Source organism: Hakea prostrata, unplaced genomic scaffold (assembly GCF_041222555.1).
Source record: "Hakea prostrata isolate BN-2017 unplaced genomic scaffold, UWA_Hpros_2 contig_81, whole genome shotgun sequence".
Lineage (NCBI taxonomy): Eukaryota > Viridiplantae > Streptophyta > Magnoliopsida > Proteales > Proteaceae > Hakea > Hakea prostrata.
This window is the reverse complement of record NW_028291200.1, coordinates 30,267-102,355: the sequence shown is the minus strand read 5'-3', so window position 1 is coordinate 102,355 and position 72,089 is coordinate 30,267. Positions and strand designations below refer to the sequence as shown.

General features: G+C 40.6%; 1 protein-coding gene across 3 annotated transcripts; it reads right to left on the bottom strand.

Annotated features, from left to right (window-relative positions):
• Window positions 1-29,319: 29,319 nt before the first annotated feature.
• Window positions 29,320-35,923, bottom strand: LOC148998967 (putative polygalacturonase). 3 transcript variants are annotated; one of them, XM_089141573.1, is made up of 7 exons: window positions 35,156-35,923; window positions 34,353-34,670; window positions 33,806-33,926; window positions 33,545-33,725; window positions 33,287-33,357; window positions 31,744-32,437; window positions 29,320-29,778 (listed from the first exon to the last, which is right to left on the bottom strand). In XM_089141573.1, exons 1-7 carry the CDS (start codon window positions 35,171-35,173, stop codon window positions 29,748-29,750), a joined length of 1,434 nt encoding a protein of 477 aa, XP_088997699.1. In that variant the 5' UTR covers window positions 35,174-35,923; the 3' UTR covers window positions 29,320-29,747. The 3 variants fall into 3 exon arrangements, with proteins under 3 accessions (XP_088997699.1, XP_088997700.1, XP_088997702.1); XM_089141574.1 differs by having other exon boundaries at window positions 33,545-33,719; XM_089141576.1 differs by lacking the exon at window positions 29,320-29,778 and having other exon boundaries at window positions 30,948-32,437; window positions 33,545-33,719.
• Window positions 35,924-72,089: the final 36,166 nt, after the last annotated feature.

Sequence of the window (72,089 nt, the reverse complement as noted above, 5' to 3'; positions counted from 1 at the left end):
ATTTCATATATGCATTCGTGGATTGTATTGACATATATATGAGAATTGTCTGTTCCTTACTGAGTTCGTTAGAACTCACTCCTTTCATTGTATATATTATATGAGTTATACAGATGGTGGCTCAACGTCGGAAGTTGGAGATGATTCATATGAAAGAGCTTTCTCGTATGAAGCTGATGTGAGACAGATAGTATTACATGGACTTGCAGAGCATGGAGCCTCCTGAAGATGCTTGTGTGCACTTTTAGCAACCCATTGATGGCCGACGGAGGCAGATTCCCAGGATTTTGATGATCGTGTGAAGAAAGATTGGAGGACATCTTTACTTGCTAATTTAGAAAACTAGTTTTTAGATTTAGAAAAGAAAACCAAAGAGAAGATTATCTAGTTTATTTATTTTGCTTCCGCTGAACTCGATATTACATTTGATTCTTGATTCTTTCCTTTGGCTATTTCTCGGATATTTATTGGAGTATTTGGACTCCTGTAACCTTTTTATTAATTATTGCTCTATTCTTGCTCTTGATTACACGTATTTATATTTATTATTATTGATAGACTAAAACTGTGGATCCTGTGACGGATCGCACCCACGGGTTGTCGGGCGGGTAACCGAAGCCGGCGGGCGGGGTGTGACACTTCTGATCATCCGATTTTTGAAGGATCATAATCCGAATTTCAAATCAACCAAGGGTAATATGAAACCTAACAATTGACACCAAATTGGTTACCCAGAATCCTCCCCTTGATAAGATAAGTCCTTTTCACGAAAGCTGGGTTTCGTTTTCAGACATGATCTCATCAAGATCATTAAAAAGGTAGGTACTGTAATAGGAAGATCATGAACAACCAAAGAGGAAAACTAATCTACTTTAATCATAGCCAAAAGCAGAGTATGAGTGAATAGGGGATCACTTACCTCAACCAGATCAGCTATAAAAGACAGTAGAAGCTTCTAGGACACTAACAGCACTTCAGATCACCTTCCAAAGAAGTCTCCACAACTGACTTAACCACCAAAAACAACAATCTCAAATATAATATTCGTAAAATAGACGCGGGTTGCTATTTATAGAAGTCTGGGGGCAAAATAGGGCAAAACCCCGCAACCAGGACCAAGCGGTAGCTTAGGGCAGTTGCTGTCACATCCACCCTAAGGGTACCCTATCTGGATTACCCGGTGGAGTGATCCATAGCCCAAAAGATCGAGTTTAGGAACGATCATATCCATTTAGCACAATAATTTAATCAAAAGCAGGAACAAATCAAAATTTTCAATTAACTTAATAATAATGGGGGAAGTAAAAAAAAAAAAAAAAAAAAAAAAAACACAAAGAGAGTGAGGGGGGGAACTAATAAAATAATTTAATTTTTTTTTTCGCCCCCCCCCCGTTGGCCCGGGCCCCTTTTTGTTCGGTTTAAGTTTCCTTTTGCATATGGCTCCCCTGTAGTTTTAATAAATGATTAAATAAGGACAAGTTTAACAGAAACTGTTAATTTAATAAATTGGTGACAAAAATACCATTGTTTGGAATTTTTTATTTTTTATTTTAATCTACTAAAATAAATACTATAAAATAAATAAATAATAAATAGTCATTGATTCCCTTTGAACAGTTATCTGTCGGAGTTGGAATACATTCGCCGTCGACGAAGAAGATTGAGTGAGCCACATTTGGAGATCAAAACCATACCTGTGATCCTCATGCTACTGCACAAAAAAGAAAATGAGGACGATTTACTCTTATTCTGCTACTACTGTTGGTCTCCGTCTGCAACAGGGGTAACCGCTCTTCAAAAGTGTTACCTTTCTCATGTTTCAAGCTTGGATCAGTTGCTATTTTTCTTGGAAGTGGATCTTTTGCTTCATTCTTTAGAATCGCAGAGGTAAGAATGACAATCGGTTCTTTTGCTGTGGGATTATTGAATACATGAATATACCCATTTCTAATTTTCAATTTTTTTCAGGTTTCTGACTTTGTTTGACGGTCTTTTTTCTTCTGTACGGGCTTTTTTTTTTCCGATTTTTTTCTTCTTCTATTTTAGAATGGATTCGTAGTTGACGTTCCTCTACATTCTGATAGAAAAAATCAGTTTTTTCTTTTTGGCTTTTGACTTTCTTTATTCGTTTTTGTGCTCTTGTTTTGTTTTTTTTGGATTGTAGATCCATCGTTTTGAATTTTTTTTCTCAAAGAACCAGTGGTGAGAATAGGTATGGTATCTGACGAATAATCTTTCATCTCGGATCATAATTGAATTGAAGTTTGAAATTTGTTCCTCATGACTTCCATTTTGATGTTTTTTAGGGTTTGAGAGGTTGTGATTTGAACTGAATTCAAAACGATAAGAGCAAGTTATTGCTGCTAGGGTTTCCCTTCTCGCTTGAAAATTCGATGTTGAAGACGAAGCCTTTGTGGGACGAAACAAAAATAAAAAATAAAAAACAAAAAATTCCAAACGAGGGTATTTTTGTCACCAAATTTATTAAATTAACAATTTCTGTTAACTTGTCCTTATTTAATCATTTATTAAAACTACAGGGGAGCCATATGCAAAAGGAAACTTAAAAAACAAAAAAAAAAAAAAAACCAAACCCACCCCCCCCCGCACAAACCCAAAAAAAAAAAAAAAAAAAAAAAAAAAAAAAAAAAAAAAAAAACCAAACCAAAACAAAAAAAAAAAGAAAAAAAAAAAAAAAAAAAAGCAAAAACAACCCCCAAAAAAAAGAAGAAGGGAAAAGAAAAACAAAAAAATAATTTTTTTTTTTTTCTATATAATTTCTTAAAAAAAAAAATTTTATAAAACTAAGCCAGGCCACATCTGCTCCTGACAAAAATCAGTCTCGGACTGCTAATTTTTATCAACGTATTCACCGCCACCAGTGTGGTACAAGTCACCAACTTGGTCTTCAGGAGTGTTGACTGTCACAGTCAACAGTAGTAGTACCTGCAGAAAAGTCTAACAAAATATGTTGCAAAAAGGAGTGAGTTCAAAAGAACTCAGCAAGGTAGTCATTCCATAAAACATAAGCCATATGATACAAGCCATAACATGATTCAATATGATATGAAACACATGATGCAAGTATGGTTCTAACTCTATGAATGCTAGTCTCTAAGGTAGACATGCTTTAAGTCATAGCACCATACTTCTTTGGGTAGGTCTCAATCACTCAAGCCGGTGGGAATTGGGTCCTGAAACCTTCCGGACAACCTTGGCTGGGGTTTCGGTCACCGCTCTCTCACATCACCATTTGGTCTAAGTATTGGTGCATGTCAAGGTAAAGCCTAGCCCAATGCAAGTCATCTACTCAATCGTATCATGTCAGATCCGGATACTTTCCCTATGGCACCGACCAACTCGGTTCCGTATCCTTCACACTACAGTCAGCGTATCCTATGGCACCGACCAACTCGGACTACGGACTCATCAACCTTATTGGTCATACACAAATGGTAAACGGGAAGCTCTCACGTCCTCTCACGGGTTGGTTACTGGTCTTGAGCGCCCGTGAGCCCAGGTCTATCCATTTGCAACCCTACCAATAAATGGCCCCTTTCGGGTATCCGCAGTATGGTTTAAGTCCTCTCACGGAGTGGTTACCGGTCTTGAGCGCCCATCAACCATACTCTACCATGGGTCGTTCGGTCTCAATACCCTTCCAATTCGGGTCTGATACAACAAGGATTAGTCCTAGCCATACACCTAGACAATCCTATGTATGTCATCCAATAACCCAGGAAAGTGTAGATGGGCACCTTGGGAGAATATCCCATACTATTCCCTCCGATGCCCAAGGACAGAAGTGTCAATAGAACACTCCCCAATCCTAAGTTATACCTAAGCAACCACATACTCAAGTCCAACATCTCACATATATTTGATACATCATCATAATAGAAGTTCAGTCGTAATATTGAAATGATTCATCATAAGTATAAGTGGCAATAATAATTAATCATTATAACAAGAATATATGAAATCACAATACTATTGTTCTAAAGCACGTATAACAATCCTATGATGTTCACAAGTAATAAAGAGACCGTGTTCACCAAGTTATGAAAATCAAGGCATAAGCACATAGCCTACGTATTTATGGCGATAATCATCCTTACCTTAATCGAGTCAGAAATAATACCAATAATCACCAAGAATAGCCCAAAAGTCAGTGTTGGTACCCTAGACAACATACAAGTAACATCAGAGAAGAAAACAGTCGAATCGGAGGTCAAACGAATCAATTCGGCCACAAATAGGGTGATCTCATATCTTGGTTGACTAGCTGGTCGACCAAGCAGTCGACCAAGACTTGTTAATCTCCGGGCAGAATTGAAAACTCGGTCCGAAACTGACCTTCCGGCACTCCGATCAACACGAAATTTGGAGGGCATGTTTATAACAGTATGAGGACACTACACACCAAATTTCATGACAATCCAACGGTCCAATTGAAAACCCTTAATTCGAAGCCCTATGTTCTATATGCTAAATATCAAGAATTGAATTGGAATTGATTGTATTTGCAAGGAATGATGGGGAATCAATTACGGGAATGATAAGAACTAATTTAGAATCATGAATTCATAGTAAATCAGACCTAGCATACATCTACACATCAGTTTTGAATCAAGGATAGGTTGAAATGAAAGAATTCATAGAATTGCAATGTAAGCAATCATAATGGGAATATATCATAGCAAGAACGTAGTTAGATTAATGGAAATGAAAGGGGAAACTCATGGTCAAGTATTTGCAAGGTTGCAGCACTTCAGCCATGGTCCCAAGAGTAGAAATTAATAGAAGATTGAGTAGATTAGAAGAAGAAGAAGAGAATCCATACCTGAGTTGATGATTGATGTGCAATACTAATGATTGGAGTCAAAGATCTTCCCAAACACCAAGAAAAGCCCAAGAGAGTGTCCAACTTCATGCTCTAGAGTGCAAATGATTAGCCTAGGTCCTCATTCACGAGTTCCCAAAAATGTAGGGGCAAAATGGGAAGGATTTTTGTGATTTTCGAATTCCATTACTGCTGGTCGACTAGCTGGTTGTGTCACATCCTCCCAGCCGGTACCCTATCTGGCATACCCGAGAGTGTGATCCACAGCCCAAAAGATCAAGTTTAGGAACGATCATATCCATTTCGCACAATAACATAATCAAAAGCAAGAACAAATCATAATGTTCAAGTAATTTATAATAAAAGTCAAGAAAGGATCTCAGAAGGATCACTATAGAATATCAGAGTGCAGAATAACAAGATACCAAATCAAAAGACAACTGTAGAGTATAGCGGAAATATACCCTACAAACACATGCGGAAGGTAGATCGAAATCTAAATAAAGCTCTAAGCTAATACAAGTAAAGTAAAAGATAAGTCTAGAAGAAACAAAGGAAATCTAATCCACATCTTCAGTTCTCTCTTCTTGTTCTTCAGTCTTCATCTTCTTCACCTTGCGCTTCCTCATACGGGCCGTCAAAGAAATACAAACTCCGTAGAGAAGGCTAACAACAGATTGCACAAAAAAAGGAATGAGTTTCGAAAGAAACTCAAGTAAGGCAAGTTAATCCATAACAACATAAATAACATGGAAGCAAACCATAACAAGATGCAATGCAATATGAAACAAGTAATGTATGTATGCATCTAAACTCTATGTATGCTGGTCTCTATGGCAGACATGCTTTAAGTCATAGCACCGTACTTCTTTGGGTAGGTCCGCTCACATCCTCAACCATTTAAGATATCTTGGATTCCCTCCAACCATTTAAGATATCTCGGGCGACCCGATTGGTAATGGGTCCCGCATCCTTCTCGGACAATTTCCATGGTAAGGGGTTAAGTCAACACACTCTCTCACAACCGTTTGGCATAAGTACCGGCGCATGTCGGGGAAAAGCCTAGCCCAATGCAAGTCATCTAGTCGATTATATCAACTCGGTTCCGGATACGTCCATTCCTCGTCCCTGACGATCCTTTCCGGTATCCTTCGCACTAGAGTCAGCGTATCCTATGGCACCGACCAACTCGGACTACGGACTCATCAACCCTATTGGTTATCCACATATGGTAAACGGGAAGCTCTCATGTCCTCTCACGGATATAACTCACCGGTCTCGAGCGCCCATGAGCCCAAGTCTAGCCATATGCAACCCTCCAATAAATGGCCCCCACAATGTGATTCCCGTCCTCTCACGGGTTGGTTACCGGTCTTGAGCGCCCGTGAATCCCCATTGCTACCACGGGTCGTTCGGTCTCAATACCCTTCCGAATCGGGTCTGATATAACAGGGGTGTATCCTAGCCAAACACTGCTAGACATCCCTAGGTATGACAACCATTGATTCGGGAAAGTGTCGATGGGCAACCCCGGAAACATCCCATACTATTTCCGATAATGTCCAAGGACAGAAGTGTCAAAAGGACACTTCCCAATCCCAAACCAAACTTAAGCAAACACATTCTCAGATCAGTCATGACATACACAACCAGTAGTTCATCATATAAAAGAGAATGTAAAAGCAACATCAGATTAAGTAGTAATAAGTAATTCATATAACATAAACAATGAAAAGATGATATAAATAAGTGATACTGTTCCCACAGTAGGAGATCAGAATTAAAATACAATAACAGTAGGTAATCTCATAGTTTCATAAAGTAGAAACCAGAGAACAAGCAATCTATGTAGTTAAGGAATCAACTGTCCTTACCTGATTATCGCCGAAGATAATCCAAAGATCAAAGAGAGAGACACCAAACATGGCAAATAAACCCCTAACAAGCATAGATACAACATTAGGAAAGATACCTAAAAGATCAGAGAGCAAACGAATCAAATCGAGCGAAAATTGAAGCTACTGACTTCATTGGTCGATTGCCTTGGTCTATCGACCCAGTCGACCAATCGATCGACCAATCGAGTCAGTACGGAATAGTGAAAACTGTTTTGGCCATAACTTCTTCGTTTGAAGTCGGATTGATCCGAAATTCGAAGGGGAACTTCTTAGGATGTATTAGAATCATATAGGAAGATAAAATCATCAAGTCATGGTAAAAAGATGGGTTCTTGGTTTAACCCAAGAAATTAGGGTTTCAACCTTTATGGCTCTCATGAAAAGGTTAAGATCACAGGAGGGAAGGAATTGATGATTGGCCAATTACAACAAGAAGAATTAAAGAATATTGAATTTAGATCAACCTCCACATTACCCATGAGGTTTCCCTCACATGGGAGGTTACCAAAAAGGTTCTCGAGATAATCACCCGGGTTAGGGTTTCAAAGGATTAGGGTTAGGGTTTTCAAAGATTCCATCGGTTGGGGTTGAGATCATGATGATGATCATAGATCTCAAGGAACAAGATGAGATCATGGAGTGGATGGTTGCAAGAGTGCATCATCTTCTTCCTGATCTCAGCCAAGAACAGATTAAAGAAAGAAAATCAGAGATGGAGAAGAAAGAAAAGAGAGTAGACATACCTTTGATGCGAGAGGAAGAAGATTACTTCAAGTCTTGTGAGAGATCACCAAGGAATGCAAGGGAATTGATTAGATTAGGGTTCTAACTCATTCCAGAGGCTTAGGAGGCATAGGAGGCGGAGTATTCCCGAGATTTGACTTAAATAGAGGAGACAGGACCAAATTGGTAAATTCAGACACCATTGGTCGATTGGATTGGTCTCTTGGTCCAGGTCGACCAATGAGTCGACCAATCAGGACAGCAAGGTTCAAACAGGGATTCGGAGGGCTATACAAGGTCAAATTGAGTGAGGTTTTCTTCTACGAGTCAATCAAGAAGTCTAGTTTCCAGAAATACCTTCGGATCAAGAATTGGAGTTCATTAGGTTCACCAACTAGGCTCATCTTCTTCGATGCGCAAGCAGGATTTGACAGACATAGTTCAGCAACTTCGGACAGGGATTTGGAAGGTTATATGGGGTCAAATTGAGTGGGGTTTTCTCCTAAAAGTCCATCAAGAAGTCTAGTTTCGGGAAATATAATCGGATTGAGCACAGGAGTTCATTAGGTATTTCAACTAATTCACCCCTCTTCGGTGCGCAGATTCAAAACTAACACTGACAATGCTCTCAAGTGAGGGGCATCATCGACAATGTCCATGGGCTTGGGTTCCGACACCAAATCGTCAACCAAAAGGGTCTACAAGCAACAAGCTAAGATCAAATCAAGGTCCAACTTTAAGGTCAAACATTTAAACTAACCCTTCTTTACCCAAAACAGATAGGGTGCCCTGGCTAGGTTTGGGCTGGATTTCACAGGTTGACTGTCAGTCGACCAAGTAGTCGACCAAGACATGAACAACAACCTCGGAAAAGGATTCGGATGGCTATACTGGGTCAAATTGAGTGAGATTTTCTCCTACAAATCAATAAAGAAGTCTAGTTTTCAGAAATACCTTCGGATCAAGCATTGGAACTCCTTAGGTGCTTCAAATAATTCAATCTTCTTCGATGCGCAGGCAGGATTGGTCAGACATAGTTCAGCAACTTCGGACAAGGATTCAGAAGGCTATACGGGGTCAACTTGAGCGGGATTTTCTTCTACAAGTCCATCAAGAAGTCTAGTTTTGGAAAATTCCTTCATATTGGGCACGGGAGTTCATTAGGTCCACCAACTAAGCTCACCTTCTTCAAGCTGCAGATTCAAAACTAACACTAACAATGCTCTCAAATGAGGGGCATCATCGACAATGTCCAAGGGCTTGGGCTCTGACACCAAATCATTAATAAAAAGGGTCCACAAGTCTCTATTTCCCCCACTTCGGATCAAACACCATGTCTTCCATAAGGAGGGCCCACAAGGACAACTTCCATCATTTCAGGACATTGATCTACACTAAGGAAAAGGTCGGACATAACCTCCTAAGGCTTTCAAAGATAAAAACACAGAAATCACGGTCTAACATCAAGGTCTAATATTAAACATGTCTTTCTTCACCCAAAAAAAATGGGGTGCCCCGGGCTAGGTTTGGGCTGGATTTCACAGTCGCTTGGTCCAATCAACCGCCACTAGCAACCGCCCCCTATTATATTGCTATACAAGGGTGCTTTACTTAGGGGGTTGAAGTCCAAGTACAACCTAACCCTAATAAACACATGGGGAATGTCTTACCTTCATTCCGGATATCTCCAGACATCACTTGCCTTCCAGAGGTCCAACTACCAAGCAAGGCAGACTCTTCAACAAGAGAAGTCAGATCTATGTGTCACATCCCGCCCTAAATCCACCAAGGGGGTACCCTATCTGGATTACCCGGGGAGTGAATCACGGTCCCGCCGATCAAGTTTAGGAACGATCATAGCCACTTAGCACAATAATATAATCAAAAGCAAGAACAATTCCTTGTATTCAAATAATTTAATAATAAAAATCTAGAAAAGATCTCAGAAGGTTTCACAAATGATATCAGAGTGGGGAAATGATACAAATAGGACAAATAGTCAAAGTGTAAAAAGGAGGGAGGAAACCCATCCTATAATAATAGCGGAAGGTAGATCGACTAAAATTAAGGGTTACAACCGGTTCCCAACATGACAAGGGAACAGACTAAACTACGATCTCAACAAATTAACTAAAAGGTTAAAAAGAAAATGGGACGATATCCCAACACTAGCACACAAGTGCAAAGGCCGAACTGCTCCAGATAAGTCCCAATGTCGAACTACTAGTCGTTATCAACTTGTACACCGTGACCAGTGGGGTACGGGTCATCAACTTGGTCTTCAGAGTGTTGACCATCATAATCAACAGTGGTGGTACCTGCAGTAGAGTCTAACAAAAATGCTGCAAAAAGGAGTGAGTTCAAAAGAACTCAAAGAAGGCAAAGTTATTCCACAATAACATAGATACATGATACAAAACATAGCATGATGCAATATGATATGAAACACATGATGCAATTATGATTCTAACTCTAGGTATGCTAGTCTCTATGGTAGACATGCTTTAAGTCATAGCACCATACTTCTTTGGGTTGTCAGTCACTCCCCCTTAATCATACAAGATATCTTGGGCTGCCAGGGAAGTCAGGTAAAGTCATCTAAAAAACCATGGTAGGGGAATCGGTCACCGCTCTCTCACATCACCGTTTGGTATAAGTACTGACGCATGTCACAGAAAAACCTAGCCTAATGCAAGTCATCTACTTAGTCGTATCAAGTCAGATCAAGATACGTCCATTCCTCGCCCCCGGCGATCCTTTCCGGTATCCTTCACACTAGAGTCAGCATAATCCCAGATTACAGACTCATCAACCCTATTGGTCATCCACAAATAGCAAACGGGAAGCTCTCACGTCCTCTCACGGATATGACTCACCGATCTTCGAGCGCCCGTGAGCCCAAGTCTAGCTATTTGCAACCCTACCAATAAATGGCCCCTTTCGGGTATTCGTAGCATGGTTTATGTCCCCTACTGGATTGGTTACTGGCCTAGAGAGCCCATCAAACCATACACTACCACGGGTCGTTCGGTCTCAATGCCCTTCCGATTCGGGTCTGATACGACAGGGACATCCTAGCCATACATCTAGACAAGTCCTATATATGTCATCCAATAATTCGGAAAAGCGTCGATGGGCATCTTCAGAGAACATCCCATACTATTCCCTTCGATGTCCAAGGACAGAAATGTCAATAGGACATTCCCCAATCCCAAATCATACCTATTCAATCACATTCTCAATTACATCATATCATACATAAATGACATTTCATCATATAGAAAGATACATACCATAACATGATCAGTTACATATGAATTTATTAAGAATACATAATCATGATAACAAAAGAATATGTAAACATGGCACTACTATACTTGAAGTACTTATAACAGTCATATACTGTAGGAAATACAATAAAGAAGGTAAATCTACTAAGTCTATAACATAGAAGCAAGAATCACATAATCTATGTAATTATGGTAACAACCGTCCTTACCTTATGTTGCGATGATGATAATCCAATAATCTCAAAAGAATGATCCAAAGATGGTAATAAGACCCTAGACAAACATAAATGAAAGGTTAGAAAAGAAATCGGGAAAATCGGAGGTCGAACGGGTCAAAACGGAGCAAGGTTACTGTCAGCAACAAGTTTGGTCGATGGTCTTGGTCGATGGCATCGACCAAAGAGGATCGACCAAAATTGTCTTCGGGGCTACATAATGGGTTTTGGGGATTTTGGTCCGAAATGGGTCTTCCGAGGTTCGGATAGATCCGAAACTTGGAGGGATGATTAATAACAATGTAAGAACACTACCTAGCAAGTATTATCACAATCCAATGGTCCAAAAGAAAACCCCCAAATTGAGGTCCTATGTTCTAAAGACAAGAATCCTAGCATTCATGAGAAATTGATGTAATTGAAAGGGAAGCTAGAGAATTAGTTGGGGAATAGGTTAGGAACTGTAGCAAGAGACTATGTAGCAAGAATTAACATGATCCAATGGTCAAATTGAAAACCACAAAATTGAGGTCCTAGGTTCAAACTTGCAAGAATCATGTTCTTCAGTGGAATCAATTGCAATTGCAAGAGAACTTAGGAATTCAATTAAGGGAATGATGGGCAGTAGATTAGAGATACATACTAACATATAATCAGACCTAATTGAAAGAGAAAATCAGATTAAGAGATGAATTCATGTTGTAAAGAAGAGAAAAATCAAAATAAGAAAGCAAGAACATCATGTATGAGAATCATAGCATGGAAAGGGTGAAGAGAGGTTTAATCAAAGCAAAAGAGCTTGTAGAAGAGGTGGTTGCAAGGTTGCAACACCTTTTTCACGAACTCAGTAGCAAGAACAAGATGAGGTAGAAGTAGATTAGAGAGAGAGTGAGAGATTACATACCTTGGAGAAGAGATTAGAGAAGAGAGACAATGATTCTTGTAGAAAATCATCACCCAAGCTAAGGAGGAGCCTAAGAGGAGCTTTCCCACGTTCTCAGGTGTTGAAATGAGTGAAATATGGTTCTAGGCTCAAGGTTTCACTTAAATAGATGAAGGAATATCCAAAAGCATCTTTTTTCTCGATTCTGGGCAACTTTGGTCGATGGTCCTTGGTTGATGGCATCGACCAAAGAGCATCGACCAAAACAGGTAACAGGTTTAAGCAGAAAATCCAGAAATAGTTCAGCAACTTTGAACAGGGATTCGGAGGGCTATACGGGGTCAAATTGATTGAGGTTTTCTCCTAAAAGTCAATCAAGAAGTCTAGTTTCCATAAATACCTTTGGGTCAAGCATGGGAGATCATTAGGTTCACCAAATAAGCTCACCTTCTTCAATGCGCAAGCAGGATTTGCCAGACATAGTTCAGCAACTTCGGACAGGGATTTGGGGGGCTATATGGGGTCGAATTGAGTGAGGTTTTCTCATACAAGTCCATCAAGAAGTCTAGTTTCGGGAAATATATTCGGATTGAGCACAGGAGTTCATTAGGTATTTCAAATAATTAACCCCTCTTCGGTGCGCAGATTCAAAACTAACACTGACAATCCTCTCAAGTGACAGGCATCATCGTCAATGTCCAAGGGCTTGGGCTCCGACACCAAATCAACAACAAAAAGGATCCACAAGTATCTTTTCCCCCACTTTGGGTCTTCGGACCTACAAACATAACAGATTTCGGGCCGAGTCAAGGTTAGGATAAGGGCAGATATTACAGGTCTACCCTAAGGGAAAGGTCTGGCATGACTTCTTAAGGCTTTCAAAGATAATAACACTAAAATCAAGGTCCAACTTTAAGGTCTAATATCAAACAAGTCTTTCTTTATCCCAAAACAAATAGGGTGTCCGGGCTAGGTTTGGGCTGGATGTCACACTATGTGTCACATCCACCCAGCCGGTACTTTATCTAGCATACCCAGGATGTGATCCACAGCCCCAAAGATCCATAGTCCAGGGACGACACCATCCACATCGACGATAACACAATCATGAACAATCAATATTAAACTAAACAATTGATAATAATAAAATTCAGAAATGAGATACCAAAGATAATCATAGTGCGGAAATAAATATCTTATCAGATAAAATTAAGAAGGCAGTGGGCGGAATCCACTCCTTCAACCAAGCGGAAAGTGAGGTCAAAACTAGATAATTACAAGTCTCAAGTTATAAGGATAAATTGAAAGTTATTACAATTCTTCCAAGTTTAACAAACATAAAAGAAAGGGAATGGGCCTCTACGCATAAGTCTCCTCAACAATAAATAAGTTCTCTTAAAAAATGAAGACCATAGAGATCCAACATGGCTGCTCCCATACTATCCCAGGGCTAACTCTGATACGCCGAAGGATCTTCTTCAGTACCATCACCGAAGTCTTCATGGTAGCTAGCCTCCGGATAGTAGTATGGGGTACCCGGTTACGCCTCGAGGAACATACCATCAGAATAATCACCTGCAGAGTAGTCTAACACAACATTGCAACAGAAAAGGAATGAGTTCAAAAGAACTCAGCAAGGTAGTTATTCCACAACACATAAGCCACATGATAACAGTAATGAAATAGTGCAAATGATATGAGACATATGATGCAATATGATTCTACTCTAAGTATGCTGGTCATCTATGGTAGACATGCTTTAAGCCGTAGCACCATACTTCTTTAGGTAGTCTCAGTCACTCATCACCGGGGGGAATTGGGTCCGCCATCCCTCTCGGACAAATCCATGGTTGGGGTTTCGGTCACCGCTCTCTCACATCACCATTTGGTCTAAGTATTGGCGCATGTCAAGGTATAGCCTAACCCAATGCAAGTCATCTACTTAATCATATCATGTCAGTTCCAGATACGTCCATTCCTCCCCTCTTGGGATCCTTTAAACTATACTAATATAGCAAGCAAAAAGTACGGGGTCGAACTATGGGGAACTAAAAGGCTAAGTCACTAAGATTGAATTCAACAAAACTAAATTTAAACTAAATCTATTAATTAATGCAAAAACTTAAACTATGAATATGTGAAGATCTTTGGGATTTCGAATCCCCAATGCTTTTCCCTAACCGATATACTCTACACTTCAAAGTAAATTAAGGATGGTCTTCCTAGATATGCCCTATCTTCGCAAGACTATCGTCCTTCGCGGAAGCTTGGCACGCTTAGTTCGCTGAGCTATAGAACATCTTTGGCCAAACTCAAACACAATCAACTAGAAGAGATAGAACAATCAAATTAATGAAATAAGCATGGTTCATCTACATCCCAAAGAAAAGGAACTAGCTACTCATTATTACAAAGTTCATAAGAAAAATAAAGATGAAACATAGGAGGAGAGAGAGAGATATGTGGTCTTCTTCTTCAGCAACGAGAGAGAAGAGAGCCGCATTCGCCGTCTTCCTTTCTTCTTTGTGGTGGCTTCTCTTTTTATGTCTCCCGCACACAATGAATCCCCTCTCTTCACCCGTAGATTCGACCTTTATTCGTTAGTATTTTGGAAAAACTCAAAACTATAAAGTTGTAGATATTTTCAATATCGTTCCATAGTATCTTGAATCATCGAAATCCAAGCTCATACGAGAGAGATATGCCCAAAATACTGAAGGTAGGTCTGTTTACCCGATTTTCAGATTTATTACCAATTTTGTTCCTTAGACCTCCACCTATTTCCAATTTGGCTAAGATCTCACTTTTCATGATTTCTTGAGCAGCAAGATTGAATGACATGATTTAAAATCCACCAATATCTAAAATATTTGCCAACTTTACTCCATATTATCTCTAATATTCAAAATCTCCTTATTCCTGAAAAATACACAAAAATACTCAATTAGCTCTCTTTAATTAAATAAGTATGGGGAATTAAATCAAATAAATAATGGTAAATACATGCTTATCAATAGCCTAACCCAATGCAAGTCATCTACTTAATCATATCATGTCAGTTCCAGATACGTCCATTCCTCCCCTCTTGGGATCCTTTCCGGTATCCTTCACACTAGAGTCACGGATATTACTCACCGGACTCATCAACCCTATTGGTCATCCACAAATGGTAGACGGAAAGCTCTCATGTCCCTTCACGGATCATTTCACCGGTCTTGAGTGCATGTGAGCCCAAGTCTAGCCATTTGCAACCCTACCAATAAATGGCCCCTTTCGGGTATCCGCAATGCAATTTATGTCCTCTCACGGAGTGGTTACCAGTCTTGAGCGCCCACAAATCCACACTACTACCACGGGTCGTTCGGTCTCAATGCCCTTCCGAATCGGGTCTGATATGATAGGGACATCCTAGCCAAACACCACTAGACAAGTCCTATGTATGTCATCCAATAACCCGGGAAAGTGTCGATGGACATCTTCGAAGAACATCCCATACTATTCCCTCCGATGTCCAAGGACAGAAGCACCAATAGGGTACTCCTCAATCCCAAGTTATACTTAAGCAATCACATGCCCAAGTTCATCATATCAATTTACAAGATACAACATCATAGTAAACATTCTATTCATAACATTGACATAATTCATCATATATTGAAATTGATAACATAATAAGACATTGTAATAAAACAAATGTAAACACAATGTTATTGTTATAAGACATATGTAGCAAGTCTAAAATGGTAAGAACATGAGATAGAGACTATGTTCACTCTGTTAGGAATATCAAGTCAAAATCACATATCCTAAGTAATTGTAGCGATAACTATCCTTACCTTGAGTTGGGGAAGAAGATGGTCCAAGATCACAAGCAAGTGGCTCAATTAGTCTTAAAACCCTAAACAAGCATATATGAAGGATTAGAGAAGAAATCAGAACAATCGGAGATCGAACGAATCAAAATTAGGCAAAAGTTGCTGACAGCAACTCTGTTGGTCGATACATTGGGTCGATGGTATCGACCAACAAGCATCGACCCAAAGAGTTTCGGACAGCAAGCTGGGTTTTTGGGTTTTGGCCCAAATTTGGTCTTTCGGGCTTCAGATCGATACGAAACTTGGGGAATAGTCTAAACACACTATAGAGGCCTTAATTATCAAAGAATTAACATCATCCAATGGTCAAATTAGAAATCCTCAATTTAGCAAATCAAGTTCAAGAGTTGGAAATCATGGCATTGGTTATTACTTAATACAAATTGGAGGAAAAACATAGTGGATTAGGTAGGGAATGACTTAGGAGCAATATTGAAATCATATGCAAGGTATAAATTAGGTTAATCATAGGTTTCATCTCAGTTTTGGTAAGTAAAGTAAGTTGTTAAGCAATAAATCATGGAAATGCATAGCTAATGCTCAAGAGGTAAGTAAATCATAGTAAAATTGGGGAAAACATCAATGTATGAGGTATAGAAGACTCATGGCAAGGTGTTTGCAAGGTTGCAGCACCTTGGCCATGGTCCCAACAGTAAAATAAGAGTAAAGATGAGTGAGAAAGTGATTAGGAGAGAGAGTCATACCTTGAGAGTAGAGCAAGAGAGTGGAAGTGAGTAGTTGACAATGATTAATGGGGAAGATGCTTCACCATTACCAAGGAGGAGTTCTTGAGAGGCTTTTCCACGTTCTCAGGAGTTGCAATCATTGGAATAGGGCTCCTGCCTCAAGGAATGATTAAATAGAATGAAGAATATTCTAGAGAATCTTTAAACCTGGGTTTAGCAACACTGTTGGTCGATACATTGGGTCGATGGTATCGACCAATACATGTTTTTGCAGAATTTTTCAGAATAGTTCAGCAACTTTAGGTGTGGACTTGGAGGGCTATACAAGGTCAAATTGCATGGGGTTTTCTCCTATAGTTCACTCAAGAAGTCTCGTTTCAGGGAGTACCTTCGGATTGTGCACGGGAGTCCATTTGATATCTCAACTGTCTCACTCTTCATCAGTGCACAGATTCTAACTTAACACTGATAATGTGCTCAAGGAAGGAGCAACATCATCAATGTCCATCGACTGGAGTTCCGACACCACGTCATCAATTAGTAGGGTCCATAAGTCCCTCATACCACCACTTCGGGTCTTCGGACCTACAAACACAACAATTTCCGGGTCGGGACAAAACACTATGGATTCAGGATATGGATCATGGAGTTCTATCTGGACACTCCAAAAATTTACCCTACTAGACCTTCGGGTTCTTGGACCTGCAATACGGATCCCGGGTTAGAAATACGGGGGTTGTTACAATCACTCTACATCTCACCAATATGGGAAGCTTGGACCCAGAGAAAGAAAGTGTATCTTTGTAAGATATTCTGAATTCTCGAAGGGCCATGTCTTTATTGGGCTAGATGAGAGTGAGAGGAGAACGAAACTTGAGTCTAGGGATACATCATTCTTGGAGAATGATTTCCCATCTCTTTCAGGAGTTAGCAAAGAATCATCGAAATTCTTTGAAATACAAGACAGTGATCTTGTCACTCTAGGGATTCAGACTCTGGATAATGAACTTAGGGTTCATCCAGAAGATCCTAGTGGGAGTTGGAGTACAGATGTGATAGCCACCTCAGAAGGTGAGCAATCTAACATGCACTTGCGTCGTAGTGGGCGCGGGCTAGTTCCTAGTTGACGTTTCGACATAGAGGATGAAGCCTACATGGTAGCTCTTGAAGAAACCAACTGTGAGATGACTCCAGTCGATGAGCATGAATTGAAGAGTATGCAGGAAGCTCTTGCGAGGATAAGCTCAAAGGAATGGTTGAAAGTGATAAAGGAAGAGTTGGAGTTGATGAAAGTTAATCATGTCTGGACTTGGTTGACTTACCGTCGGGCCAAAAGGCAATTGGGAACAAGTGGGTTTTCATGATCAAGAGAAAGGCGGATGGATCTATTGAGAGATTCAAGGCTGGTTTAGTTGCTAAGGGCTACACCCAACAAGAGGGCGTTGATTATGAGGAAACTTTTTCCCCAGTGGTTAGGTTTGCCTCCATCCACCTCATATTAGTCATTGTTGCTCAGTTGGACTTGAAGCTTTATGAAATGGATGTAAAGACTACTTTTCTCAATGGAGAACTTGAGTAAGAGATCTATATGGATCAACCTCAAGGCTTTGAAGCTAATGGACTAGAGTGCAAAGTGTGCAAGCTTAAGAAGTCCATATATGGCTTAAAGCAAGCATCTAGGCAGTGGAATGTGTGCTTCCACCAATCTACGATGGAAATTGGTTTTTCCATGCTTGAGGAAGACCACTGTGTTTACACCAAGAGATCTTATGGTAATTATGTCATTCTGATAGTGTACGTAGATGACATACTCATGGCTAGCAATAGCAAGGAGCTATTGGAAACCATTAAGAAATGGTTGTCCTCCGTATTTGATATGAAGGACATGGTGAAGCAAGCTATGTGCTTGGAGTCAAGATTGTCAGAAATAGGAAAAAGAGATTACTAGGTTTATCTCAGGAGACTTATATTGACAGTGTCTTCACGAGATACCAGTTGCACAATTGCAAACCAATAGATATTCCAATGGAGAAGGGTTTGCATTTGAGTGTTGATATGGGTCCTAAGACTCTAGAGGAGAAAACCAAGTGGAAAGAGTTCCATATTCCAGTGCAGTGGGTAGTCTTATGTAAGCTATGATGTATACTAGGCCAGATATTTGTTATGTAGTGGGTTTGGTTAGTCGGTACCAATCAAACCTAGGCGTAGAGTATTGGAAGGCAGTCAAGAGGATATTGAGATATCTCAAAGGAACGAGTAACTACATGCTGTGTTACCAAGGATCGAATTTGTGCTTAGTTGGCTATAGTGATGCTGACTGGGTTGGAGACATTGATGAGCGCAAATCGACCTTTGGATATGCTTTCTTGCTGAATGGCGGGGCCATTTCGTGGTGTAGCAAGAAGCAAACTTGTATATTACTGTTGACCATGGAACCTGAGTATGTGGCATTCTCAGTTGCGGTTCAAGAGGCTGTTTGGTTGAGGAGATTCCTAAGACATGTTGGATTTGTATTGACATCCAAAGAGTCTGCCCTTGTCTACTGTGATAGTACGGCAGCTCTTAGCTATGTCAAGGACCCCAAATATCATGGGAAGACCAAACATATACAGTTAAGATATCATTTTATTAGAGACATTATATCAAGGAAGAAAGTTGTACTTAAGCACATATCTACTAGTCAGATGATAGCTAACCCTCTTACCAAACCTATAGCCAATGATGTTTTTATTTCTCTTGTAAAATCCTTGGGCTTGCGTAAATTGTGACTTATTTTTGTACTGAAACTTTTTTATTATTGAGTAATATAAGTTCATTCCAACATTTATTTTTTCACTTTTTGTATGATTGTGTTCTTCTAGCATAAAACAAGATATGTCAATAGGCAAAAGAATGGCTCACTCACAGGAGCATTTGCCTCTGGCACCTTGGAGGCTAGCAGAGATGAGATGGATTGTGAATGATTTTGTGTAGGTCAATTCATAATCATGATGTTGCCTTGATTTGGAATCAAGATGAGTTTCTCTATTGTGAAAAGAATCAACATGAATGTTCCCACTATTCATGTTGCCTATAGAAGCTAGGTGCGAGTACTTTATGTGGTGCTAGGGTGGTGACAATAAAGAAACTCGGGTTAGACACAAAAGGTTGCGACCAGACTAAGACCTGTAATGTGTTGAGAGGGACATACGTTCTATTGTGTATAGAATGCTCCACCATAGTACGTATATCATACTATGTGTGCTTAGCGATCATTGGAAGGATGCATCCCTGCTCCTTTCATTGTGTGAGTCCTGGACCTTATGGTCCATTAGTGTTCTTAGTGATTATTGACGACATCATGAAACGAAGGGTTGATGTGGCTACTTTGGGGTGTTACCTATGGTCATGATTGATTCGACCTAAAGGGGCCTTACCGGGAAAGGAGTCAATCCTAAGTGTAGTGATGATCTTGGGCAAAACAAAATGTTTGATTCAACTACACCCTAAAAGTGTTTTGCTGGCACCAATTATATGTGTTACAGTAGTGAATATTTTAAGGACAAGAATGTGATATCTCAGAGGGATCGACATACCTTTATTTTGGTGAGTTTGAATAAACCTAGGATACTATGGTATATTAATGCTTATTTGATGTGTTTCGTTGAGTGATGTGCCATTCTAGCCTTCTGAGAAGGTTTCTAGTTTGGGGCTCACGCGTGCAGGTATATCATCAGTCGCACTACCCATTTGCCAGTATGACTTGTGGATGTTGGTGTCTGGGACACAAGAGGTCTATGTATCTGGGATACATAGCAGAGAGATAAAAATATTTATATTTGCGACACACATGTGTGTTTGAGACACATTGTGATAGAGAGATTGAATGTGTATATCTGGGATATACATGTGTGTCTGGGACACACTGTGACAGAGAGATTAACACTTGCCTTTGTACAAGTGGGAGATGTTGTGATTTATTAATTATTAGAGCAAATTGCACTAGCACCCCAAAATGGAGGGCTTAAAGTATTGACACTGTGAAACCCAGCCCTAACCCTGACTCGGAAACCCTGTTGTTTGTAGGTCCAGCAACCCGAAGTAAGGCAAGAAGTCAGCTTTGGGCCATTTCTGTAGGAGACTTGGTGACTGGATTGAAACCCTTGAGTGTTGATGTCAGTGTTCCATTTATGGAAACTGCACCCTGATGAAGATCGGATTAGTTGATGGACTTGGAGTGCTCTCTGTATTGGTTCGAAGGCATTTCTACCTACTAGGTATGTCACTTTCGATGTGTGCAAAACCCCTTGATGTTTGGATTGGATCTGAGCCTTCAATTCCCTGTTTTGAAGTTGTTGTCCTGATTGGTTGACTCATTGGTCGACTGAACCAATCGACCAATCAATCGACCAATTGATTTTGTTTTTGTAAATTAGGTCGTGGCTACTATATTTAAGTCTAATCTCGGGAATACTCAGCCTCATCTGCCTCCTAAGCCTTTGGAACGAGTTAGAACTTCATTCTAGTCAATTCCCTTGCATCTGTGGTTGATATCTCACAAGAACTCAAGTGATCTTCATCCTCCTGCATCAAAGGTATGTTTATGATCTCTTTTCTTTTCTATCTCTGATTTTCTTTTCTTTTATCTGTTCTTGGTTGAGATCAGGAAGATGATGCTGCATTCTTGCAACCATCTATTCCATGATCTCATTCGATTCCTTGAGATCTATGATCATCATCATGATCTCAACCATAGCCGAATTAACCCTTGAAACCCTAACCCTTGTATGATCTTTCTGGAAACCTTTTGGTAACCTCCCATGTGAGGGAAACCTCATGGGTAGTATTTAGGTTGATCTAAATTTAATATTCTATAGTTTTCTTGTTGTAATTGGCCAACATTGTACTTCCCTTTCATCCTGTGATCTCAACCTTTTCATGGGAGCCAAAAATGGTGAAACCCTAACTCCTTGGATATATGTTTTTGACCCTGTTAATAGCCAATCAATGTGTTTTCCTTACAAGAATTGTAACCTATCATCCTCTAATTATTTATCCTTGATCATATTATGTTTTCTTCATGATTCATGATTTTAACCTAATTAGGTTAACCTTTTTGATTCCTAAGTTGTAACTTGGAAACTTGGTTTGGGTGGTGGTTTGATGTCCTCTATATACTAGGATGCTACCATTATAGTTTCCCCCTTATTTTGTACCCTTTTGAACCACCAAATTCGGTTTCTTATTCTAAAAATTCTGATTCTTGAAGGCCACTATCTCTGTTGGTCGACTCATTGGTCGACTGGGGCAGTAGACCAATCAATCGACCAATGAGTACAGCAACCTCATTCTTGGTCTATTTTGATTGATTTGATATCTTTCCTTCTATGTATCTTTCCTAACATGTTGTATACACTTGTTTAAGAGTTTCTTCTCAGGTTTAGTCAAGGTCTTACTTGATTTCCCTAAGTTTCTTTACGAGTTAGAAGGTAAGGACAGTTATTCTTTAATTACATAGATCGCATACTCTCTAGTTTCTACCTTATGAAACTATGAGTTTACCTATTGTTGTTATACTTTATATTTCTGATTTACTACTGTGAGAACAATAGCACTTGTTTATGTTTTCTTTTATCATTTAAGCTTATATGAATTGCTTATTACTATGTTGTTTAATGATTAGATTATGACTGTATACTCTCTTGTATATGATGAACTGTTGATTGTGTATGTCATGTCTGATCTGAGATTGTGTCTGATTAGGTATGATTTGGGATTGAGAGGTGTCCTTTTGACACTCTGTCCTTGGACATTATCGGAAATAGTATGGGATGTTTCCGGGGTTGTCCATCGACGCTTTCCCGAATTATTGATTGTCATACCTAGGGCTGTCTAGCAGTGTTTGGCTAGGATGTCCCCATTATATCATACCCAAATCGGAAGGGTATTGAGACCGAACGACCCGTGACAGCAATGGGGATTCACGGGCGCTCAAGATCGGTAACCAACCCGTGAGAGGACGGGAATCACATTGTGGGGGCCATGTATTGGAGGGTTGCATATGGCTAGACTTGGGCTCATGGGCGCTTAAGATCGGTAAGTTATATCCGTGAGAGGACATGAGAGCTTCCCGTTTACCATATGTGGATAACCAATAGGGTTGATGAGTCCGTATTTGAGAGAGTCGAATACGCTGACTCTAGTGGAAAGGATACCGGAAAGGATCCCGAGAGGGGAGGAATGGAAGTATCTGGACTTGAGTTGATGTAACTGAGTAGATGACTTGCATTGGGCTAGGCTTTACCCTGACATGCGCCAGTACTTATACCAAATGGTTATGTGAGAGAGTGTTGACTTAACCCCCAGCCATGGAATGTCTGAGAGGGATGCCGGACCCACTACCAATAGGAGCCGTATGCGTGACCTACCCAAAGAAGTATGGTACTATGACTTAAAGCATGTCTGCCAATAGAGACCAGCATACATAGAGTTTAGATGCATACATACCTTATCTTTTTCATACTGCATTGCATCTTGTTATGTTTTGCCACATGTTATTTATGTTGTTATGGATTAACTACCTTACTGAGTTTCTTCGAAACTCATTCCTTTTTGTACATTGTTTTGTTAGACTATTCTAACAGTACTGACTACTATGAAGAACCATACACTGAAGCGCAAGCCGATGAAGTGTGCTACACGCAAGGTGTTGGCGACAATCAAGATTACGCTGATGACCCTCAGTTGATCAAGTTTCGTACCACGATTAAAGGCAACGTGGAATTGGAACATCTCAGTTGGATTGATGAAGTCCACTATTTTGAAGATGTCATCTATAGAATAGAAGACTCTTATGTTTAGTTTATCTTTCTTAGTTCCTTTGATTTAGTTGTTATTCCTTTTAGACTTACATACTACATTCCGCTGTATTTTGTGGAGTGAGTTTCCACCTCACTCTACTTCTTTTTATATCTTTAGATGTCCGGTATCATTTTCCACACTCTGACTATATTGTTTATTCATTTCTTGTTTTGAACCTTGTTTATAATATTAAACCTTGATTATTTCCTGTTTATGATTGTGTTATTTAATATGTGGGAGGATAATTTCCTCGATACTTGATCTTCGGGGCTGTGGATTACACTCTCAGGTATGCCAGTTAGGGTACCGGCTGGGAGGATGTGACAGACACCCCACTTTATGTTTAAAAAACACAAAGACCCCAAAATTGGATTTTCATTGGATATATTTATCAGATTTTTCAATGAAAACAGTCCATATAGTATTTATTATAGGAATATTTTTTGAATTGAAACAAAATAAACACTGATTTTGTTGAAAACATGGACTGAGGTTTCATAATTAGAATAGGATTACGTTTCCTCATAAGTCTCGAGTTTTATTTTTATATTTCCTTTTCCTACTTAGTATAGGACTTAACTAGGTTGTAACTATAAATACCCTATTAGGGTCTTGTGAAAACTAACTTTTAGATGAGCAATTCCTCACATTACAACATGGTATCAGAGCAAGGTTTTGTTTGCATCCTACAAAGGTGCTGTAGAAGAAAAAAAATTGAAGTGGCTATTCACTATCAAAGCAAGGTTATATTTTCATCCTACAGAGGTGCTGTAGAAATTTTTTTGAAGTCACTATTCACATGTTTGTTTTCTTTTTGGGTATCTTGGAAATGTATATTGGGTGATTAAGTGCATGTCTAGGAAAATTTTGTCTAAGGAGTCTGGTATTTAAGCGGACCGGTTGTGTCCCTCCAGTCTTTCCTGGAAACTTTCCTGGTGTACTTTGATTAAACAATATACCAATTGGAGGTACCTAAAGAGATACTTTTCTCGTGAATTAGTGGGAGTAATTTTGAAAATATTTTAGGGACTTTTTCGTAAATTTTGAAAAAGTTCAAGGACTTTTTGAATAATTTCTCCTTGCGATGATGGATGATCCCATATCTCCTTTATCTGGTACATCTGAAGAGTCTCCCATGTCTTCCATTTAAAAGGATCGTGAGTTTTCTCCGCTTCAGATAACCACTGTGAAACTTAGTGAGACAAATTATCTTAGATGGTCTTGTTCAGTTTCCCTCGCTATTGGTGCTCGTGGTCTTACTGACCATCTTGATGGAACTTCTACCAAACCTTCCACACCTAGTCTGCAACTTTTCAAGTGGTATAAAGATGAATGCTTGGTCATGGGTTTTCTCATCAACTCCATTGAATCTAGCATAGCAGAGAGTTATCTCCTCCTTCCTGATGCGGCAACTATGTGGAAAGTTACTAAAGATACATGCTCCAGAGTTGGCAATAATGCATAGTGCTTTGAAATTAGACGGAAAATCAATCAGTTACAGCAGAAGGACCTTCCTCTTTCTCAGTACTATAACACTCTTCGGGGATATTACAAGACTTTAGATTTCTATGGGAAGTTTACACCAAAGAATGTTGAATATGCTATTGCCTATCAACAATGGGAAGATAAACAGAGAGTTTATAATTTTTTGGCAGGATTGAATATAGAATTTGATCAAATTCGCGCACAGATCCTTTCTAGAGAGTCTTTCCCTTCTCTAGCTCAAGCCTATGCCATGGTAGATACCGAGGACAGTCAAAGGACAGCTATGGTACATACTCAAACATCTGATAGATCTGCATTGATGGCAATAATAAATCTAGTTTTGGTAATTTTCACCCTCCAGTAAAGTGTGAGTATTGTGGAAAAGAGCGTCATACAAAGGACAAGTGTTGGAAGTTGCATGGACGTCTAACAAATTCCTGTGGAGAAAGAAGAAATGGAATCAAAGGCAACAATCAAACATCTACAGATCAAGCTAGTTCTAACACCCTGAGTACTCCGACACCTCTTTCCTCAGATGAGCTCCAACACCTTCGCCAATTGATGTCCAGACTTGACTCATCTTCTCCAGGTCCGACTTCCAGTACAAGTATAGCCTCTGTCATTGATCCCTCTGTTGATCCAAAAATCCCCACAAGTATTTTTGGTTGTCACAATGTCAATTTGACTTATCCCTCTTGGGTAATCGACTTTGGGGCAACCGACCATATGACAGGCTCATCTACTATGTTTCATACTTATTCATTTGTCCCTATTGCTCAGGATGTTCGAACGGCTGATGGGTCTCTCTCCCCTATCTCTGGGAAAGGATCTATTATCTGTTCGCCTTGTCTTACCTTATCTAATGTCATGCATGTTCCTAAGTTCTCGGCTAATCTTTTATATATTAGTAGCCTTACTCGTGATATGAACTACAAAATAACTTTATTTCCCTCTCATTGTGTGTTTCAGGACCTGGAAACAGGGCTTACGATTGGCAATGGTAGACAGAAAGGGGGGCTATACTTAATGGATGGGTTCCCCATCAGCTCTTTCTACAGTCTCTAGTTCCACCTCCCCTGCACTTTTTACCTTATTACAGTGGCATAGTCGTCTTGGCCACATTCCTTTACCTATTTTGTCCAAATTATTTTCTCATCTGATTAAAAGGTGCAATTTAAATGATTTTTATTGTGAGGCATGTATTTTGGCCAAATAGACTAAGCATGTTTACCCTATTTCAAATAATCGTAGTAAAATTCCTTTTTCAGTCATTCACTCTAATGTGTGGGGTCCTTCTCGGACCGTGTCTGTATCTGGTCATAGATGGTTTGTTACCTTTATTGACTGTTGTACTAGGACCACATGGGTTTACTTACTTCACCAAAAAAGTGACGTTTTCTCGTGCTTTAAAAATTTTTATAATATGATTAGGACTCAGTTTGGGGCGACAATCAAAATCCTTCATACGGATAACGGAACTGAGTACTTGGGTGGCGCATTCCCTTCCTACTTAGCAAACCATGACATCATACACCAATTGCATCGACACTCCACCTCAAAATGGGGTTGCCGAATGCAAGAATAGACATCCACTTGAGGTAGCATGTTCCCTCATGTTTTCTATGCATGTGCCTCTTCGGTTTTGGGGTGAAGCCGTTCTTACTGCGGCATATCTAATTAACCGAATGCCTTCCCGAGTCTTAGACCAACGTTGTCCCCTTGAGGTTCTTTTAGGTACAGCAGTCTTTATAGTCTCACCTAAGGTTTTTGGATGTGTTGCCTTTGTCCGAAACCACCATGTTCATGGAAAGTTAGATCCTCGTGGGTTAAAGTGCATTTTCTTGGGTTATCCTCCTACACAGAAGGGGTATAAGTGTTATCATCCTAGTTCTCGTCGTTTTTTCGTCTCTATGGATGTTGTGTTCTAGGAACAAATTCCTTTTTTTCCCCCTACATCTCTTCAGGGGGAGAGTTTTAGTGAAGAGGTTCCAATTTTGATTCCTCCTTTCGATATTTCTCCTGAGATTCCTACAGATGATCCTCCTTTGGAAGATGGAATGACCGGACAGGAACAGATGGTGGATGATATACAAGGGGAGACTAGACCTTTAAAGATCTATCAAAAAAAGCAACAAGTGACCCCTTCTGAACCAAGTCAGTCAAAAGCTTTGGTTCCTGGCCCTGAACAATCCGTTCCTCTAGGTGAATCTGTCTTTGACCCTTCTTCTATCCTACTTTAGACTTACCAATTGCATTAAGAAAGCAGCCTCGAACTTGCACCAAATATCCTATTTCCAATTATGTTTCATATCAGTCTCTATCTCTAGAATTTCAAAGTTTTATTTCCTCTTTGTCCTCTACTTCTATTCCTAACACTTGGTAGGAGGCATTATCTCACTGAAATTGGAAAGAAGCTATGTATGAGGAAATGCAAGCTCTGGGAAAAAAACAAAATGTGGGACTTGGTGACTTTGCCCATAGGAAAGCAAACTGTTGGGTGCAAATGGGTGTTTGTGATCAAGTACAAGGTAGATGGGACTGTTGAAAGGTACAAGGCAAAATTGGTGGCCAAAGGTTTCACTCAGACTTATGGCGTTGACTACCAGGAGACATTTGCCCCTGTTGCTAAGATGAACACAGTTTGTACTATTATTTCATGTGCAATTAATAAAGGGTGGAGCCTACAAAAATTAGATGTGAAGAATGCCTTTTTGCATGGAGAACTCCAAGAAGAGGTATATATGGATATACCACATGGGTATTCTACTACAGAGACTTATAGGAAAGTGTGCAAGTTAAAGAGGGCTTTATATGGGCTGAAGCAATCTCCAAAAGAGTGGTTTGGAAGGTTCCATAAGACAATGATATCTAATGACTATAAGCAGAGCAATGCATACCACACTTTGTTTATTAAAAGAGATGGTTGCCACACTACTATACTTTTAGTATATGTGGATGATATTGTGATCACAGGCAGTAGTGGCGATGATATTTCAGCATTAAAGACATTTTTGGGAACTTAATTTGAGATCAAAGATATGGGGAAACTAAGATATTTCCTAGGTTTAGAGTTGGCATATTCTACTAGCAGTGTATCTTTATCCCAGAGGAAGTATACATTGGATCTTCTTGAGGAAACTGGAATGCTAAGATGTAAGTCTGTTGAGACTCCTATTGAGCCTAACCTACACTTGAAGGCAAAGGAAGGAGAACCAGTTGACAAGATAAGGTATCAAAAATTAGTGGGAAAATTGATATATCTATGTCACACTAGACCTGACATAACTTTTGCAGTTAGTCTTGTTAGCCAGTATATGCATGATCTTTATTCCTCACATTTGGATGCAGTATATCGGATCTTGAGATACTTGAAGACTACTCCAGGAAAAGGAATTTTAATTTCAGCTCATGGACATTTGAAGATTGAGGCATATATAGATGCAGATTGGGCAGGATGTCCAGATGATAGGAGGTCTACATCTGGGTATTGTGTATATGTGGGAGGTAACCTTGTGACTTGGAGAAGCAAGAAACAGGCTGTAGTTGCACGATCCAGTGCCGAGGCCAAGTTTAGGGCGATTGCTCAAGGCATTTGTAAGGTACTATGGCTTAAAGGGCTGCTTCAAGAGGTTGGGACAGATTTGGAGGTTCCTATACAGTTATTCTCAGATAGTAAGTCAGCAATCAGCATAGCTCATAATCCAGTACAACATGATAGGACTAAGAATGTGGAGAGTGACAGACATTTCATCAAAGAGAAGCTTGAGGCTGGGCTGATCCATATCACCTTTGTTACTTCAAACGAGCAACGGGCTGATGTGCTCACAAAGAGCTTGAGCACGAAGATATTCAATTACATTATGAACAAGTTAGGCATTAAAAATATATATATGCTCAAACTTGAGGGGGAGTGTTGAAAACATGGACTGATGTTTCCTAATTAGAATAGGATTATGTTTCCTCATAAGTCTAGAGTTTTATTTCTATATTTCATTTTCCTACTTAGCATAGGACTTAATTAAGTTGTAACTATCAATACCCTATTGGGGTCTTGTGAAAACTAACTTTTAGAGGAGCAATTCCTCATCTTACAATAAATTTAATTGTTTTCATTGATAAATTGGACAAATATATCTAATAAAAATCCAATTTTGGGGTCTTTGTGTTTTTTAAACATAAAGCGGGGTATCAATGCTTTAAGGCCTCCATTTGGGGTTTTAGTGCAATTTGCTCTAATTATTAATATAATTATATTTCCAAGGGCAAAATTAGAAAACTCACCTTTTGAGCGGTTACAAAATATCGAGTTATATATTTTGGTAACCACCGCATAAGTGAGTGTGATTGCGTTACGTGAAATTTCTTGAAATGCGGCTCTCTCTCTCCCTCCCTCTCGCCTAGAAAATGCAGGAGGAGGAAGGTTCTGTGTGGATTTTCTCCTTACTCTTGGTCTTCACTTTCTTCCATCCACACGGCATTTGGGTTGTGAAATACATTCCCTTTCCTCGTGATTGTGGAATCAAACTGGTGACGAGTTAATGGAGGAATGAGGACGTCGATCCAAAATACTTCCGTTGTGGTAATTCTATTTTTGGGAAAAATAAATCCAGGTAATGGATGATTTATATACTTTCTATTATTGAATAGAGATATATAGAGTTTACCAACATTTTTAATCAGTTCCAACTAACTTGAAATGCCACATTCCCAAATAACATTTGTTTAAAACATTTATTTTGTAACTTGCATGAAACTGTACTTTTGTAGCTTTTCTTCTTCTTGCTTTCTACCATCAAACATCAAACATTTGAGTGACCAGTCTCTTTGTTCTTGTGAGATTACCTTCTGCTTGAATGCTTGCTATACTTCTATTTCTTTGTTCTTGAGAGATTACCTTCTGCTCGGATAAACCCTGCTCTTCTGCAGTTCGCCACCTGACTATTAGTCTTCAAAGTTTTATTGATGTATAGAAGTCCTTAATTATTGCTTCAGGGAATGAGAACTCATGATTACATAAAGGCCATGATGGAAGATAACCACCTGCAGAAAAGGAAATTTTAAATTATTCAGCTTTTTCGTTAGATGAGAGTACTGACTCTTAACTTCCCATAGAGAAACACATTTATCTATGTCCAAGTTTATAAGCAGAGAAGGCGAAGCATCCCAGGTTGTACACTTATTTTTGTCTTTCTAACCATCTTCCGCAATTTAACAGTTGCTTTAAGTTTCAGAAACCGATGAAACTGTGAAAAAAAAAATTGCAGGAGGATCTGAGTCTTCTAACTTCAATAAGGAGCCTGGCTATTTTGCAAGCATGACTCATGGAAGCTGATGATAAAGATGAGCAGAGAAAAAGCTCTGAAAGGAGCTGAAAAGTCAAGGGAAAGGCTGGCTAATGACACAGAAGCCAGCAGTAGAACATGAATCTTTGAAGACACTACCATCAGAAACAAAATGGACCACTGATAAATCAAGAGAAAGAACATCACAATTGGTACAGGATCAAGGACTATACCTCTCATTTCCAAAGTATGGTTTCCAGGGTCACCAAGGATGTTTTTGAGCTCAAGAAAGCAGTTTTCCAGTTACCTACCTGGTGCTTTGATGTCACCAAAGCATAAGTACAGGAACAGCTTCAACTTGAAGCTAACAGAGATGTCAAATGAAATTTGAGACATATTTCTAGACAGGTATTCTGCTCTGTTTTGAACAAGGCTGGAGATGAAGCATCCCCTCGATAGTCTTTTGTTGTTTTATTCAGTTCCCTCCAATAATTTTCTTTTCTCTCAGCCATCGAGAAAGTTTAGCTGTTTAATCTCCGCTGTATACTTTGATAACTTACATCAAAAGCTAGGAGGGATCATATCTTATTCGGTGAAGATTCTCAACTGACAAAGACTTGAAATGCATGTCATACATGGATTATGGGCTCGGTGAGGGTGTCTTAAAAACATGAATACATGTCAGTTGAATTGGGAATGTTCACAGGTGTCAAAGACCCAGAAAACCCAAACCATGACGGTAGTTGAACAGGGATCTTTCTAAGATAATGCCGCTGACGTGGTGAAACCTGTGATGCCAAGCGTTTGATGGTGCCACCTAATCTTCATTAAATCTCAACTGCTCAAAACACCACGTGCACATATAACCAATTTAAGTGCGAAAAAAAAATCGAATTTTCTTTCAAAACGAACCTACCCATTGTCTGAGCTGCTGGGATTTAATGAAGATTAGGCGGCAGCCATCCAATACTGGACACCACAGGCTCTACCACATCAGTGTCACTAGCCCAGCAAAATCCCTTGAACCAGATGGGTTTCACCTATTTGAAAACCACTGTAGGCTCCAGCTGCCCTGTAATTACGAGGCCTATGCAGGTATTTTATGTTTAATTAATCTAAAGCAGGGGCTCAAATTTGAAGTAATCTGGGGGAAGCTAACAAAAACTTTCCATCCATCAGGATCATGAAGGTCTTGTGTTTTTGGCATTCAATTCTTGTATAAGCCTCTGTATCAATAACCATCAAAGGATTTCTCGGTAATGATTAACATCTCTTAGTGAAGAGGTCATGAATTTAGGTCTATGTATCAAAGAAAAATCTTAGCTGCAAACAAATGCGTAACTCGAGACATGTCTACTATTTTATTAGACTATCAAGTCTCAAACACCTGATAACACAACAAGCCATATTTTGATTTCTTATGAGTCACTCAATTATTTGTTAATACACACAAAGTTACAAAAACAAATCATCAATCGACACTTACAGATCAACATACCATTATAAGCAAAAACTTTGATATGTCAGGTAACTATTTCCCTGTCCAAGACATCAAGAGATCATCTAACATGTTGGGACATGGCAAGAATCATTTTCTTTTCCTTTGGAGAGAAAAGCACAAAGCTCAATGGGAACACAAAAAAAATCAAAAGAAGAAAAAAATGGTTATTGTCACAATTGTACTGCAGGTTATGTATGTTGCTGGGGAAAAAAAAAACCTCACCATAGTAGCAACCAGGGGGGTCTGTTTCTACCACTTGGGCATTGCAAATGGTTGGAAAGATGGAAACAAGCTGATGAATCTCCAGGGGTGATTTTCTCCCTAAGAGGTTCACAAGGCTCGGGAGAAACCAATTCAGAAAAGCCTTGAACATGCGAACAGTTCCATGGGGTTTTGGAGGTTACATTGAGTGTGATGTTGAATAGGCAAATGTTGAAGAAATTATCCCCTTCTATGCCTTCTAGTAGGCCTGCAGTTCTGATGTTTTCTCCTCTGATATTTTTGAATGTAATATTTTCTACGATAGGGAGAGCATTTGGATCATAAAACTCATCTGGGTGCTCACCATACTGGCCAGTGAACCTGATCGCTCTCTTTGTATTGGTCATTGTTATGTCTGAAAAATAGATGTTCCTTACATAACCACCCCTTCCTGGAGATGTCTTTATTCTAATACCAGTGTTCGAATTGAAGAAGCGCAGGTCTACTGCATAAACTTCTGATATACCACCCGACATTTCACTTCCAATTGCAATTCCAGAGCTCGATAATGTTTCACCAGAAATGTTTCTGATGATAATATTTGAACTGGGTCGACCAAATTTAATGCCATACTCATCCCAACCGCTTTTTATGGAGATCAGATCATCACCAGTGCTGATGTAGCAGTCTTCAATGCACACATCACTACATGAGTCTGGATAGATTTAAACAAGAGGTGTTACGACCGAATCGATTATTCAGAAAAAAGGGAACCAGAAGATTGAATGTTTTTCCAAGGAAGAGATTGATTCTTGGAGACTAATGATATAACTGCTGTAAACAACCAAGGCAGTTCATTTGCTTTTTAACGGTGATACTTGACTCTGTATTTGAGGTCCCTGCTAATATTCAAAACTTGGTTTAATTTAATTTCCAGCATCTGTTGATGTTCCCATGAAGCAAGTATCCAGATCAGTTAGACATACAGAGTAGGTCACTCTGGCTTAAAAGTGGACTTTCAGAACATGCAGTATACCTAATCTAGCTCATTAGAAATAACCGGAAACCATAGGCTTCAACACCAAGAAACTTTATACTTCATTCTTTGGGCACCTTATCCCTAGTTTTTGAATTAACCCATCAGTTGTTTCTTGGGGTTTTTTGTCAAGCTCAAAGATCTGAAGTGATTTATCATTCATCTTCTATGTCCAAGCAAATAGTTAATTCCCGTATGTCTTCTGTGATCTATTATTGTCTAAGATACTTCTCCAAGTTAGACAGAAAATTTTAAACTCTGGAGTATACTTACTGAATTTGTATTATCACTGTTCTTTGAGGTATTAAATCTTTTACTATACATACTTCTAGGCTATGGTACTACAGTACTCCTTGGGGCTACAGAAAACTTGCTGGAGAACTGGAAAGTGGGTTCTCCAGTCTGTAGGTTCACCTACGCAAGAAAGGAGCTAATTCAACAAGGAATTATGAACTGAATGCAACCAATATTAACAGATATAAAATTTAACAACTGCTTAATTAAATATTCAATAAAGGATGAAATTACCTGGATCCACCCCATCTGTGTTTGGTGAATCAAGAGGAGCAATGACAGTGACATTCTGGACAAGTACTTCGCTGTTCATCCAGCAAACACAGTCTCAATTCTTCCCCTAATACAGTGGATAACTCCATGTGCATTGTTTTCTATAGTAGGCAATATATAAAAAGTGAAGGATAGAGAGCAAGAAAGAAAATTTACTTTTTTTTCCCCCTTTTTTTTTTGCGGGGGGGAGGAGGGAGAAGGTAAGGGAGGAAGAAAAACCTGCAATATACAGGGTGGATGGTCCAGAATGGTGAGTTCAAGAAGGTCAAGTTTGAGATGACCACGCCAGTTGAATTCATTAACTCAATTAGATGGGGCCGAGTGTAGTTCAGGGTTCCACTGTTGAACCAATTCCACCAGAAACTTCCTTGCCCATCAATGGTTCCATTATCACCTGCATCTTCAAGCATTCAATGTTAGGAAACTGATCAGGTAGATATATAGACATCTCAACATCAGTTCTGTATCAACTTTGCTCACCTGTTATAACAACATCTGTCAGATTACATCCATAAATAAGGCTTCGATGCCTTCCACCAAGCAATTCCCTACCTCTGCCATATGAAGGCAGAGGATCAACAACTGGCCAATCATTAGAGTTCTGAAAGAAACCAGATAAATACTTAATTAGGATCACCAGACCCTCCAATAAGAACATTTGTCAAAAGACAAGATTGATACCCAAAATTGTAGAACTGATCATTGTCTTGTAATTTCGTTAGACCAGCTGATTATATCACATACATTATACGTTTGCTAAACATGTAGGTGCAAACAGTTGCCAAGCTTGTACCAGCCTCTAAACTATGTAATATCTTTTGCGGAGAGAGAGAGAGAGCGAGGAAACCCACCACTGCCCCCCGCACGGGGATGGCAGAAGAACCTAAAGATTGGATGAAGATGTGAATTCATCCGGGTTGGTGAGTGAGTACCAGTACAAGTAAGTGATCTTATCAGCTAAGTTAGCTAGCACCTTCACATGCTATAAACTTGTTGAATCATAACACTTGAGGAGTAGAGATCTCACCACTGATCCAAGAATTACAGCATCCTTATGTAACAATAAAGTTAGATGACTGATGATAACAAAGCTTCCAGTCAACCATTGGCCGGCAGGGACAAAAAGCTGGGCGCCACCCTTGTCAGCAAATGAGTTGAGATAGAATATTGCATTCTGAAAAGCTTTTGTGTTGAGGGTTATCCCATCTCCAATAGCTCCAAATTCAGTTATGGTGACACTATGTGGTCGGACTCTCCCTGAGCTCATCTGCTTACAATGCCGGCTGCCCATAACAGCCCATCGAGCTTCACCAATCGATGCAAGTACCAGAAGCACTTCCATCAGCTGAAAATGAAATTTACCTCCCGTTATCAGTAAACAGAGGAATAAAAGGCAGAGAGGAGGAAGAAAAGGTGGGAAAATCTTGCATTACATTCAAACAAAGCAAAGAGGACCGACCAGAATCAAATTTACTGGAATTTAAAGGGAAGCCAACTTGTGAGCACTGAATCCTAAAAGAAGAGGGTAAGGGGATTCATACATGATGCAGGGAGAAGTTATGTAAAGATAAATCACAGATAAAGAACTAAATTATAAACAAACTACGAAGAACCTTACTAAATTATAATTCCTTCCAGAATGTTTCCATGCAGAGCGAAAATTATTATTATTACAGGAAAAGAGATGGAAAAAAAGACACCAACAGAAACAAAAAGCAATATCCCTCAGATCTGGCTCTGCTTTCTCTAATATTTCTGAAAACTGAGAATAAGAAATAGAGTGATGGATGAAGAAGAAAGAGGGAATTGCACAACAATTAGTGTACTTACAGTAATAAATCTCCTCATATGACTGGTATCAGCTCTTCTCCTTTAAGCAAGAACCACCCTCCTAGTTACTCTTTTATGATAAAAACCAGCAGCTGCACCAGAAAAAACAAAACCCAAAAGGGAAATGAAACTTTGAGGTGGTTTTGATGGAAATCTGCAGCAATATGCGACGGTGATCGATATGATGATGGGTCTTCAAGGGCTTCCTCCTCCACCCATGGAAAAAATCATGGAAAGCGACCGTTGCCACCCGCCAAAAAGAAAATAATGATAATAATCTTGGCCCCAATTCATCATCTTGGCCCCAAACAGGACCCTCGTGTCTGTCTCTGCAACCTAAGTCTTGATCGAAAAGGAAAAACCTCAATGGGGAATGAAGAAAAACACCAAAATGAGGATTTTGCAGTATTGTGGAGTGATGGGGTTTTATTTCTGAGGAGCCTTTTCTGGGTCTTTGAGGAGCCTTTGCCAGCAGTTGTGAGACCCAGCATGAACAAGTAGGGTGTGCTGTGTCTCGTTAATAATGGATTAAGCTGCACGGGAATCTTCATAAAAATTATTAATAAGATAGGGAAATCCATCGGTGACCAATTGTCAATGCTTCTTCTTCACGGCTTTTCTCTGTTAACAACATCTTCTTTAGATTCAATCAATCAATCCTCCTGATTCTCTGTTTGGGTTTTCTTTCAAACCGAATGAATGGTTGAAACTTGAAAGAAGTGGGGGTGTCCGTGGTTTTTCCAAGTTTCCAACTGCATCTGATCGAGACAAAACAATACGTCGGCCCGGCGTAACATCAATTTTTCATTAATAATTGAATCCTCTTTCTGTTTTTTTTATTTTTTTTGTAAGAAATTCTGTTTCTTTGAAACTAGTCAAAATCTCACTTTTTCGATTTATTTCATTAATTAAATGGGGAAGATTTTCTCTCATAGTATATAAAACACTTTCTTCTACAGTACCTATGACCATTCCAGAAATGGTTTCATTCCCATGACCGACATAACTGATCTGTGAAATATATTGGAAACCGCTGCAGGCCCAAGTGCCTAACTGCCCAACCCTTCCCTAATTAAGCCAATCTGGATTCAAATTCTTTCCGATCAAACAAAGCAAAATAATGTTGTCGCAGAGAGACAGTAGGAACATATAGCATATCTGGATCAAATCTTCTTCTTATGGACTGTCTTAATCTTGTGTTGAATCCTCCCCTTTATACTTGTGTTGTTGGGTAGGAACAGTAATCGAATCTCACTCATTCAGAGAAAAAAGAAGAAGCTATTACATTACAATATTACATAGTGTGTTGCCTTTGTTTAGTCAAAAGGAGGGGATGTGGATGTGGGGTTGTAGAGGAACACTGGGAGGGAAAAAGCGTACGAGGGAAATGCCGAGAAAGAGGGGACAAAGGTAGCAGGCAGAGGCTAGACAAAAGGAAACAACGGAATGGGCTTTTCTTTTCACTACTTTTTTACAATGGGATGAGAAAAGTGAAAACAAGGTTTCGAACCTTGGAATCCAATGCTCCTTGACATGCCTGCCATCTCAAGTTTTTAAACACGCTGAAACCAATGCCAAAAAAAAAAAAAAAAAAAAAGAGACACGCTTCTAAGCCCCAATAGTCCGTCAATTCACCTCCCTCAATCTCCCCCTCGGGCCCTCAAGGCCCCAGCCGCCATCACCACAAACATCAGGTAAAAAAGGTGGTAGTGGTGGTGGTAATACTCCGGTAGTTGTAAGAGCAAATGCCTCCAAAAAGGCTCATGTCTAAGCTGTTAAAATATTAATAAAATGTTTCATACAAGGTGGGCTTCATTGATTGTATTACACTCTGATATTGTTTCATTTGTTGGTCTAATATGGATAATATATGGTAATTAAAACTCCGACATGGACTGAATAGTGTGGGCTAATAAGGACGGTTAGATCTTGATGGATGATCTAATGAGTTTTTCTATATAGAAAAATATTAGATCCCTCTAAATCCTAATGACTCACATTATTTTCTGCACATAAAAGAGTTAGTTTAAAAATATTGTTCCATCAATCCAATGAATAAGGAGAAGTCTAAAGGAGAACATCTTAGTATTAAGTTAAACATATAATCAACTACAGATTCAATTTTCATGGGAGACTGTAAAAAATATTCCGCTGCACTCCATCTCTAATGGGTCCCAAAGAAAGTATGTTTTATCATTTTGTATTGTTATTATACTAAAGTATTTTAATTGTTCAGTACAAAAAAATTTGGAATAAGTGGCGGTTTTATCCGCTACTAATAGTGTTTAAAAAACCGGTACATATCTGTCACCAATTCCACTACAGCCATTTAATGGTGGCGGTTTTTGGTAACGCGCGTGTAAAGTGTAGATAGTGACGATTTTATAAAACCACTACTAGTAGTGTGAATATCCAACGACGGATAATACAACCGCCACTAATGATAGGGATAAACACCGGTGGATAATACCACCACTAATCGTCTTTGCAGGGAGGTAGTAAGCCACTAATGGTGTGCACACTTAGTGGCTTTTTTTTAGAACCGCTATAATATACTTCCAATTAGTGGCATTTTTTGTTTACCACCTCCAATAAAGTTGATTTTTATTTTTTTTAAATAATGCTTGAATGTAATAACAATACGTTTAGTGGCGTTTTTTGTAGATCCGCCGTAATATACTTCTCATTAGTGGCAGTTTATGTTTACCACCACCAATGATATTGATTTTTAAATGTAATTAGTGGCGGATTATAAAAAACCGCCACCAATTATTTTTTATTTTTTATTTTTTTAATTTCCCCTATATTTGTTGTTATTACATTTATTCTTGAAAGACAATACAAATATATGAATACGAAAAAAATCCAAGAAAGCTAAAAGTATTTAAAGAACAAAATTTAAGAAAAATAATACCAAATACATATTAATCAAGTCAACTTGTGTACAAATATACAAAAAACTACATGTAGCACTCAACTTGATGTTACATTGTTAATCTAAACACCAATAAGAGAAGAAGAAAAAAAGGACACAAATTTGGCACTTGGCAATCTAAATGTTGCACTCCTTTCTTCCAAACCAGCAAATAACAAGGAATAAATAGAATCATCTCTGCACAAAAACCTGCTAAGATCTTCCACCTCACTTCCTGATCTCCTATGTTAATCAGTTGCTTCCCAAGCTTAACACCCATTGTTGTTATTATTTTGGGATCAGTTTCAGCTTTCTTCATCATCTCCTCATACTTCATTTTCCTAGACTTGCAACCCTTGAGAATGTCATTGACTTCTTCAACTACTCGATCAAATATGAAATGTATAACATAAAAGTGATCAGGCAACAGAGTTGGAGTTGAAGACACAAGACAGGAACAGTTGAACAATCTTCACCATTTTTACTGCTAAGGGATTAATGGGTTTGCTTATTTGACTCACCAATCTTCGCTTCTTCATGTCTAGCAGCTAAGTTTGAGAAGACCTTGGTCCAGTTTGGCCTAGCAAAGTGTGTACGTACCTATAAATATTAACAATCATAAACAAGAAAAACATAAGAGTAAAACTTAAATAGACTAGAATATCTACCTCTGTAGACTATGAAATAACTAAACTAAATTTTAAAGGTATAATATGAACTTCTCAAGATCCTATGTGAACTCACAAGTGAAAAAGAGTTGTTAGATTGGAAAGCTCAGGTGGAATTCTCCCAAAAATTGAATTGTTGTTCAAGTGGCTGCAAAAAACTACAAATGATCAGATTAACCACATTGAAAGTACTTAGAAGTCCTTTCAAACAAGAGATGACCATTGGTTCTAAAAGGCACTCACATATGTTTAATTTATATTAACTTTGAGAATGATTTAGGTATTGGTCATGATAATTGGTTCTCATCTACCTGGAGCCTATTTAATTGAGAAAGAAATCCAATTTCAGCTAGTAAGGCACCTGAGATCCTCAAGGCATTCTAGTGCATGGTCCAGTCTCATCTCACCCTCCCAAGTAAGTAACCTATAATCCCCATCCCACCTATCTTGTCCACAACCTTCCCATTCCCTCCCACTTCAGCTATAGCATTCCCCAACCCTTTCCTTCTTACCTAAATCAACCCCAAACTAGTCACAATTCACCCTAGCAACTTCCCTTCTTGATTCTGCAACTCCAGCCCCTCACCCTCATCAATCGTAGGTCATCCCCTTCCTCCTCAGTTTCTGCGCAAGTAGCAGCACCACTCCTTGATTAAGCCCACCTCACTAGCCCTTTTTCAACCATTGTCTCCTTCCCTAGAGTTGCACCTAGCCATAGAATAGAAACCCCAAGTCAATTGCCCCATTCCAACTTGTTTTCCCTAATCTGAAATTGTAGGTTAATAACTCCATATATATCAATTGCATAATTGATGGGGAAAGATCCTTACCTGGATTCGTTTTCCTAAATATAGAGTATCTGCAGGGGAAGTAATCTGGATTCCACATCCCCGTTCCTCCACCAAAGCTCCACCGGTGTGATTCCACAATCTCTAGGAAAGGGAATAAATTCCACAACCCAAATGACGTGTGGAAAGAATGGTAAGGAGATCTAAAGCAAAAGGAAGGAAACCCTTCATGTGTTTCCTGGAGAGAGGGAGAGAGAGATGGGAGCCGCCTTTCACTAGGAAAATTCTCACGCACGAATAATTTCCTTTTTTCAGTGATGCGGTGGTTACAAATATATAACCCTATATTTTGTAACAGCTTTAAAAGTGATTTTCCAGTTTTGTCCGTGGGCATATAATTTATTAATAAAACAATTAATAAATCCCAACATCTCCCACTTGCACAAGGGCAAGTGTTAATCTCTCTGTCACAGTGTGTCCTAGACACACATGTATATCCCAGATATAACCATTCAATCTCTCTCTCACAGTGTGTCCTAGACACACATGTATATCCTAGATATACATATATCGATCTCTTTGCTATGTATCCCAAATACACAGACCACTTGTGTCCCAAACACTAACATCCACAGATCATACAGGCAAAATGGGTTGTGCAACTGGTGATATATTGCACACGTGAGCCCCAAACTAGAAACCTTCCCAGAAGGTCAGAATGACACATCACTCAAAGAAACACATCAAATAAGCATTAGTATACCACAGTGTCCTAGGTTTATTCAAACTCATTAGACAAAAAGGTATCTCGATCCCTCTGAGAGATCACCTTCTTGTCCTTAGAATGTTCACTACTGTAACACATACAGTTGGTGCCAGCAAACACTTTTAGGGTGCAATTGAATCAAACCTTTCTTTTGCCCCAAACCATCACTACACTTAGGATTGACTCCTTTGCCAGTAATGCCCCTTTAGGTCGAATCAATCATGACCATAAGTAACATCCCAAAATAATCACATCAACCCTTCATTTCATGATGTCATCGAAAGTCAGTAAGAACACTAATGGACCATAAAGTCCAAGACTCACACAATGAGAGGAGTAGGGATCCATCCTCTCATTTCCAATGATCGCTAAGCACACATAGTATGATATACGTGCTATGTTGGAGGATTCTATACACAATAGAATGTATGTCCCTCTCAACACCATACAAGTCTTAGTTTAGTCGCAACATCTTGGGCCTAACTTGAGTTTCTTTATTGTCACCACCCTAGCGCCACATAAAGTACTCGCACTTGGCTCCTATTGTGAAATCCAGCCCAAACCTAGCCAGGTCACCCTATCTGTTTTGGGTAAAGAAGGGTTAGTTTAAATGTTGACTTTAAAGTTGGACCGTGATTTCAGTTTTGTTTAATGTTGACTTTGAAGTTTGACCGTGATTTCAGTTTTACTATCTTTGAAAATCTTAGGAAGCCATGTCAGACATTTCTCTTAGGGTTGATCCAATGTCCCAAAATGAGGGATGATGTCTTTGTGGGCCATCTCAGTAGAAGATATGGTGTTTGACCCAAAACCCATAGATATTGATGATGGTGTTTCCTTATGGAAACTTTAATTGATTTGGTGTTGAACTACTCATTGATGAAGAAGAACTTAGTTGATGGACCTAGAGCTTAGTTGGACCTGGTTTGAAGACATCCCTCCATACTAGGTAAGTAGTATGATGCGTTGAAAGAAGCCCATCCAAAAATATTGAAGTTAGGCCCATTAAATCCCTATTTTTGAACAAGCTGTCTAGGCAATGGCATTTTGGTAATTTTCTGTTTTGAAGGTTTTTAAAAGCTTTATTTCTTTTAATTTCGTGGTAAACAATCCCACTAGGTTTCTAACTCTCTAGAGAACGTGGAAAGGACCTTAGAACTTCCTCTTTGGCAACCAATCAATCAACAGGGTCAGTTTGGTCAGTTTGGTGAAATCCTAGTAATTCTTGGACTCTGTGTGCTACTTAAAGAGGGGGAACTCCATGTTTTTCAATCCCAATCTGTTTTAAACCTTTGGAGAACGTGGGAAGAGCCCTAGATCCTCTCCTTCGAAGCCAAGAAAGACCCTCAAACATCTGTTCATATTTCTTCATCGGTTTCTCTTCTAAAAGGTTAGTATTCAATTCGTTTCTTCTTTAATTCATTCTTTCTTCTCTACTTCTGATATTCTGATTATGAGAAGGGTATTACACTGCTGTAATGACCTCTTCTCTAATTCTTTTAGCCCTAGAGTGGAATTCACTCTATGTTCTTGAAGCCATATGGCGATGATTCTTGAATTTGATTCCACCAACAATCTTGATGATACTTTCCCTGAATTTTCTACCTATCTTTATGATTGTGGGGAAGGTCTCATACTATTACCATGACCTTCCCTTGTGTCCTCATGATTGAGGAGTTGATCCTTGTTTTTCCTTGGACCAATTGGCAACCCTTCTATTTTCTATTAATTCATTGGATCCTCCCCAAGACTTTCTTTATTATGATTTCTTTATCTTTATTCCCTAGGGTGAATCTTTATTCTCCCTAGTCTTCCCATGGGATATTAGGATTTCTTTCCTTTGAATTTATTTACATTCTTTTCTCTCATTGGTACACCCTTCCTATTTCCATTCTTGATTTTGAAATATTAATGAGATGTTCCTTTATCTATCTTGGGTTGTTTTTTTTTTTTTTTTTGAGAGTTTATTATGGGTAACTCTCATGGGAAGTAACCAACTCTTATGAGAGGTAACCATATCTGAGACCCTAATGTTCTTTTATCTGTTGGAAACTTCCCAACACCTTTTCATATTGTGCATTCTTTGTTTCTCTTTTCCTAGGGTGAATCTTGATTACCCCTAGCCTTTCCATGAGAGCCATCAGTTTTGTTCTGAATCTGCACACCGAAGAGGGGTGAATTAGTTGAAATACTAATGAACTCTTGTGCTCAATCCAAATATATTTCCCAAAACTAGACTTTGTAATGGACTTCCAGGAGAAAACCCCACTCAATTTGACCCCATATAACCTTTCAAATCCCTGTCCGAAGTTGCTGAACTATGTCTGTCAAATCCTGCTTGCGCATCAAAGAATATGAGCTTAGTTGGTGGACCTAATGAACTCCAATTCTTGATCTAAAAGTATTTCTGGAAACTAGACTTCTTGATTGACTCGTAGAAGAAAACCTCACTCAATTTGACCCTGTATAGACCTCCGAATCCCTGTTTGAGCTGTTCTACTTGGTCGACTGATTGGTCTACTGGACCACTCGACCAAGCACTCGACCAAAGGGTTTGCCAAATCCGAGAATTTGTAATTTTTAGGGGTTTTCACTTCTATTTAAACCCTACTTCGAGTTTCTTAGTTACGGCAGCCTCCTAAACACTTTTTGAACGTGAGAAGACCTCTCCGAAACTCTCTCTGGTGATTTCGAACGATTCCTCTGCAAATCTGAAACCTCTCTTCTTTGATCTGACAATTCAAGGTTAGTATCTCTTCTGAAATTCTAATTATTCTTTCTTTGATCTTGTTCTTGATTGAGATCAGTAAGTTGATGCTGCATCCTTGCAACCATCCCTTCGTGATCTCCTTCGTTTCTTTGAGATCTATGATCATCATCATGATCTCAACCCTAGCCGAAGATTTTCTTGAAACCCTAACCCTTGTATCATCCTTATGGAAAATCTTGGTAACCTCCCATGTGAGGGAAACCTCGTGGGAAATGTTTCTATTAACCTAAATTAGGTTTCCTATGATTTTCTTGTTGCTTTTGACCAAACAAATTATTCCCTTTCATTCTGTAATCATAACCTTTTTATGGGAACCATAAGGTTGAAACCCTAATTTCTTGGGTCAAATCAAGAACCCATATTTTGACCATGACTTGATGATTTTATCTTCCCATATGATTCTAATACATCCTAGGAAGTTCCCCTTCGAATTTTGGGTCAATCCGACTTCAAACGAAGAAGTTATGGCCAAAACAGTTTTCACTATTCCGTACTGACTTGCTTGGTCGACTTCTTGGTTGACTGGGCCAGTCTACCAAGCACTCAACCAAAGGAGTCAGTAGCTTCGTTTTTCGCCCGAATTGATTCGTTTGCTCTCTAATCTTTTAGGCATCTTTCCTAATGTTGTATCTATGATTGGTAGGAGTCTATTTGCTAAGTTTGGAGTTGCTCTCTTTGGTTTTGGATCATATTCTTCGATAATCAGGTAAGGACAGTTGATTCCTTAACTACATAGATTACTTGATCTCTGGTTTCTACTTTATGAAACTATGATATTACCTACTGTTATTGTATTTTAATTCTGATTTCCTACTGTGAGAACAGTAGCACTTGTTTATGTTATCCTTTTCATTATTCATGTTATATGAATTACTTATTACTGCTTAATCTGATTTTGCTTTTACATTCTCTTGCATATGATGAACTGTTGATTGAGTATGTCATGACTAATCTGAGAATGTGTTTGCTTAAGTTTGGTTTGGGATTGGGGAGTGTCCTTTTGACGCCCCCCCCCCCCCCACACACAAGAAAAAGGAAAAAATGATGTGCACCCCCCCCCCCCCCCCCCCCCCCCCCCCCCCTAAGTTACCCCCCCCTCTTTTTTCGAATTTTTGTTTGGGGGGAGGTTGCCCCCCCCCCCCCCCCCCCCCCCCCCCCCCCCCCCCCCCGGGGGGGCCCCCCCCCCCCAAAAACCGACACAAATGACCAACCTCCCACATAAACAATAACATAATCATGAACAATCATAACATGAGTGCGGAAGATAAATCATAGATCCAATAATGAAAGAATGAATCATAAACGAATCGGAATAATAGACATAATCAGAGTATCAAACAGATAAGTAAAGTGAAGCAAAAATCCCACTTTACATCCAAATGAAAAGTAGCTCTAAAGAATAAACTAGATAAAAGCTAATCCCAAGAGCAAGTACATTGGGTAACTAAATTATTCTCCACTTTGTAGACGACATCCTTGTAGGTGTAGATCTCATAAATAGCACAAGGACGCTTCCACTCAATGGTCGGACTAAGCATCGTACGGAGCATAACCACCCGTGGGATCTTCGGAGTAATTGTGGTAACCGCAATCACCTTCCCCGGAGATATGTCTCTTCGCCTTGCGCTTCCTCATAGGAACCGTCATAGTACTCAAGACTGCAGGATAGTCTAACAACATTGTACAATAAAGGAATGAGTTTCAAAGAAACTCAAGAAGGCGCTTAAAATCCATAATAACATAAATGGCAGGATTCCGTAACAATCATAAATGCAATATGATATGAGACAATCAATGAATGAATGAATCTAACTCTATGTATGCTGGTCTCTATTGGCAGACATGCTTTAAGTCATAGCACCGTACTTCTTTAGGAAAGTCCACTCACATCCTCAACCATTTAAGATATCTTGGATTCTCTCACGGATCATTTCACCGGTCTTGAGCAGCCGATTGGTAATGGGTCCTTCATCTCTCGGGACAAACCTTGGCAGGGGGTTAAGTCAACACACTCTCTCACAACCATTTGGTATAAGTACTGGCGCATGTCGTGGGTAAAACCTAGCCAAATGCAAGTCTTCTACTTAGTTACATCAAGTCGATCCGGATACTTCCATTCCTCGTCCCCGACGATCCTTTCCGGTATCCTTCACACTAGAGTCGCCGTATCCTATGGCACCGACCAACTCGGACTACGGACTCATCAACCCTATTGATCATCCACATATGGTAAACGGGAAGCTCTCACGTCCTCTCACGGGTTGGTTACCGGTCTTAAGCGCCCGTGAGCCCAAGTCTAACCATATGCAACCCTACCAATAAATGGCCCCCACAATGTGATTCCTGTCCTCTCACGGGTTGGTTACCGGTCTTGAGCGCCCATGAATCCCCATTGCTACCACGGGTCGTTCGGTCTCAATACCCCTCCGATTAGGGTCTCACATAACAGACATCCTAGCCAAACACTACTAGACAATCCTAGATATGTCATCCAACAGTTTAGGAAGGTGTCCAGAGGGCATCTTCGGAAATATCCCATAATATTCCCGTAGTAGTCCAAGGACAGAAGTGTCAAAAGGACACCTCTCCTTTCCAAACCATACGTAAGCATACACATGCATCAATTCATATCATCACATATATGGTAACTCCATATATGGAAAGAAATCAATAATTACAATCACTTGTATAACATTGGTAAGTAAATCATACATGAATCAATTCAATATGAATAAGTAATGCTACTGTAATCAAAGTTATGCAACAGCAGTATATCATTGTAAGAATCTAATTTAGGAAACATATTAATGATATTCAAATATAGAAACTAGATTCATGCTATCTATGTAATTAAGGAAAATAACCATCCTTACCTTTTATAACTCGCAAAGAATCCTAAGAAATCAAGTAAGATCTTGGCAAACTTGAGAAGAAGGTCCTAAACAAGTATATACAACATATTAGGAAAGATCCCTAGCGGAATATATATCAAAATATCCAAATGACCAATCTGAGTTGTCAGTACTCATTGGTCGAGTGGATTGGTCGAGTGGTCCAACGACCAATCACTCGACCAATGCAGACAGTAGCTTAAAAAATCAGAGTTTTAAGATATGAAATCCGAATTTGGTGGTTCAAAAGGGTACTAATCAAGGGGTAGACTATATCAGTAGTATTCTAACATATAGGGGACCTCAAAACACTAATCAAATCAAGGTATCAAGATCCAAATTAGGAAACAAAAAGTTACCATAAATAAATCAAACATGGATCTTGATGAATTTTGAAATAGAAAACAAGGACAAGAACTATAGGAGGATGGATCATTGCTTTCGTAATGAAAACATGAAAACATGCATAGGTCTTCATGGAATAAGGCTTAGAAGCATAAATCTAAATAAGGAAATAAAACCTACCATATATGTACTATCATGCATCATGAAGAACACATAGTAAGGTAGAAGAGAACAACTAGAATTCTATGGATTATGGATCATGGAAAGAAAACACAACTATTAACCACTAACATGATCAATGAAAGAAGATCCAAAGAGATCGGAATTCAGATTAGAAGATTAACAGAGATTAAATCATAGTTTGATCATGAATCCTTCAAAAGCTTGCAATGATCATGGTTAAGATCATTGTTCTAGCCTTAAATCCTTAGGATGATCATGAGAACATGTTCGGGAGATGTTTGCAACAGAGAATGCAGCATCTCTTCTACTGTCTCAACTCAAAAAGGAAAGAAAAACAAAGATGGAGGAGAAGAAGAGAGAGTAGACATACCTTTTGATGCAAAAAGAAGAGTTCCGTCGAAGATCCGCCAAGAAAACTCCAAGGATGCAAGAGAGATGACTTGCAGAGGTCTTTGGTTTGCTCCGAGAGGGTTTGGAGGCAGCAAATACGAAGTGGACTCGAGGTTAGACTTAAATAGAGCAAGAATCAACCTAATTGCCAAAGACAAGACCCATTGGTCGAGTGGATTGGTCGATCGGCCCCACCCGACCAATCGTCGACCAATGCCGACAAAGAAGGCCAAAACAGGGAATTGAAGGTCCAGATCAAATCCAATCCTAAAGGGGTTTTGCACACAAGTCAAGTGACTTACCTAGTAGGTAGAAATGCCTTCAAACCAAGATAGAGAGCACTCCAAGTCCATCAACTAATTAGATCTTCATCAGGATTCTGTTTCCATAAATAGAACCTCATCATCAACCTTCATGGATTCAAAGCCAGACATGTGTATGCTTACGTATGGTTTGGAAAGGAGAGGTGTCCTTTTGACACTTTTGTCCTTGGACTACTACGGGAATATTATGGGATGTTTCCGGAGATGCCCTCTGGACACCTTCCTAAACTGTTGGATGACATATATAGGATTGTCTAGTAGTGTTTGGCTAGGATGTCCTGTTATGTCGACCCTAATCGGAGGGGTATTGAGACCGAACGACCCGTGGTAGCAATGGGGATTCATGGGCGCTCAAGACCGGTAACCAACCCGTGAGAGGACAGGAATCACATTGTGGGGGCCATTTGTTGGTAGGGTTGCATATGGTTAGACTTGGGCTCACGGGCGCTTAAGACCGGTAACCAACCCGTGAGAGGACGTGAGAGCTTCCCGTTTACCATATGTGGATAACCAATAGGGTTGATGAGTCCGTAGTCCGAGTTGGTCGGTGCCATAGGATACGCCGACTCTAGTGTGAAGGATACCGGAAAGGATCGTCGTGGACGAGGAATGGAAGTATCCGGATCCGACTTGATGTAACCAAGTAGAAGACTTGCATTTGGCTAGGTATTACCCCGACATGCGCCAAGATTTATACCAAATGGTTGTGAGAGAGTGTGTTGACTTAACCCCCGCCAAGGTTTGTCCCGAGGGATGAAGGACCCATTACCAATCGGCTGCTCAAGACCGGTGAAATGATCCGTGAGAGAATCCAAGATATCTTAAATGGTTGAGGATGTGAGTGGACTTTCCTAAAGAAGTACGGTGCTATGACTTAAAGCATGTCTCGCCAATAGAGACCAAAGCATACTTAGAGTTAGATTCATTCATTCATTGTTTGTCTCATATCATATTGCATTTACGATTGTTCGCGAATCCCGCCATTTATGTTATTATGGATTTTAATCGCCTTACCGAGTTTCTTTGAAACTCATTCCTTTATTGTACAATGTTGTTAGACTATCCCGCAGTACGGAATACTATGACGGTCCCTATGAGGAAGCGCAAGGCGAAGAGACATATCTCCAGGAAGGTGATTGCGGTTACCACAATTACTCGAAGATCCCACGGGTGGTTATGCTCCGTACGATGCTTAGTCCGACCATTGAGTGGAAGCGTCCTTGTGCTATCTATGAGATCTACACCTACAAGGATGTCGTCTACAAAGTGGAGAATAATTTAGTTACCCAATGTACTTGCTACCGGGATTAGCTTTTATCTAGTTTATTCTTTAGAGCTACTTTTCCGCTGGATGTAAAGTGGGATTTTTGCTTCACTTTACTTATCCGTTTGACACTTTGATTATATCTATTATTCCGTTTCGTTTATGATTCATTCTTTCATTATTGGATCTATGATTTATCTTCCGCACTCTTGTTATGGTTGTTCATGATTATGTTATTGTTTATGTGGGAGGTTGATCACTCGATACCTGATCTTCGGCCGTGGATCACACTCTCGGGTATGCCGATAGGGTACCGGGCCGGGAGGGCGTGATGATTGGTATCGGAGCCCAAGGTTCGAGGAGATCCTAACCACAAAAGACAACAACTGAACATTCCCGAGTCATTGATCCGAAATGACTCTTCTACTCTTAGAAGTGAATAATAGAACACCGAATTAGAAACTTGAACTTTGAGGCATAACGTAACATTTCGAATAACATACCATAATTATACTTGAACAAATGTCACTAATGCAAGGAAAATAAAAGTGCATAATATACAATAATTAAAGAGAAACAAAATGAACTTCATTAATTTCAAAAGTTGTTACAATGATTACATCTGAAAAGCATAAATGGAAAATCCTAAAGTACAAATCTATCTAGGTGATCTACTCGATCTCTATATGCTCCGAACTCCTCTCGCTAGCCGAGTCACCCGACGCTCTATCCTCGTCCCGTCGAGACTCCATCCTCTCGTACATCTGCTCCCCGTCCGACCTCCATCCTCTCTAGCATGGAAGTCATCGATCTCATCTCGTGCACCAAGATCTGAAGTCTCCGGAACCGCATGTGAAGGGCCGCCCGCCTCGAAGTGTGATGAAGGAAACTCGTGATGCACAAAGCTCAGCCTCGCGCATATCTCAGATCATCTCCGGCCCGATCATCACTATCGGACCGATATCCTCTCCTCCATCCTCCGATCCCTGATCCTCATCCTCCGATTCATCATCATCCTCACCCTCCGGACCAGGAGATCTCTCTAACCGATGTAGTCTCATCCGTCGAATGGTCCGAGTCCCAATGGGGTATCCCCGTGATCTAGTGTCCATCGGAGTATCCTCGAAACTCACCCCGAAATGCCCGAAGATCAAAGTCGAAGCCTCCCATAGCAAAGGTTCCGCATGCTAGGCCGCAGAACTAAGTCCAAAGCATGACCCGCTGAATGATGTAGGAAAGATCGATCTCGAAGCCCATGTAGATGCGGTAAATGACCAAGGCCTCCATCACCGTGACCCGATGGTGATGTCCGGCTTTCGGCATGATGTTTCGGCCGACTATGCGACCGATAATACGTGCAGAACCCGTCATCCGTCCGCTAGTCCACGGTGTGAAGCATCGGCGGCTATCCCATAGCGTAGAGCATATCTCGCGAAGCTCGTACGGCATCGATGGTCTGTCCAGTGTCCGCTCCCGCAGTATCCACACACACCGCTCGTGGGTAGTAAGGGACCCGCAAGATCTCGGCCGTTGTCCGGGTGGAGAAGCGAATCCGAGTCCGAAGGACCCCGCTCCCGAGGACAAGTCCGAGTGGATGTCCCCGGCCCCGAGCCTCCTCTGTGTAAGTAAGGTTGTCGAAGAACAACCTCACTAGCTCCGGTATACCGGCAAATCCTCGGTGAAGAGGTGAGTCCACCGTAAAGTGTCGAACCTCTGCCGGATCCTAAAGGCTCGAGCTGGCGTAAGTGAAGTAGACGCCCCATCTCGATGTTACAATAGCCGAAGTAGGCCTCGTATAGAAACTCGGCCCGAGGTGTGTCAAATAGGTCCTGGTCTCCTAACCTCCTCTCTCGGGCTCGAAAGGAACCCGACCTCTCGCCCCCGAGAGCACCTACGATGCGACCTCGACCTCTACCTCCTCCTCGTCCTCCCCTCTCGCATGATGTATCTGTGGAAGAGACAAGAGACAATTCCAATTAGTGCTATTTCAAGATTTGAGCCAAAAGGGTATTTTCGTAATTTTTCGGAAAATTTCAAATTTGGGGGAAATTTGATTTGAACATACTAGCATGTGCACAATACTTGGAATTTCATGTCTATGAAGTTGTTTTGATGAAAATCGATCGAAAACATGGATTAAAGCGAAAAATTCAGCAAGAAGAAATTTGGGGATTTTGCAATTTAGGTCAAAATTGGATTTTTGAAAAGTTGAAATTGGTTAAATCAAATTGTATGGACCTATCTACAATGTCATCTTGAGCATGTAGCATTTGATCTCGTGCGAAAATTTCAAGCGGTTTGAGAGAAAACGAAATTTTTCTAAAGATATCGATTTCGATATAAAACTTTGCGAGATGAGCACCAAATGTGTTAAAACTTGTTGTCTATGCATGTCATTGTGTTTAAAACCTAGGGAATATGTTTCTAAGCATTCCTAAGCATGATTTCTAGCATTGGATACAAGTAAAGCATGGTTTTATTGAAATGCAAGCATGAGAAGATGAAAATGGAAGAAAGAATGAGAGATTTACCTTGTTTGTGAAGATGGTGTGTTGTGGTGTTGTTGTTGAAGCACTAAATCACCTCAAGAACACTTGTGGGAACTCTTGGATATTTTCCCTAGAGCTCTCTCACCTTTGGAAGAAGTTAGAATGAGGTTGGAATGTGGAAATGAGGCTTATAATGCGAATTTTCGCATTCTCGTGCTTCATTGGTCGATCCGATTGGTCGACCGGGTCACTCGACCAACCACTCGACCAATGGTCACAATTGACCTCATTTGCTGTTGAATTTTTGGAAAATGTGATTTTTGCCTTATGGAATATTGTTTGATGACTATATGGATATATTTGAGCATGATTTAAGTTTTCAAATCATTTGGACTTGTGGTTTATGTTGAATCTTCGAAATTCGGTATTTTTGATGATTTTAAGTAAAGAGTGGAAGCAAGTTGTTGATGATGTTCTTGGATATCTTGCTTCTGATTTGGAAACCAAGGTGACACACTAGGTGGGAAAAGTTAAAGAAGAGAAGGGAGTTTCACCTTGGGGAGCTCCGGTCTTGTTCGTCAAGAAGAAAGACGGTAGTATGCGCTTGTGCATCGACTACCGTGAGTTGAATAAGTTGACTATCAAGAATAGATATCCGCTGCCCGTAATCGATGATCTCTTCGATCAGCTGAAGGGTGCAGTTGTGTTCTCGAAGATTGACTTAAGGTCCGGATATCACCAATTGAAAGTGAAGTCTAGTGATATCTTCAAGACAGCTTTCCGAACGCGGTATGGTCACTACGAGTTTAGAGTCATGCCCTTCGGATTGACCAATGCTCCTGCGGTGTTCATGGACCTCATGAACCGAGTATTTCATGATGTGCTTGATAAGTTTGTGATTGTGTTCATTGATGACATCTTGATCTATTCGAAGAGCGAAGAAGAGCATGCGAGTCATCTAAGTTTCACTTTGCAAAGGTTGCGAGAAAAGAAGTTGTTTGCTAAGTTTAGCAAGTGTGATTTCTGGCTTAAGAGAGTGGTTTTCCTTGGTCATGTAGTTTCAGCCGAAGGTATTCGTGTCGATCCCGAAAAGGTCCAAGTCTGTGGCTGATTGGGAGAGACCGAAGTCGAGAACGGAAATAAGAAGTTTTCTTGGATTGGCGGGGTACTACCGAAGGTTTATTGAGAATTTTTCTCGGTTGGCTGCTCCTATGACTAAGTTGACCAGGAAAGAAGAGAAGTTTGTTTGGTCCGACGCCTCGTGAGAAGAATTTCCAAGAGTTGAAAGATAGATTGACAAGTGCCCCGGTTTTGACTATACCCGATAGTTCCGGTGGTATGACAGCTTATACCGATGCGCCAAAGATTGGTTTGGGTTGTGTACTCGATGCAACATGGCAAGGTCGTAGCCTATGCTTCTCGGCAATTGAAGGATTATGAGCGGAATTACCCCACTCACGATCTAGAACTTGCCGCCGTTGTCCTTGCTTTGAAGATTTGGAGACATTATCTTTACGGTGAGAAGATTGCCATTTTCACGGATCATAAGAGTTTGAAATATTTCTTTACCCAAAAGGAGTTGAACATGAGACAAAGGAGATGGTTGGAACTAGTCTCCGATTATGATTGTGATATTCAAGATCATCCCGGGAAAGCAAATGTTGTTGCTGATGCTCTTAGTAGGAAGAACCAAAGAAGACTTTGGATTTAAATGCTTTGAGTTTACCATTGTGGTCTTCTATTGAGAGTTTTGGTTTGGAAATCGTCCCCGAGAATTCTGATTGTATTCTTTCGCCATGACGGCAAGATCTGGTCTTAGAGATAAGATTGTTGCTCACAGAGTTCCGATCAAGAGTTTTTGACCAAAGTTGAGAAGATTTCTTCGAATCCCGAGTCGGACCCCGACTTTGGTATATCCATGGATGGTGCTTTGTTGTTTAGAGGAAGACCGTGTGTGCCCGCAAACGATGAAGTTAAGAATGAAATATTGAAGGAAGCACACCAAATCGGCTTCTATCAGACACCCGGAAGCACCAAGATGTACAAGGACTTGAAGGAACATTTTTGGTGGATTGGTTTAAAGGCGGATGTTGATGATTTTGTTGCCAAGTGTGAGACTTGCCAACGTGTGAAAGCCGTTCGACAACCTCCATCCTGATTACTTCAACCTCCTTCCTATTCCTAGTTGGAAGTGGGAAGATATCTCCATGGACTTTGTGACTAGCTTGCCTCGGACAAGTAAAGGCAATGACACCGTGTGGGTGATTGTTGATAGGTTGACCAAATCAGCCCATTTCATTCCTATGAAGATCACTCATACTGGGATAAGCTAGCCAGGCTTTATGTGGATAATGTGGTTCGTCCGCATGGTGTGCCATTGAGTATTGTCTCGGATCGTGATCCTAGGTTCACCTCAAGGTTTTGGAACAGTTGCGTAAGGCCTTGGGAACCCAATTGAACTTGAGTACAGCTCATCATCCACAAGCCGATGGACAACTCCGAGCGGACAATTCAGACATTGGAAGACATGCTCGATCTTGTGTGGTGGATATGGGTGGAAATTGGGATGAACACCTAGCTTTGGTTGAGTTTGCCTATAACAACAGCTTATCAAGCAACAATAGGCATGGCTCCATTCAAGGCTTTGTATGGTAGTACTTGTAGGACACCTTTGTACTGGACTCGAGACAGTGAAAGAAAAGTCTTAGGTCCCGAGATGATTGAAGCTACAAGTGCTATGGTAGACATGATAAGAGAAAGGATTAAGTCCGCCTTCGACCGAGACAGAAATCTTATGCCGATAAGAGAAGGACCGATTTGGAATTTCAAGTTGGAGAGAAAGTCTTTCTCAAGGTCTCACCAATGAAGGGTGTGATGAGATTCAATGTTAAGGGTAAGCTTAGCCCTCGTTACATTGGACCTTTCGAGATTTTGGAAAAGGTTGGACCCGTTGCGTATCGATTAGCATTACCTCCGTCTCTTGCTGGTGTGCACAATGTGTTTCATATTTCGATGCTCCGAAAATACATAGAGAATCCGGAACACATTTTGCAGCAAGCACTGAAGGACTTAGTGCTGATTTGACCTATGATGAAGAACCGGCCGAAATCCTGGATAGGAAGGACAAGCAACAAGGAATCGCGCCATTCCTTTGGTGAAGATTCGGTGGAAGAACCATACCCCCGAAGAAGCTTCTTGGGAGAAGGAAGAAGACATGAAGGAGAAGTTTCCTTACCTCTTTGGAAGCACAGTACGCTTTCAATTTCGGGGACGAAATTTCTTTAAGGGGGGGAGAATGTGAAACCCAGCCCTAACCTTGACCCGGAAACCTTGTTATTTGTAGGTCCGATGACCCGAAGTAAAGTAAGAAGTCAGCTTTGGGCCATCCCAAGAGAGGACTTGGTGTCCGGCTTTGAATCCATGAAGGTTGATGATGAGGTTCTATTTATGGAAACAGAATCCCGATGAAGATCTAATTAGTTGATGGACTTGGAGTGCTCTCTATCTTGGTTTGAAGGCATTTCTACCTACTAGGTAAGTCACTTGACTTGTGTACAAAACCCCTTTAGGTTTGGATTTGATCCGGGCCTTCAATTCCCCGTTTTGGCCTTGTCGTCGCATTGGTCGACTCGATTGGTCGATCGGGCCAGTCGACCAATCCACTCGACCAATGGGTGCTGTCTTTGGCAATTAGGTTGATTCTTGCTCTATTTAAGTCTAACCTCGAGTCCACTTCGTATTTGCTGCCTCCAAACCCTCTAGAACGAACCAAAGACCTCTGCAAGTCATCTCTCTTGCATCCTTGGAGTTTTCTTGGCGGATCTTCGTCGGAACTCTTCTTTTTGCATCAAAAGGTATGTCTACTCTCTCTTCTTCTCCTACATCTTTGTTTTTCTTTCCTTTTTGAGTTGAGACAGTAGAAGAGATGCTGCATCCTCTCGTTGCAAACATCTCTCGAACATGTTCTCATGATCATCCTAAGGATTTAAGGCTAGAACAATGATCTTAACCATGATCATTGCAAGCTTTTGAAGGATTCATGATCAAACCATGATTTAATCTCTCATTTCCTAATCTGAATTCCGATCTCTTTGGATCTTCTTTCATTGATCATGTTAGTGGTTAATGGTTGTGTTTTCTTTCTATGATCCATAATCCATAGAATTCTAGTTGTTCTCTTCTACCTTACTATGTGTTCTTCATGATGCATGATAGTACATATATGGTAGGTTTTATTTCCTTATTTAGATTTATGCTTCTAAGCCTTATTCCATGAAGACCTATGCATGTTTTCATGTTTTCATTACCAAAAGCAATGATCCATCCTCCTATAGTTCTTGTCTTTGTTTTCTATTTCAAAATTCATCAAGATCCATGTTTGATTTATTTATGGTAACTTTTTGTTTCCTAATTTGGATCTTGATACCTTGATTTGATTAGTGTTTTGAGGTCCCCTATATGTTAGAATACTACTGATGTAGTCTACCCCTTGATTAGTACCCTTTTGAACCACCAAATTCGGATTTCATATCTCAAAACTCTGATTTTCTAAGCTATCGTCCGCATTGGTCGACCGATTGGTCGACCGGACCACTCGACCAATCCACTCGACCAATGAGTACAAAGAACTCCATTGGTCTGCTTCGGATATTTTGATATATATTCTGCTAGGGATCTTTCCTAATATGTTGTATATACTTGTTTAGGACCTTCTTCTCAAGTTTGCCAAGATCTTACTTGATTTCTTTGGATTCTTTGCGAGTTATAAAAGGTAAGGATGGTTATTTCCTTAATTACATAGATAGCATGAATCTAGTTTCTATATTTGAATATCATTAATATGTTTCCTAAATTAGATTCTTACAATGACATTCTACTGTTGCATAACTTTGATTACAGTAGCATTACTTATTCATATTGAATTGATTCATGTATGATTTACTTACCAATGTTATACAAGTGATTGTTATACTCGATTTCTTTCCATATATGGAGTTACCATATATGTGATGATATGAATTGATGCATGTGTATGCTTACGTATGGTTTGGAAAGGAGAGGTGTCCTTTTGACACTTCTGTCCTTGGACTACTACGGGAATATTATGGGATGTTTCCGGAGATGCCCTCTGGACACCTTCCTAAACCGTTGGATGACATATATAGGATTGTCTAGTAGTGTTTGGCTAGGATGTCCTGTTATGTCGACCCTAATCGGAGGGGTATTGAGACCGAACGACCCGTGGTAGCAATGGGGATTCATGGGCGCTCAAGACCGGTAACCAACCCGTGAGAGGACAGGAATCACATTGTGGGGGCCATTTGTTGGTAGGGTTGCATATGGTTAGACTTGGGCTCACGGGCGCTTAAGACCGGTAACCAACCCGTTAGAGGACGTGAGAGCTTCCCGTTTAGCATATGTGGATAACCAATAGGGTTGATGAGTCCGTAGTCCGAGTTGGTCGGTGCCATAGGATACGCCGACTCTAGTGTGAAGGATACCGGAAAGGATCGTCGGGGACGAGGAATGGAAGTATCTCGGATCCGACTTGATGTAACCAAGTAGAAGACTTGCATTTGGCTAGGTATTACCCCCGACATGCGCCAAGATTTATACCAAATGGTTGTGAGAGAGTGTGTTGACTTAACCCCCCCGCCAAGGTTTGTCCCGAGGGATGAAGGACCCATTACCAATCGGCTGCTCAAGACCGGTGAAATGATCCGTGAGAGAATCCAAGATATCTTAAATGGTTGAGGATGTGAGTGGACTTTCCTAAAGAAGTACGGTGCTATGACTTAAAGCATGTCCGCCAATAGAGACCAAAGCATACTTAGAGTTAGATTCATTCATTCATTGTTTGTCTCATATCATATTGCATTTACGATTGTTCTCGAATCCCGCCATTTATGTTATTATGGATTTTAATCGCCTTCTTACCGAGTTTCTTTGAAACTCATTCCTTTATTGTACAATGTTGTTAGACTATCCTGCAGTACGGAATACTATGACGGTCCCTATGAGGAAGCGCAAGGCGAAGAGACATATCTCCGGGAAGGTGATTGCGGTTACCACAATTACTCGAAGATCCCACGGGTGGTTATGCTCCGTACGATGCTTAGTCCGACCATTGAGTGGAAGCGTCCTTGTGCTATCTATGAGATCTACACCTACAAGGATGTCGTCTACAAAGTGGAGAATAATTTAGTTACCCAATGTACTTGCTACTGGGATTAGCTTTTATCTAGTTTATTCTTTAGAGCTACTTTTCCGCTGGATGTAAAGTGGGATTTTTGCTTCACTTTACTTATCTGTTTGACACTCTGATTATATCTATTATTCCGTTTCGTTTACGATTCATTCTTTCATTATTGGATCTATGATTTATCTTCCGCACTCTTGTTATGGTTGTTCATGATTATGTTATTGTTTATGTGGGAGGTTGATCACTCGATACCTGATCTTCGGGCTGTGGATCACACTCTCGGGTATGCCAGATAGGGTACCGGCTGGGAGGGCGTGACAGACACCAAGTCCTCTACTGGGATGGCCCAAAGCTGACTTCTTACTTTACTTCGGGTCATCGGACCTACAAATAACAAGGTTTCCGGGTCAAGGTTAGGGCTGGGTTTCACATTCTCCCCCCCTTAAAGAAATTTCGTCCCCGAAATTGAAAGCGTACCTGTGCTTCCAAAGAGGTAAGGAAACTTCTCCTTCATGTCTTCTTCCTTCTCCCAAGAAGCTTCTTCAGGGGTATGGTTCTTCCACCGAATCTTCACCAAAGGAATGGCGCGATTCCGCAGCTGCTTGTCCTTCCTATCCAGGATTTCGGCCGGTTCTTCATCATAGGTCAAATCAGCACTAAGTCCTTCAGGTGCTTGCTGCAAAATGTGTTCCGGATTCTCTATGTATTTTCGGAGCATCGAAATATGGAACACATTGTGCACACCAGCAAGAGACGGAGGTAATGCTAATCGATACGCAATAGGTCCAACCTTTTCCAAAATCTCGAAAGGTCCAATGTAACGAGGGCTAAGCTTTCCCTTAACATTGAATCTCATCACACCCTTCATTGGTGAGACCTTCAGAAAGACTTTCTCTCCAACTTGAAATTCCAAATCGGTCCTTCTCTTATCAAGATAAGATTTCTGTCTCGATCAAGCGGACTTAATCCTTTCTCTTATCATATCTACCATAGCACTTGTAGCTTCAATCATCTCAGGACCTAAGACTTTTCTTTCACCTGCCTCGATCCAAGACAAAGGTGTCCTACAAGTACTACCATACAAAGCCTTGAATGGAGCCATGCCTATTGTTGCTTGATAACCTGTTGTTATAGGCAAACTCAACCAAAGCTAGGTGTTCATCCCAATTACCACCCATATCCACCACACAAGATCCGAGCATGTCTTCCAATGTCCGAATTGTCCGCTCGGATTGTCCATCGACCGTGGATGATGGGCTGTACTCAAGTTCAATTGGGTTCCCAAGGCCTTCTGCAAACTATTCCAAAACCTTGAGGTGAACCTAGGATCACGATCCGAGACAATACTCAATGGCACACCATGCAGACGAACCACATTATCCACATAAAGCCTGGCTAGCTTATCCAGAGTATGAGTGATCTTCATAGGAATGAAATGGGCTGATTTGGTCAACCTATCAACAATCACCCACACAGTGTCATTGCCTTTACTTGTCCGAGGCAAGCTAGTCACAAAGTCCATGGAGATATCTTCCCACTTCCAACTAGGAATAGGAAGGGGTTGAAGTAATCCAGATGGAGGTTGTCGAACGGCTTTCACACGCTGGCAAGTCTCACACTTGGCAACAAAATCATCAACATCCGCCTTTAGACCAATCCACCAAAAATGTTCCTTCAAGTCCTTGTACATCTTGGTGCTTCCCGGGTGTACAGTAAAGACTGACTGGTGTGCTTCCTTCAATATTTCTTTCTTAACTTCTTCGTTGTCAGGCACGCACAGTCTTCCTCTAAACATCAAAGCACCATCCATGGATATACCAAAGTCGGGGTCCGACTCAGGATTCGAAGAAATCTTCTCAACTTTGATCAAAAACTCTTGATCAGAACTCTGCAGAGCAACAATCTTATCTCTAAGACCAGATCTTGCCGTCATGGCGAGAAAGAATAAAATCAGAATTCTCGGGGACGATTTCCAAATCAAAACTCTCAATAGAAGACCACAATGGTAAACTCAAAGCATTCAAATCCAAAGTCTTCTTCCTGGTTCTTCCTACTAAGAGCATCAGCAACAACATTTGCTTTCCCAGGATGATACCTGAATATCACAATCATAATCGGAGACTAGTTCCAACCATCTCCTTTGTCTCATGTTCAACTCCTTTTGGGTAAAGAAATATTTCAAACTCTTATGATCCGTGAAAATGGCAATCTTCTCACCGTAAAGATAATGTCTCCAAATCTTCAAAGCAAAGACAACGGCGGCAAGTTCTAGATCGTGAGTGGGGTAATTCCGCTCATAATCCTTCAATTGCCGAGAAGCATAGGCTACGACCTTGCCATGTTGCATCAGTACACAACCCAAACCAATCTTTGACGCATCGGTATAAACTGTCATACCACCGGAACTATCAGGTATAGCCAAAACCGGGGCACTTGTCAATCTATCTTTCAACTCTTGGAAATTCTTCTCACAAAGCGTCGGACCAAACAAACTTTTCTTCTTTCCTGGTCAACTTAGTCATAGGAGCAGCCAACCGAGAAAAGTTCTCAATAAACCTTCGGTAGTAACCCGCCAATCCAAGAAAACTTCTTATTTCCGTTATCGACTTCGGTCTCTCCCAATCAGCCACAGCTTGGACCTTTTCAGGATCGACACGAATACCTTCGGCTGAAACTACATGACCAAGGAAAACCACTCTCTTAAGCCAGAAATCACACTTGCTAAACTTAGCAAACAACTTCTTTTCCCGCAACCTTTGCAAAGTGAAACTTAGATGACTCGCATGCTCTTCTTCGCTCTTCGAATAGATCAAGATGTCATCAATGAAAACAATCACAAACTTATCAAGCACATCATGAAATACCCGGTTCATGAGGTCCATGAATACCGCAGAGCATTGGTCAATCCGAAGGGCATGACTCTAAACTCGTAGTGACCATACCGCGTTCGGAAAGCTGTCTTGAAGATATCACTAGACTTCACTTTCAATTGGTGATATCCGGACCTTAAGTCAATCTTCGAGAACACAACTGCTCCCTTCAACTGATCGAAGAGATCATCGATTCTGGGCAGCGGATATCTATTCTTGATAGTCAACTTATTCAACTCACGGTAGTCGATGCACAAGCGCATACTACCGTCTTTCTTCTTGACGAACAAGACCGGAGCTCCCCAAGGTGACACACTAGGCTGTACGAAACCTCTATCAATGAGCTCATTCAACTGATTTTGCAACTCTTTCAACTCAGTAGGAGCCATCCTATACGGAGCTTTAGATACCGGAGCGGCACCGGGGACGAGATCAATAGAGAATTCGACATCTCTCGTCCGGGAGGCACTCCCGATAGGTCATCGGGGAAGACATCAACAAAGTCGCAGACAACTCGACTTCGTCGACTCTTTTCTCCACTATACCCTTGCCTTCAGATGAAGCATCATCCACTAGGGCATAGACTTGCATCAAGTCAGCAGACAGACCTTCTTACAAACCCTTCTCTTTTCACCTTGAAATTCAAAGACCGGACTTCCACAAATATGGAACTGGATCTTCTTTGAGGAACAAAGGAACACAGGCTTTGTGGGCTGTCAACCAATCAATTCCCAAAATAACATCGAAGTCCTTCATGTCAAGAATCACAAAATTGGCTTCCAAGTTCTTCTCACCAATCAACACAGGACATTTAGATAACCCCTTATCTAGTTTCACAACAGACCAGAGAGGTGTACTAATCAATAAACAACTAGACAACTTCTCGGGATTAGGTTAGTCTTCTTGATGAATGCAGATGACATGAACGAATGAGATGCACCCGTATCAAATAAGACAAATGCAGAAATAGAAGCGACTAACAATGTACCCGTAATCACATCATGGCTTGGATCCTGCCTAGATCGGAAATACCGAAAACTCTACCAGAGGGAGGAGCAGGAGCACTCTTCACCACTGGGGCAAAGGCTGCTGGCAGCGCCGCTTCGGACAGCACGAGCAAAATGACCAGCTTGCTTGCAGTAGAAGCAAACAGGATTGCTGGATCCAACAGGGGTGGCTGCAACAGAGGGCTTCGAACAAAAGGCCTTGCACTCGCACTTGCACTTGCACTTGCATTTGCTGGTGGTCGGTTTCCGCCATACCGTTTAAACCGGCCGGGCTGCTGAAAACCCGTGTTCGACCTACACTCTTAGCCCGAAAGGTAGGAGTGGGGTAGGGTGTAGGTCTCACATAACGACGGTCATTGCGATCCACCAAACCAGAATTCCTTGACTCGCCAAGGCTTTTGCACACGAGCACTTTCCTTCTCTCGTTTCTTCCAACTTCTTCGAGTTCTCGCACCACTTGAGCATAGCTCACTATAGGCCGGACCGTGAGATAAGCTTTAATGGCGGGCGCAGTCCTTTGAAGAACTTCTTTGCTTTGGCGAGGTCTTCCTTCAAAGAATCTGGAGCAAAGAAATGAAGCTCCTCGAACTTCGTTGGTACTCCAACACGACAAAGTTCCTTGAGTCGAATCATAAACTCAGCTTCCTTTGCATCCTTCACCGCCTCGGGAAAGTAGTTCATACAAAAAGCCTCTTTGAATAACTCCCAAGTTACAACTCCCGCATGCAAACCTTCCAAAACAGACGAGTGGAAATCCACCATGCATCGCCTTCTTGTTGCAACTTCTGTTCAAGAAACAAAATCTTCTCGAGCTTCCGAGCATTGCAGATGCCGGAAAGCCTTCTCCAACTCACGAAGCCACTTGTTAGGAAACAAGGGGTCCTTGGTAACTCCAAGAAAAGTGGGTACTTGCATCTTCGAAAACTCTCCATCAAAGCAGTATGAGGAGTTCCAGCTAAACCTCCCGCATTCAGGATCGCGGCATGAGGATTCACATTAGCACCAGCCCGGGTCTCATTATGCAGAGTCATGAAACCCACCAACATCCGGTTGAATTGAGCTGCTTGTCGCTGCATCATATTGCCCATAATATTGGCAATATCTCTCAAACTTCCAACATTCGGGGCACCAGGGATCTCATGAGTACCCCGATCAACATTTGGTATCTCACCACCTCCATGAGGTACTTCACCACCTCCCCGAGGTATTTCACCACCTCCATGACCACTGGATTCACCACGCCCACTTCTCGTAGTAACCATTCTGCAAAACCGAGAACATCAAAATACCGAATTTCGAAGATTCAACATAAACCACAAGTCCAAATGATTTGAAAACTTAAATCATGCTCAAAAATATCCATATAGTCATCAAACAATATTCCAAAAGGCAAAAATCACATTTTCCAAAAATTCAACAGCAAATGAGGTCACCGTGACCATTGGTCGAGTGGTTGGTCGAGTGACCCAGCGACCAATCACTCGACCAATGAAGACAGAATGCGAAAATTCGCATTATAAGCCTCATTTCCACATTCCAACCTCATTCTAACTTCTTCCAAAGGTGAGAGAGCTCTAGGGAAAATATCCAAGAGTTCCCACAAGTGTTCTTGAGGTGATTTAGTGCTTCAACAACAACACCACAACACACCATCTTCACAAACAAGGTAAATCTCTCATTCTTTCTTCCATTTTCATCTTCTCATGCTTGCATTTCAATAAAACCATGCTTTACTTGTATCCAATGCTAGAAATCATGCTTAGGAATGCTTAGAAACATATTCCCTAGGTTTTAAACACAATGACATGCATAGACAACAAGTTTTAACACATTTGGTGCTCATCTCGCAAAGTTTTATACCGAAATCGATATCTTTAGAAAAATTTCGTTTTCTCTCAAACCGCTTGCAATTTTCGCACGAGATCAAATGCTACATGCTCAAGATGACATTGTAGATAGGTCCATACAATTTGATTTAACCAATTTCAACTTTTCAAAAATCCAATTTTGACCTAAATTGCAAAATCCCCAAATTTCCTTCTTGCTGAATTTTTCGCTTTAATCCATGTTTTCGATCGATTTTCATCAAAACAACTTCATAGACATGAAATTCCAAGTATTGCGCACATGCTAGTATGTTCAAATCAAATTTCCCCCAAATTTGAAATTTTCCGAAAAATTACGAAAATACCCTTTTGGCTCAAATCTTGAAATAGCACTAATTGGAAATGTCTCTTGTCTCTTCCACGAGATACATCATGCGGAGGGGAGGACGAGGAGGAGGTAGAGGTCGAGGTCGCATCGTAGGTGCTCTTAGGGGCGGAGGTCGGGTTCCTTTCGAGCCTAGAGAGGAGGTTAGGAGACCGGACCTATTTGACACACCTCGGGCCGAGTTTGCGTACGAGGCCTACTTCAGCTATTGTAACATCGAGATGGGGCGTCTACTTCACTTACGCCAGCTCGGAGCCTTTAGGATCCGGCAGAGGTTCGACACTTTACGGTGGACTCACCTCTTCACCGAGGATTTGCCGGTATACCCGGAGCTAGTGAGGTTGTTCTTCAAGCAACCTTACTTACCACGAGGAGGCTCGGGGCCGGGGACATCCACTCGGACTTGTCCTCGGGAGCGGGGTCCTTCGGACTCGGATTCGCTTCTCTACCCGGACACCGGCCGAGATCTTGCAGGTCCCTTACTATCCACAACGGTGTGTGTGGATACCTGCGGAGCAGATCCGGACAGCCATCCGATGCCGTACGAGCTTCGCGAGATATGCTCTACGCTATGGGATAGCCGCCGATGCTTCACACCGTGGACTAGCGGACGGATGACGGGTTCTGCACGTATTATCGGTCGCATAGTCGGCCGAAACATCATGCCGAAAGCCGGACATCACCATCGGGTCACGATGATGGAGGCCTTGGTCATTTACCGCATCTACATGGGCTTCGAGATCGATCTCTCCTACATCATTCAACAGGTCATGCTGGACTTAGTTCTGCGGCCTAGCATGCGGAACCTTTGCTATGGGAGGCTTCGACTTTGATCTTCGGGCATTTCGGGGTGAGTTTCGAGGATACTCCGATGGACACTAGATCACGGGGATACCCCATTGGGACTCGGACCATTCGACGGATGAGACTACATCGATTAGAGAGATCTCCTGGTCTAGAGGGTGAGGATGATGATGAATCGGAGGATGAGGATCGGGGATCGGAGGATGGAGGAGAGGATATCGGTCCCGATAGTGATGATCAGGCCGGAGATGATACGAGATATGCGCGAGGCTGAGCACGTGCATCACGAGTTTCCTTCATCACACTTCGAGGCGGCGGCCCTTCACATGCGGTTCCGGAGACTTCAGATCTTGGTGCACGATGAGATCGATGACTTCCATGCTAGAGAGGATGGAGGTCGACAGGGAGCAGATGTACGAGAGGATGGAGTCTCGACAGGACGAGATAGAGCATCGGGTGACTCGGCTAGCGAGAGGAGTTCGGAGCATATAGAGATCGAGTAGATCACCTAGATAGACTGTACCTTAGGATTTTCCATTTATGCATTTCGGATGTAATCATTGTAAAAACTTTTGAAATTAATGAAGTTCATTTTGTTTCTCTTTAATTATTGTATGTTATGCACTTTTCTTTTCCTTGCATTAGTGACATTTGTTCAAGTATAATTATGGTATGTTATTCAGAAATGTTCTGTTATGCCTCAAAGTTCAAGTTTCTAATTCTGTGTTCTATTCTACGCTTCTAAGAGTAGAAGAGTCATTTCAGATCAATGACTCAGGAATGTTCAGTTGTTGTCTTTTGTGGTTAGGATCCCCTCGAACCTTGGGCTCGATACCAATCATCACGCCCTCCCGGCCGGTACCCTATCCGGCATACCCGAGAGTGTGATCCACAGCCCGAAGATCGGGTATCGAGTGATCAACCTCCCACATAAACAATAACATAATCATGAACAATCATAACATGAGTGCGGAAGATAAATCATAGATCCAATAATGAAAGAATGAATCATAAACGAATCGGAATAATAGACATAATCGAGTATCAAACGGATAAGTAAAGTGAAGCAAAAATCCCACTTTACATCCAGCGGAAAAGTAGCTCTAAAGAATAAACTAGATAAAAGCTAATCCCAGTAGCAAGTACATTGGGTAACTAAATTATTCTCCACTTTGTAGACGACATCCTTGTAGGTGTAGATCTCATAAATAGCACAAGGACGCTTCCACTCAATGGTCGGACTAAGCATCGTACGGAGCATAACCACCCGTGGGATCTTCGAGTAATTGTGGTAACCGCAATCACCTTCCCCGGAGATATATCTCTTCGCCTTGCGCTTCCTCATAGGAACCGTCATAGTACTCGAGACTGCAAGATAGTCTAACAACATTGTACAATAAAGGAATGAGTTTCAAAGAAACTCGGTAAGGCGATTAAAATCCATAATAACATAAATGGCAGGATTCCGGAACAATCATAAATGCAATATGATATGAGACAATCAATGAATGAATGAATCTAACTCTATGTATGCTTTGGTCTCTATTGGCGGACATGCTTTAAGTCATAGCACCGTACTTCTTTAGGAAAGTCCACTCACATCCTCAACCATTTAAGATATCTTGGATTCTCTCACGGATCATTTCACCGGTCTTGAGCAGCCGATTGGTAATGGGTCCTTCATCCCTCGGGACAAACCTTGGCGGGGGGTTAAGTCAACACACTCTCTCACAACCATTTGGTATAAGTATCGGCGCATGTCGGGGTAAAACCTAGCCAAATGCAAGTCTTCTACTTAGTTACATCAAGTCGATCCGGATACTTCCATTCCTCGTCCCCGACGATCCTTTCCGGTATCCTTCACACTAGAGTCAGCGTATCCTATGGCACCGACCAACTCGGACTACGGACTCATCAACCCTATTGATCATCCACATATGGTAAACGGGAAGCTCTCACGTCCTCTCACGGGTTGGTTACCGGTCTTAAGCGCCCGTGAGCCCAAGTCTAACCATATGCAACCCTACCAATAAATGGCCCCCACAATGTGATTCCTGTCCTCTCACGGGTTGGTTACCGGTCTTGAGCGCCCATGAATCCCCATTGCTACCACGGGTCGTTCGGTCTCAATACCCCTCCGATTAGGGTCCGACATAACAGGACATCCTAGCCAAACACTACTAGACAATCCTAGATATGTCATCCAACAGTTTAGGAAGGTGTCCAGAGGGGCATCTCCGGAAATATCCCATAATATTCCCGTAGTAGTCCAAGGACAGAAGTGTCAAAAGGACACCTCTCCTTTCCAAACCATACGTAAGCATACACATGCATCAATTCATATCATCACATATATGGTAACTCCATATATGGAAAGAAATCAGTAATTACAATCACTTGTATAACATTGGTAAGTAAATCATACATGAATCAATTCAATATGAATAAGTAATGCTACTGTAATCAAAGTTATGCAACAGCAGTATATCATTGTAAGAATCTAATTTAGGAAACATATTAATGATATTCAAATATAGAAACTAGATTCATGCTATCTATGTAATTAAGGAAAATAACCATCCTTACCTTTTATAACTCGCAAAGAATCCTAAGAAATCAAGTAAGATCTTGGCAAACTTGAGAAGAAGGTCCTAAACAAGTATATACAACATATTAGGAAAGATCCCTAGCGAATATATATCAAAATATCCGAAAGCAGACCAATTCGGAGTTGCTTGTACTCATTGGTCGAGTGGATTGGTCGAGTGGTCCAATCGACCAATCAGTCGACCAATGCGAGGCGATAGCTTAAAAAATCAGAGTTTTAAGATATGAAATCCGAATTTGGTGGTTCAAAAGGGTACTAATCAAGGGGTAGACTATATCAGTAGTATTCTAACATATAGGGGACCTCAAAACACTAATCAAATCAAGGTATCAAGATCCAAATTAGGAAACAAAAAGTTACCATAAATAAATCAAACATGGATCTTGATGAATTTTGAAATAGAAAACAAGGACAAGAACTATAGGAGGATGGATCATTGCTTTCGGTAATGAAAACATGAAAACATGCATAGGTCTTCATGGAATAAGGCTTAGAAGCATAAATCTAAATAAGGAAATAAAACCTACCATATATGTACTATCATGCATCATGAAGAACACATAGTAAGGTAGAAGAGAACAACTAGAATTCTATGGATTATGGATCATGGAAAGAAAACACAACTATTAACCACTAACATGATCAATGAAAGAAGATCCAAAGAGATCAGAATTCAGATTAGAAGATTAACAGAGATTAAATCATAGTTTGATCATGAATCCTTCAAAAGCTTGCAATGATCATGGTTAAGATCATTGTTCTAGCCTTAAATCCTTAGGATGATCATGAGAACATGTTCAGAGATGTTTGCAACAGAGAATGCAGCATCTCTTCTACTCGTCTCAACTCAAAAAGGAAAGAAAAACAAAGATGGAGGAGAAGAAGAGAGAGTAGACATACCTTTTGATGCAAAAAGAAGAGTTCCGTCGAAGATCCGCCAAGAAAACTCCAAGGATGCAAGAGAGATGACTTGCAGAGGTCTTTGGTTCGTTCCAGAGGGTTTGGAGGCAGCAAATACGAAGTGGACTCGAGGTTAGACTTAAATAGAGCAAGAATCAACCTAATTGCCAAAGACAGCACCCATTGGTCGAGTGGATTGGTCGACTGGCCCAGTCGACCAATCAGTCGACCAATCTTGACAAGAAGGCCAAAACGAGGGAATTGAAGGTCCGGATCAAATCCAATCCTAAAGGGGTTTTGCACACAAGTCAAGTGACTTACCTAGTAGGTAGAAATGCCTTCAAACCAAGATAGAGAGCACTCCAAGTCCATCAACTAATTAGATCTTCATCAGGATTCTGTTTCCATAAATAGAACCTCATCATCAACCTTCATGGATTCAAAGCCAGACACCAAGTCCTCTACTGGGATGGCCCAAAGCTGACTTCTTACTTTACTTCGGGTCATCGGACCTACAAATAACAAGGTTTCCGGGTCAAGGTTAGGGCTGGGTTTCACAGATGACCCCTGTTATATCAGACCCAATTCGGAAGGGTATTGAGACCGAACGACCCGTGGTAGCGAATGTGATTCACGGGCGCTCAAGACCGGTAACCAACCCGTGAGAGGACGGGAATCATATTGTGGGGACCATTTATTGGAGGGTTGCATATGACTGGACTTGGGCTCATGAGCGCTCAAGACCGGTAACCAACCCGTGAGAGGACATGAGAGCTTCCCGTTTACCATATGTGGATAACCAATAGAGTTGATGAGTCCGTAGTCCGAGTTGGTCGGTGCCATAGGATACGTGACTCTAGTGTGAAGGATACGGAACCGAGTTGGTCGGTGCCATAGGGAAAGTATCCGGATCTGACATGATATAACTGACTAGATGACTTGCATTGGGCTAGGCTTTTCCCTAACATGCGCCGGTACTTATGCCAAACGGTTGTGAGAGAGTGTGTTGACTAAATCCCCTACCATGGTTTGATGTGGACTTTACCCAATTACCCAGCAGACCCAAGATGCCTGGATGGCTGAGGGGGAGTGACTGACCTACCCAAAGAAGTACGGTGCTATGACTTAAAGCATGTCTGCCATAGAGACCAGCATACCTAGAGTTTAGATGCATACATAGATTATCTATTCCATATTGCATTGCATCTTGTTATGTTTTGCCGCATGTTATTTATGTTGTTATGGATTAACTTGCCTTACTGAGTTTCTTTCGAAACTCATTCCTTTTTGTACAATCTATTGTTAGACTTCTCTACAGGTTCGGATTTCTTTGACGATCCATATAAGGAAGCGCAAAGTGAAGAAGATGAAGACTGAAAGAGAAGAAGAGCTAACTGAAGATGTGGAATAGTTTTCTCTACATTCTTCTAGACGTATCCTTTACTTTACTTGTATTAGCTTAGAGCTTTACTTAGATTTTGATCTACCTTCCGCATGTGTTTGTAGGGTATATTTCCGCTATACTCTACAGTTGTCTTTTGATTTGGTATCTTGTTATTTCGCACTCTAATATTCTATAGTGATCCTTCTGAGATCCTTTCTTGACTTTTATTATAAATTACTTGAACATTATGATTTGTTCTTGCTTTTGATTATGTTATTGTGCGAAATGGATATGATCGTTCCTTAACTTGATCTTTAGGGCTGTGGATCACACTCTCAGGTATGCCAGTTAGGGTACCGGCTGGGAGGATGTGACACCTATAGGCAACATGAATAGTAGGAACATTCATGTCGATTCTCTTCACAATAGAGAAACTCATCTTGATTCCAAATCAAGGTGACATTGTGATTATGAATTGACCTACACAAAGTCATTCACAATCCGTCTCATCTTTGCTTGCCTCCTAGGCGCCAAAAGCGAATGCTCGTGTGAGTGAGCCATTCTCTTGCCTATTGACATATCTTGTTTTATGCTAGAAGAAACACAATCACACAGAAAGTGGAAAAATAAATACTGGAATGAACTCATATTACTCAATAATAAGAAAGTTTCAGTTCAAAAGTAAGTCACAATCTATGCAAGCCCAAGGATTTTACATGAGAGATAAAAGCATCCTTGGCTATAGGTTTGGTAAGAGGTCAACTACCATCTGACTAGTAGATATGTGCTTAAGTACAACTTTCTTCCTTGATATAATGTCTCTAACAAAATGATATCTCAACTGTATATGATTTGGTCTTCCCATGATACTTGGGGTCCTTAACATAGCTAAGAGCTGTCGTACTATCATAGTAGACAAGGGCAGCCTCTTTGGATGTCATTACAAATCCAGTATGTCGAAGGAACTCCTCAACCAAATAGCCTCTTGAACTGCAACTAAGCATGCCACATACTCTGCTTCCATGGTCGAGAGGGATATACAAGTCTGCTTCTTGCTACACCACGAAATGGCCCCGCCATTCAACAAAAAAGCATATCCAGAGGTTGATTTGCGCTAATCAATGTCTCCAGCCCAGTCAGCATCACTATAGCCAACTAACCGCAAATCTGATCATTGGTAACACATCATGTAGTTACTCGTTCCTCTGAGATATCTCAATATCCTCTTGACTGCTTTCCAGTGCTCTATGCTTGGGTTTGATTGGTACCGACTAACCAAACTGTGAAACCTAGCCCTATCCTAACCCTGACCCCTACCCGGATCTTTTGATGTTTGTAGGTCCGAAGACCCGAAGTGGTGGAAGAAAAGACTTGTGGGCCCTCGTAGTTGAAGATTTGGTATATGACTCAGAGCCTATGGATATTGACAGTGATGCCCCTTACTTGGATACACTGTCAGTGTTGAGTGAGAAACTGCACCTAGAAGAGGGGAAGCTTAGTTGAAGTACTTGATGCAATTCTGATCTTGTTTTAAAGGTATTTCTCTAATCTAGACTTTTTGATTGACTTGTAGGAGAAAACCCAACTCAATTTGGATCAGTCTGGCCTTCCATTTCCCTATCTGAAGTTGCTGTCACGGCTTGGTCGACTGGCCCAGTCGACCAGTCAATCGACCAGCAGATTATTAAATATGAAATCACAAATTTCTTGATTATTTTAAGCCTACTTATTGGGACCTTGTGAATAGAACCCTACCCCAATCATTTGGACTCCAGAGAGTGAGGAGTGAACTTCCCTAGGCTATCTCTTGAAGTTTGTGAAGATTCTTGGCCTTAATCATTGCATCTCATCTCCATTGCTTCCTCAAGGTATGATTTCTCTCTCTCATCCTCTATTCTACTCATTCCTCTACTCTTTCTTGCTATTGAGACCATGACTAAAGTGCTGCAACCTTGCAAACACTTGGTCATGTGTTTCCCCTTTCATCTCCATTAGTTTCTTTCCATTCTTGCTATGCTATACTTCCATTTCAATCACTAGCGTTGCATTTCTATGATTCTTTTCATTCCAACTTGTCTTATTGATCTAAATTGATGTGTAGATGTATGCTAGGTCTGCTTTATTATTGGTTTATGATTCTAATCTAGTTCTTATCACTTCCTTAGCTGATTCCCCATCATTCCTTGCCATTGCAACAAATTCCAATTCAATTCTTGATGTTTAACATATAGAACATAGGGTTTCAATTTGGGTATTCCTAATTGGACCATTAGATCATGTTAATACTTGTTGTATAGTGTTCTTATATTGTTACAATCATTCCCTCCAAGTTTCGGATTGATCCGAGCCCCGGAAGATTGGTTTCAGACCAAAATCACTATGTTGTCCGTTACTGTTCATCTTGGTTGACTGCTTGGTCGACTGAGTCAATCAACCAGCCAGTCGACCAGCTAAGAACAGCAACTCTATCTTTGCTCAATTTGCTCCGTTTGATCTCCGAACTGATTGTTTCCTTCTCTAATGTTGCACATATGTTGTTTAAGGTACAAGCACTAATTTGGGGACTATTATAGTGACACTTGGTATTATTTCCGATTCGATTAAGGTAAAGACGGTTATTGTCATAATTACATGAACTATGTGAATCTTGCCGCTATGTTTGAAATGTGGTAGATTTAGTTTCCTTATAATATTTCAGACATCTTGTGATTGTTGTATACCTTTCATAACAATAGTACCATGTTATATATCATTTTGAATTACATGCTTCTTTTGATAATGACATATGTGATCAATCGTGTTACATTATATCTCTTTTTATATGATGAAATGTCAATCATATATGATATGATGGAATTGAGCATGTGAATGATTAAGTATGATTTGGGATTGGGGAATGTCCTTCCAACATTTCTTTCCTTGGACATCGGAGGGAATAGTATGGGATGTTCTCTAAAGGTGCCCATCGACACTTTCTCGAATTATTGGGTGACATACATAGGACTTGTCTAGATGTATGGCTAGGATGTTTTTGTCGTATCAGACCCGAATCGGAAGGGTATTGAGACCGAACGACCCGTGGCAGTAGTTTGGTTTGATGGGTGCTCAAGACTGGTAACCAACCCATGAGAGGACATAAATCATACTACGGATACCT

What these genes read in the sequence shown, in the direction of transcription:
- LOC148998967 (XM_089141573.1), bottom strand. An exon ending in ATCCACCCTGTATATTGCAG is followed by an intron (nt 33,358 to 33,544) that starts GTTTTTCTTCCT and finishes CTGGATGAACAG; the next exon opens with CGAAGTACTTGTCCAGAATG. An exon ending in CACAGATGGGGTGGATCCAG is followed by an intron (nt 32,438 to 33,286) that starts GTAATTTCATCC and finishes AAATCTATCCAG; the next exon opens with ACTCATGTAGTGATGTGTGC.